Source organism: Mesoplodon densirostris, chromosome 19, assembly GCF_025265405.1.
Source record: "Mesoplodon densirostris isolate mMesDen1 chromosome 19, mMesDen1 primary haplotype, whole genome shotgun sequence".
Classification (NCBI taxonomy): Eukaryota; Metazoa; Chordata; class Mammalia; order Artiodactyla; family Ziphiidae; genus Mesoplodon; species Mesoplodon densirostris.
Genome location: NC_082679.1, coordinates 47,918,649 through 47,990,737, shown reverse-complemented (window position 1 = coordinate 47,990,737; position 72,089 = coordinate 47,918,649). Strand labels below are relative to the sequence as shown.

Genomic DNA, 72,089 nt, shown 5'->3' with positions numbered 1-72,089 from the left:
TCAATTCAATGTTCTCTAGTATATTCGCAGAGTTGTGCATCCATGACCACAATCAATTTTAGAACATTTTCATGACCACATTTTACTACCACAAAAGGAAACCCGCACCCATTGGCCATGGCCCCCACTTTCCCAGCATCCTCCCCAGCCCTAGGCAACCACTAATCTACTTTGTGTCTCTATAGATTTGCCTATTCTGGCTTGTTTTTATTTATTTTTATTGTGGTAAAATATGCATAACAAAATTTATCATTTTAACCATTTTTAAGCATCCAGTTCAGTGGCATTAAGTACATTCACATTGTAGTGCAACCATCACCACTATCCATCTCCGGAACTTTTTCATCTTTCCAAACTGAAACTACACCCATTAGACAATAACTCCCCATCCTCCTTCCTCCCAGCCCCACTGTAACCGCTATTCTACTTTCTGTCTCTATGAATTTCTACTCTAGGTACCTCGTATAAGTGGAACCATATACAACAATTGTCTTTTTGTGTCTTGCTTATTTCACTTAGTGTGATGTTTTCAAGTTTCATTCTGGCTTGTTTATTTATGAAATATTCAAGCTAAAAGTAGAGAAAACAATAAGCAACACAGCCCCTTTATTTAACTCATACATCTCTGATTTGTTAAATGTGTTTGTTAGCTAGCCTCTTGCCATATTTGCTTTTTTCGTCTTTTTTTTTATTCCCTTGATTTTTCTTTTATTCTTTTCGCCTCTTTTTGCTATTGTCTTCCCCAGAGCTAATCCAGTTGTGAAGTTAGTATGCATCTTTCTTGTTCATGTTTTTATGACATAAGTTTATAACCATAACAATGCATAGTACTATTTTATGTACTATTTTGTAAATGGTGTCAGATATTGTCCATCTTGTCATCTTATCCTCCACTCCACATTGTATCTTTGAGATAGAGCTGTGGTCTGGGCTGCTCTGGTTGGCTCATTTCTCTTGCTGTACAATGTTCTTGTGGATTATGTACCCCACACTGGCTTTATTCAAGGGGTTCCCACATCTGGATTCTCACAAGAGAAGCCAGGGACACTCCCACCTGAGCTAGGCAGACACAGACACGTTCCCAAGCAGAGGACAAGCCACCCAGCAAGAAAGTTGAACAAAGAAGTGGGTCCACAGCCTCCACAATCCAAACCAGCGCAGGCTCTGTGCTCAGAGCCATAAGGGGCATGGCCTGCCCTCCTGTGCAGGGTCAGCACCACAGAGAGGGAACAAGGGTATCATTCTTTGTTCTGTTACCTTAGTCTCTCTTTCTGGGTTGCAGACTTCCTTGAGAGGCTGACAAAGCTAGGATTTTCTCTCCCCATGAAAATGCACCCACAGAGAACCTTCAAGCTCACCTGCAGGCCCCCAGGGTTGGGTTCCAGCCACATCTTCCTGCTGGCTTCTCTACACAACTTGGGGAGCCACCTGGCTTGAAGGTATTAGGGAGGATTGACAGGACATTGTGCTGCACCTGGTGGAGGCACTCAATAAATGCTTGCTGAGTGAGCGATCAAGTGAGTGGACGGATGAGAAAACACGCACAGCCCCTGGCACAGGGCCTATTAGGTGCTCAGAAACAGTGGCTGTGATTAATGTGTGTGCGTGTGTGTGTGTACGTGTTTTAAGTTAGGTTTAATGAAGTATCATTTACATACAGTAAAATCCACCTTTTGTAGTATACAGTTCTATGAGTTCTGATAAATGCATAGTCATGTGATCACCACCACAACCAATGTGTAAAATATTTCTATCACCCCAAAAGGTTCCCTTGTGCCACTGTGTAGTCAACAGCCCCGTCCCACCCCACCCCCAGGCCCTGGCAACCACTAATCTGTTTTCTGTCCCTATAATTTCGCTTTTTCCAAAATGTAAATGGAATCAACAGTATGGAGCCTTTGAGAGTCTGGCTTCTTTCAATTAGCATAACACATTTGAGATTGATCTCTACTGTCACTCATATCAGTAGCTGATTTCTTTTTATTGCTGAGTAGCATCCCCCTGTATAGATGTATCAGTTTGTTTATCCATTTGCCAGCTGAAGGACATTTGGATTATCTGTCATTTGGGGCAACTATGAATAAGCCCACTATAAATGGTTGCATAAAGGTTTTTGTGTGAACCTAACTTAATTTCCCTTGGCTAAATATCTAGGAATTGGGATTTCTGGGTCATATGGTAAGTAGATGCTTAACTTTATAAGAAGACGCCAAAGTGTTTTCCAAACTGGCTGTGCCATTTTTCTACCCTCCAACTACGCCTGAGAGTTCCAATTGCTTCACATCCTGACCAGCACTTGGTATTGTCAGTTTTTTTCTTTTGACCATTCTAATAGGTGTGTGGTGGTATCTTCTTGTGACTTTAATCTGCTTTTCCCTCATGACTAATGATGTTGAACTGACATGTTTTATTGCCAGTCAATCCTGTGGCATGTGGTGTGTGGGGCTGACCAGGCCTCCAGGTGCAGACACTGCTCCCCTGGAGTGCAGGGAGCACCCAGGCCACCATGAGGCCTGTGTGGGGACAGGAGACAGGCCCGGGGCTATGCCAAGAACCCCATTTTGCTCAAAATGAGTGGATACCTGCTGCCGCACCATGTGATGGGCTCCTCACCTGTGATGGGCTGGCTAGCGGGAGTGGTAACTTGGGTCAGGCTGTGACAGTTGGTGCTGAGAATACCTCCAGCTACCCACAGTGGCCCCACAGATGCACTTGTGGTACCAGGAGTGAGAGTAAAGGATAGGGCAGAGCTGCCCATGGCAAAGGCTCATCCAAAGGCCCCACAGTTGCTTCCCGCGAGCTCCACTCCAAACCCATCAGGAAAGAGGTGCTGCCTTATTTCATGTGTAGAGCTCCACAAATGGGGGTATCTGCTTCTGCACCCAAAATGGGCTCTCCAGTGGCTCCCAATCAGATCCTGTCACCCTGCTCTGGCACCCAGCTTCTGCTGCCTAGAGGTCCAAGGGAGGCTGCAGGTGGTAGGGCCTTAGCCTTTGCCTCACCGTCCAGAGACACCCTGACCCAGGCCTCCAGCCCCTCCCCCATTTTCCTGTCTCTTCCATTGACCACAGCCCCAAATGGTACCCCTAGTGAAGCACCTGCCTGGCCCCACCAGCCCAGCTCTCTGACCAGGGCTCCCATTGTTCACCTATCCTACCCATGTTGGCACAGATTCCAGAGATGATCACCCCCTCAGGCTTCCTTTCCTGAGAGTCCTGGCGGCCTCCAGCCTCCACTCCAGGCCCTGCCCAACTGTCCATCTACTGGCCTGGGTCTTGCTCACCTCCTACCTTCCTCCTCTGGCTGCCTCCCGCACTGGCTGCCCACACTGCCTGAGACTGGCACTGGGACAGGAGCAGATAAAGGCAGGAGGTCTGCAAGGGCTGATGCAGCAGGGAAGGCTTCCTGCAAGAGGTGGAGGACTGAGCTGGGCCAGGGAGCGAGGGAGGTTTGGAAGAGGGAGGAAGGGATGGTCAAGGAGCAGGAGTAGAGGTACTGCTTGGGGTGATAAGGGCATGTGGGGAGAGGGTGGGAAAAGGGTCTGCCCACATCTGAAGGACCCAATGTCTGACTCTGGAGGAGCTTGGTGACCATCAGGAAGGCCAAGGTCTGTGGCTTACCCAGCCTGTTCATTTCTTCCCACCATCCCCCCAACCAGACCTACTGGAGTCCCAGGTCACCCTCCCTCCCATGCTAATTGGTGGAAGGCCTGTGGGCTGAGGACCAACCGGTCTGGCCGCTTGTTCCTCTCCTTCCATCACTCATTCAGCAGGCAGCCAGGGGCATCTCTTCTCCCCTGAGCAGGCAAGGCCTGAAGCACACAGAGAAAAGCCCAGAGGAAGATTTGTGGGGGTGACTTGTGCCTTGGGGCAGGGCCATGTCACTCTGGACTGTGTACCCTACATCTGCAGCTCCCAGGTGGCACCAGGAGGCCTGGGGGAGTGTTTGCTGCACAAATACAGTGCAAAGATCATAGCCTCCCTCCCCAGGGGCATGTCCTGCCCAGTTTTTCCACATTCCTCCTCACTCACCCAAGGCAGGATGGCAGCCACCCTACGTGGGCTTCCTGGCAGTGCTGTGGAGATTTACAGGATGCCCTCTCCTCCAAAGCTCCCGAATCATCAGTAGGAATTCATGCCCTGGGTCCAGGGACGCCTAGTCTGTACCATCTGGCCTAGGGCCAAACACCTTATCACCAGGCCTCCTTCCCGGGGTTTCTCAGGCTGGCACCACCATGCTCTGGCCTTTACCATCGAACCAGGGGAGTGCCACCTGGACTGATAATAACAACACCACTGGGCTCCTGCCCTGTGTGCCGGGCACCGCCAGGCTCAGCACAAGCTTTAGCTCCTGGCCCTGAGCCTCTCCTGCCCTGGGGCTCCTCACCTTTGTTCTCTGCACCTGGACCACTTTCCCCACTCTTGCTGCTGCTACCACTGCAATAGTCTAGTGGACAGCAAGGCCACATTCACCCAGTAGGCCTGACTGGGCAGGCTCTCTTCTCTCAGTGGTTTAATGGGCAAGGGCAGGAAGGCCCTACTGGTGGTGCCACAGGGCAGGAAACAGGCCAGTTCTGAGTCAGTGACCGCTGGGGTACTGCAGCCCACAATGCCAAACACAGAGGCCCCCCGGGAGCCCTCGGAGCTCAAGTGGACAAGCTTGGCCATATCTGGCCAGGGCCTCGACTCCTCTTCCACCCTCTCTGAGCCTCTGTTTCTGTTTTTTTCTTTCTTTTTTTTTTGGCCACGCCACAAGGCATGTGGGATCTTAGTCCCCCGACCAGGGATCGAACCCCACCCCCTACAGTGGAAGCACTGAGTCTTAACCACTGGACCTCCAGGGAAGTCCTAGGCCTCTGTTTCATCTAACATCAAACGAAGGGTTGAGTGGACACCTCTAAGCACCCTCCCAGCTCTGATGAACTAAGATTCACTCACTGTCAACCCTCAGCATCAACCAGTCCACAAGTTGCAGCCTGAGCAGGAGAAGGAGGATGACGGATCTTTGATCCGTCTTCTCAAACCCAGTTCAGAGGGTCTGTGCCCAGTGCCTCCACCTTCACAGGGTCCAGATTGAGGCCAAGGGAACACAGACACAAATACCAACTTGCAGCCCCTGTGATCAGGGTCCAGATCGGCTCAGAGAGGTGAAGTGCCTGTCTCCCATGGTCGCCCAGTGGAGGTGGTGCAGGGGATTGGAACTCAGGACTCCCCGTTTCTTCTGCACCACACGAATGCTCTTTCCTCTACACTAGACAAATGCAGCAGCCCCTGCCTACAGCCCCTCTCATCTCTCCTCCCTGCCCCCCCCACCCACGCACACTATTTTGCAGGCAAACTCTGGTTACGATGAATGCCATTCTGAGGTCACCTGTGGATAGAGCTTTCAGCAGGTCAGTCAAATGACAGAAACCTGCCTGGACAGTGCTGTACTCACTGTGAGTAACTAGAAAAAGGTCACCTGACGTCAAGGCTCAGTGATTGCAGCTGAGACCCAACTCCTTGGCAGGCATCAAGCTAAGACCTTTGACCTCCCCACCAGGCTCTGGCTTCTCCTTCCTTCCCCTCCCGCCCCGGAGGATGGGGTCTCCATGGGAAACTGAGGGTTTTCCTTCCCAGAAGTTCAAAGTTATGGTCCTTCACTGCCTTAGAAATTCCGGCAAGAAGGAATTGCAGGGCCCTTGTTTCACAGGTGACTGAGCCTCCAGGAGTCAGTCCATGCTGAGAGCCGTCAGACGTGAATCACTAACATCCCGCTGGACCGGGTGGACACCTGTGGTCCCCACCTTCACCTCAGTGAAGGATGGCTGCTCAGGCAGGAGGTGATGGATGGGTGGGTAGGGAGATGTGTGCCTTGGTTCACTCCTGACCAAACAGCCATCCCTTTATCCCTCCAACCATCCCTCCATTTATTTTTTCATGCATGCAGTGTTTGGTGGGAGCCGGGAGAGAGCAATGTCACTGAAGCCATGAGAAGAAAGAGCTGGTGGCCATGGGGTGATGCTGACTCCTCTCTCCCTCACCCCCACACGTGTCTCTCCCTTGACCTCTCACCACCACCACCCACTCAGATCCCCCCTGGCCTCTTCCTAGTGACCTTCCTGCCCTTGGTCTGTCCACACTCAAATCCATTTTCCGCATTGGCTGCCAGGGTTCCTTTTTAAGACACAATACCATCCACATCCCTTGGCAGGGACTGGAGGGTTTCACAACCTGACCCCAACCTGCTTGACTCATCTCTGGTTCCAAAGAGGCAGTAATTAATATTGATGAATGAATGAATGAACAGCCCATTACAAACTCTGGCAGGGCTGCCTCACACCATACAAACATTAGGATTCAGAAAGGCTAGGCCCCAGCAGTGACCAGAGGGACATGGACATCAGCCTTGCCCTCTAGTCCTGGATGCTGCTCCACAGCTCCCTTCTGCAGGGAATGGACCTAGATCAGCAGTCTTGACCTGGATGGTCCCCAGGGCTCTAGAGAGGGAAGTCTGGCCAAGGGGCCACTTCCCAAGAATAGGGCTCTGAGCCAGGGACCAGGCCTCTCCCACAACTGATAGGGGCCCCGACACCAGCTGAAATCATTTACTTATACAAAAATTAGTTTCTGTGAAAATTGGGCTGTAACTGTTGGACTGTGGCTCTTTGGGTCCAGAGGAATTTTCTCAAGTGCTGAGCTAGAGGTGCTTTAGTTCATTATCCTCAGGGCCTGCTCAATTCCTCCAGCCCCTGGGGCAGTATCATTGACCAACAAGCCTCCTAAGATGATGCCAAGTCTGACTCCATCTTCTGGAAGGATTTCCAGGAGACCCCTTCCTCCCTGTCCTGGGCCCAAGAAGTGCCTGTTTTAGGGCTTCAGCTGTAGTCACCAGCTAGGCAAATCCACTGGAGACTCAATTCTGAAGGTTCACTCTATACTTCATAGCCAGTCAAGAAAGGGTATGTGGAAACTTCATACATTATTGATGGGAATGTGAAATGGAACAACCACTTGGAAAATAGTTTGGTAATTTTTTAAAAAGTTAAACATATACCTATCATATGACCCAGCCATTCCATTCCCAGCTACTTACCCAAACACTGGCATGCAGATATTCAAGGCAGCTCTAAACTAGAAACAACCCAACTGTCCATCAGCAGGTGAAGAAATAAACAAATTGTGGTATAATCTGTACAGTGGACTACTACTTAGCAATGAAAAGGAATTAATTATTAATATACACAACATGGATGAATCGCAAAACAAATATGCTGAGTGATAAGGACAACAAACTAAAATAGTACATACTGGATGATTTCATTTATATAAAATTCAGAAAAATACAATCTAATCTGTAGTGACAGAGAGCAGCAGAAGGGTGGTTGCCTGGAAACAGCGGGGATGGGACAGAGGGATGACAAAGGGACACAAGGAAACTTGGAGGAGATGGATGTGTTCATTATCTTGATTGTGGTGATTGTTTCACAGGTGTATATATATACCTTACATACATGTATACGTTAAAGCTCACCGGATTGTACACTTTAAGTATGTTCAGTTTATATACATCAATTATACCTTAATAAAGCTATTTTTTGTTTGTTTATTTGTTTTTGCGGTACGCGGGCCTCTCACCGTTGTGGCCTCTCCTGTTGTGGAGCACAGGCTCCGGATGCACAGGCTCAGTGGCCATGGCTCACGGACCTAGCCGCTCCACGGCATGTGGGATCTTCCCGGACCGGGACACGAACCCGTGTCCCCTCCATCGGCAGGCGGACTCTCAACCACTGCGCCACCAGGGAAGTCCCAGTAAAGCTATTTTTTAAAAAAGAAGAAACAGGCGGAGTCTCCTTGGACCCTCACTGCAGCCTTCAGGACAGAGTCACCACTCGGCTTGGTCTGCAAGGCCGGTTACCCTCTCCAGCCTCTTCCCTTGTTTCTCTCTTGCACGGTAACCAATGGGTTGTGGCTCCCTGAATGTGCCATGCTCCCATGGCTTTGTGCACGCTGTCCCCTCCAGCAGCTGGGCCATATTCTGCCTCATCCACACAGAGAACTCCTACTCCTTTGTCAAGCCCTGCTCAGTTATGCCCTCTCTGGGGAAGCGGGTCACAATGAACAGCTCCTTCCTCTGCGTCCCACAGTCCATGTACACAATTTGTCATTAGCATTTGTCTGTACTGGCAGACTGTGGGCTCCTTGAGGCTAGGGAGAGTGTCGTGTCCATCCTTGTCTTGCCAGTGCAATGCACACAGACAACCATGAGGCTTTACTCAGCAGATTCCACCTGCCCAAGAAGGTGAGGTGGGTCAGCAAGGGGTGGAGTGTAAAAGGTTCAGAAATAAGGAGCTAAGAAGTAGGACAGCGGGGCACAGCCTCCAAGGAGAGGGAAGAGGGAAGACTGCACACTGCTCAGGGTTCAGCCAGTGCCTCAGGCAGGTGGGGTTGGGTGGGGTGTGCCCTTCCCCCCATTACAGGGGAGCACAAGGAGCCTTGGCAGAGGAGAAGGACTGGCTCTGCCTCCCCTCCAGACAGGTCTCGGCCTCAGGGTTCATCGGGAGGTTGCAAAATCTGTCTGTGACTCTGTACTCCCCAGGTCTGGTGGAAAACACAAGAAACTCCATCTGCAGTTAGTGGCTTGGAGGAGCAGAATGGGTGGCAGGCTCCACGGTGATTCCTGGACACAGTGAGAGAGAAACAACACAGAGGGAACCACAGGAGTTCCCAATGCTGTGGGTGACTTCCCAGACAGTCCTGACCACCTCCTCCATGGTGCAAGGGTCCTAAGCGAGACTCTGGCTGGACACTGTTCAGGGGCGACCCCTTTTCCACACAGCCCTGCAGCCCTGGCCTTCCCGTTTTGCACCAGCCTAAGATAAGCCAGCTAGTCTTTGTGTTGGGAGCCGGGCCATGCAGGCAGATGAGAGCTCCCACTCATCCTGATCCACCAGGGAACAGTGCAGAGGCTGAGTACAGAAAGCCTGGGGGAAATCAGTCTTCAGGGTTCAGATCTAGGAGACTAAATACCCAGAAATGATGCCCCACAAGCTTCTAGGCTGGTAACTAGAGACACGTGTGCCTGGGGCCAAAATTCCTGCACCTGAGCAGCATATTCAGGAATAAGGACAGTAAAGAGCCAGAGACACTGCCCAGGGTAACAAACCTGGGCTGGAGGCAGAAATGCTACTGTCCAGCTCTGGTCAATCTAACTCCTGATACCACAGGCAGACGAGCATAAATGCCACACTTCTCTCAGTGTCCCCTAGTGTCCCTGCTGGGAACTGCTCCCATTGTTTAGCCTTCAGCAGAACCAGCTGTGAGCTGGTTGTTCTTGGGTCCCATCCTAGCTGGTTTAGTAACTGGTTTCCCACCAAAGGGCTCATTAAAGGTCAGCCTGGGGCTTCCCTGGTGGCGCAGTGGTTGAGAGTCCGCCTGCCGATGCAGGGGACATGGGTTCGTGCCCCAGTCCGGGAAGATCCCACATGCCGCGGAGCGGCTGGGCCCGTGAGCCATGGCCGCTGAGCCTGCGCGTGCGGAGCCTGTGCTCCGCAATGGGAGAGGCCACAACAGTGAGAGGCCCGCCTACCGCAAAAAAAAATAAAAAGGTCAGCCTGTCCTCGAAGGTATCCTGTGGCACCTCCCTTGGAGATGGGCCTTCTAATGTTGCATTGCTTGAAAGTTTCTCAAGCTGGCATCACCAAGTGAGGTCCTAGAAACTCATTCTTCAGTCCACACACTTTGGCTTAGGAAAGTTGCTAAGACCCTCAGCACCTCAGCATCTTCCATTGCACAGGGTCTGTAATTCACTCCCTTTCTTTAATTTCACAAGTATTTTTAGGGTACCTGCCAAACGTGAGGCCCTATACTAGATGCCTCGGGGAAGACAGATGGATACCTTAACCCATGGAGGTTGCAGTCTGCCTTGAGACACTCAATGACCCCACAGAGCCTACAGAGCCTGGTCCAGCAAGCATCCCTGGGGACGTGGAGAGTAGAAGTGAGGGGTAGGGGGCCACTCAGCCCTTTCACAAGGGGCTTATGGTCCAGTGGGGGAACCAAGAGGCCAACACAATTCCAAGTGCTCTGTGAACTGATCAAAGAATGTTCCAGAACAAGTGTATCAGGAAGGAAAGTGGGAATGGCACTTGTTTTATGTCATTCTCATTCATAGCTCACTCTCCGGCAGAACTGGGTGAGCTGGGAGTGTTTCTTCTGGGAGTGTCAAGGGTCAGGGCCAGCTTTGTGGGGAGCTGCTGCTTGAACAGTCTCTGAGTAACAAACAGAGGTTTGCCAATAGGTGAAGGGTGAAAGAGCAGCCCAGGCTGAGGAAACAACATGAGCAAATCTCCGAAAAACATCTTATGATGTGAGATAAGAAGTGCCTTGAAAGAATTATAAACTTTGCTCTGGGAGTTCAAAGAATTCTAGAGAAATTCCCAGATTAAAAAAAAAAAAGATGCAGTGATGTTCACTTCTTGATACAAGAATGGATGACTGAGTCAGGCGTTGGCCTAATTCTCCTCTCTCTGCCTCTGTAGGGAATTTCTTGGAGACAGATCATGCTAAAAGCCCTAAGTAATGCTCTCCTCTGAAGACACACCAATTCCCCATTGTATAATTAGGATATAGCCCAACCTTCCGAGAATGTTGCCTTCTCTAAAGGGTATAAACTGCAGCAGCCCAGGGACTAGGGCTCCTTAATCGACACATTTTATCCACATTTGAATCTCATTTTCCATTTTGTAAGGGACTGTATCTTTTTTTTAGCTGGATGAGCTTGTTTAAAAAGCTATTTTATGCATGTATACAGATAAAAATGGCAAAAAGTGCTGCATTTGATAAGAAAGTGACTGCATTCTATAAAGTATTCTGTAATGAGTTAGGATCACGTGACTTTTCATTCTTCCAGACCTGGGCTGCTCTACAGCCAATGCAACGATCTCCAACCTGCTCCCCACCCCACCTAACTCAAATCTAGAAGGGTCTCTCTGGGCTGAGACTCTGCAAGGCATACTGTCAGAGTGAACGTCTCCAGCCTGCCCAACCTGCTCAGCCAGACCTCACCCTCCCGGGAAATGGCATAAGGGCCATGGGGACAGAAATGACTGAGGTTAAGCTCAGGAAAGGATGGGAGGTTCCCCAATAAACACCAAATGGGGCTGACGGAACAGGTTACTGCAGTGTCATCTGACCCTGAGTTTCGGGAATTCTCTTTGGGAAGAAAATATTATGCACAGAAAGCAGTATCTATGACTTTGGAAATGCATTAAAACCCTCTGGTGTCAGGGAGAGCTGTGGTGACTTGGGCTGACACTGGCGGTGTAGTGGGGCGGGCGGCGGGGTGGAGAACTGTAATGGAGGCGGGTGGAGGGGTCAAAATTGACTCTGGGGAGAGCCTATATGGGCCCCAAGGGACTCCCTTGTTCCAGCTCCCCAGGGTAGAGAGGGGCACTCCTGACCTGCTGGCTCCAGAAAACTGGTTCCTCTGGGAATGAGCACACATCAGTGGCTTTCCAGACCCAGGGGGATTTTTTTTTTCCAGAGGCGTGGTTCATAAGCCAAGTCACCCCAAACTGTGTACAGCCAAACACCCTTGCAGGCCTGAGGGGTAATCACTTCTGGGGAAGCTGCTGAGGCCATGGGTCCAGACTTCCCCAGGGGCCCTCTATGCTCCTCAGCACTGAAGCTGGTGGTCAGGGGTCTCCCCTGTCACTGGCACCCAGCCCAGCTTGGTTGTGCTACAGACCTCCATGTGTGGGGTCAAACTTCAGCTGGTACCTGTACCTCAGGGGTTGAAGGAGGACTTTGGGACTCAGACTCAATGACTGGGCTCCTGCTTGGTCCTAAAAATCCAGCCTCAGCAGGAAGTAAGAGGAAAGGGAACAGCTATTTCTTGTGCCAAGAACAAGCACTACGTGCAGAGCACTGTGCCTTTATCTTCATCTTCTCATTTAATCCTCCCAACCACCCTATGAAGTAGGTAAGATTGACGCCCAGAGAGGGGAAGTGACTTATTCAAAATCACGCAGCATGAATATATTGTACAGCACAGGGAAATATAACCATTATTTTGTAATAATTTACATGGAGTATAACCTATAAAAATACTGAATCACTATGTCATACACCTGTAACTAATACAATATGGTAAATCAACTATACTTCAATTTTTTTTTTTTTTTTTGCGGTATGTGGGCCTCTGACTGCTGTGGCCTCTCCCGTTGAGAAGCACAGGCTCCGGACACGCAGGCTCAGCGGCCATGGCTCACAGGTCCAGCCACTCCTTGGCATGCAGGATCCTCCCGGACTGGGGCACGAACCCACGTCCCCTGCATCGGCAGGCGGACCCCCAACCACTGCGCCACCAGGGAAGCCCCTATACTTCAATTTTTAAAAATCACACAGAATAAGAAGATCCTCCAACTTCTGTTTTAGGGAATACAGTTGCTGAAAACAACTCAAAATACTAGATGAAACATGAAAAATCCTTTTTGAAAGTATTGAAGAACTGGCAAGAGAGAAAGGAATAAGGTCAAAATCAAAGGAGAGGCAAGAACAGAGAAAAGTAAGGAGCACCAAAGCCATTTGGCTCTGTGGGTGTTTTCAGATACAGGTATATGTGAATCTCAGTTTAAATGGCCTTGAGGGGCAATGTGGACAAATGTCAAAACTCAGGGCTTGGGACTTCCCTGGTGGCGCAGTGGTTAAGATTCTGTGCTCCTAATGCAGGGGGTCGCATTCGATCCCTGGTCAGGGAACTAGATCCCACACACATGCCGCAACTAAGAGTTCACACGCCACAACTAAGGAGCCCACCTGCAGCAACTAAGACCCGGCACAACCAAATAAATAAATAAATATTTAAAAACAAAAACAAAAAACAAAACTTAGGGCCTGTCACAAGTGGGGAATCTACCAGGAGACCCTCTTAGATTAAGCTGGCACCCTAGAAGGCCTCACCTCCAGGGGAATGCAAAAGAAGTGGGGAGGGTATGTCCCTGTGAAGTCATAACTACAAGCTAGCCTTCATACAGACTACCTGGCCAAACTCATATCACTGAGTGGTTCAAAAAGCCTCAAGTCATGAATTTAGTTCAAAGCATTCCTGGATTGCTATTTCCCTGAGGCATCTGGCAGAAGGCAAATCCTCCCTGGGGGAAAGCATCTTCGTCCCAGGCTTCAGCAAATACCCCCAATAAAATTTCAAGTAAATTTTGAGCAGTACACAAGGCAAAAATAACCAAGCACACAAGGAAACAATGAACAAGAACCAGCAGAGACAACAGACAGCAGACACAGATGTAAAACAACTTCAGATAGTGGAATTATTGAGTATAATAAACCAATCATGCTTACCAATCATGCTTACTATGCTTAATGAAACCAATCATGCTTACTATGCTTAATGAAATAAAAGACAAGCTTGAAAATATATGCAGGAATTAGAAAACTATAAAGAGTGACCTAACCAATTTGAGAAAGAAGCAAAGGGAACTTCCAGAAATGAAAAATAATGTACCTGAAATTTTAAAATGCAGTGGAAAAATATAGATATATGTATGTATAACTGAATCACTTTGCTGTACACCTGAAACTAATACAACATTGTTAATCAACTATACTTCAATAAAAAAAATAATAAAATGCAGTGGAAGATTAGACTTAACTAAAGAGACAACTTGTGAACTGGCAGGTGGATTAGAAATAAGCAACAGAAAACAGTACAGAGAGACCAAAAGATAGAAAATACGGAATAAAGCTTAAGAGACATGAAAAAGAGTGGCCTTTCATTAGTAGGAGTTCTGGGAGGAGAGGAGAAAGAAAATGGAGAGAGGCAATGCTTGAAGAGATACGGCTGAGAATTTACCAGAACTGATAAGAGACACCATTCACAGATGTTAATTATCCCAAGGAATTCCAAGCAGGATTGAAAAAAGAAGAGGAAAAGAAAAAAACACACCCTTAAACACATACAGTAAATTGCAGAACATACACAAAAGAAAGAGAGAGAGAACCAAAGAAAAATTCAGTGTGCTTAGATTACAGCTGATTTATCAATGGCAACAATAGAAGCTGGGAGTGGAAGGGACCTGACAAGCCAGAATTCTTTATCCAGTGAAAATATCTTCCATGAATGAGCACAAAACAAACACATTTTCGGACAAGCAAAACCTGACAGAACGTATAACAAAGGAACTCTCATTAAACGATATTGTAAAGGATGTATGTTAGTCTGAAAAAGGCTACAAATGAACTTATCTACAAAACAGAAATAGTTACAGATGTAGAAAATAAATTTATGGGTACTAGGGGATAAGAGGGGGAGGGATAAATTGGAAGATTGGGATTGATATATACACACTACTATATATAAAACAGATAACTAACAAGGACCTACTGTATAGCACAGGGAACTCTACTCAGTACTCTGTAATGGCCTATATGGGAAAAGAATGTAAAAAAGAGAGGATATATGTATATGTATAATTGATTCACTTTGCTGTACACCTGAAACTAACACAACATTGTAAACCAACTATACCCCAATAAAAGTTTAAAAAAAAAAAAAAGGATGTATGTTAGGCAGAAAAAAAATGATCCCAGATGGAAAATTGGAGATGCTAGAAGGTATGAAGAGCCCAAAAAAGTGGTAAATATGTGGGTAAAGCTGAACAAACGTTGGCTGTATAATATAACAGGAATTATAAGGTCCTGTGAGGTCACAATAAAACCAGATAGAATTAAAGTACATCACAATAATGTAACAGTCAGGAGGCGGTAGACAGAGTTAAGATGTTTTTAAGATTTTACATTTTGCAAAGAGGAAGGTAAAATGAGGGACTAACTTTAGATATTGATAAGTATGCATGTGGTAATTCTAAGGAATCTAAAAGGAAAAAGAAGAAACACGGTGTATAACTTTCAATTAATAGAGGGAAAAAAAGACAATAATAAAAAATAATCAATCCAAAAGAGACATAAACACAGAAATGATGAGAAAAATAGAAAGCACAGAATAGGATAGTGGATTCAAGATCACAGAGTGTGTGTGTGTGTGTGTGTGTGTGTGTGTGTGTGTGTGTGTGTGAGAGAGAGAGAGAGAGAGAGAGAGAGAGAGAGAGATATGAAGCTGGGCCTCATTTCTGGCTCCACGCAGCTTTGGAAAGTCATCCTCCATACCCAGAGTACCCCCACTGTCTCCTGACACAGCCCCCAGCATTACTTGTCTACTACATGTGTCTGAGCACTACCAGGCTTCACATCCTGCCCCTTCCAATGACCGCCCCTGCCATCAATGTTGGGCTCCCTAAGGCAAGAGACTCAGCACATGGCATTAACAATGATCACCTGCTGAGTGCTTACTGTATGGCTGTATGTAGGCACATACTGTGCACACCACAGCCATATCCTCATTTCCTCCTCACAGCTGCTCTACAAACTGCTTTTGACATCATCCCAGTTTTACTGATGAGAAAACTGAGGCTTTCAGAAATGAGCTAACTTGCCCAAGGTTACCCAACTATGACGCCAAGGTTACCCAACTTAGGTCTGTTTATCTAATCCAGAGGTCATGCGCTTAAAACACTAAGCTGGCTTTCAAGGATTTTTTTTTTTTTTGGGTGTGGTAAAATACATATAACATAAAATGTACCATCTGACCATTATTTTTAGGGTGGTTTTATTTCTTTCTTATTTATTTATTTTTAACACCTTTATTGGAATATAATTGCTTTACAATGGTGTGTTAGTTTCTGCTGTACAACAAAGTGAATCAGCTATATGTATACATATATCCCCATATCCCCTCCCTCTTGCATCTCCCTCCCACCTTCCCTATCCCAACCCTCTAGGTGGTCACAAAGCACCAAGCTGATCTCCCTGTGCTATGCAGCTGCTTCCCACTAGCTATCTATTTTCCATTTGGTCGTGTATATATGTCATGCTACTCTCTCACTTCGTCCCAGCTTACCTTTCCCCCTCACTGTGTCCTCAAGTCCATTCTCTACGTCTGTGCCTTTATTCCTGTCCTGCCCCTAGGTTCATCAGAACGATTTTTTTTTTTTTAGATTCCATATATATGTGTTAGCACACAGTATTTGTTTTTCTCTTTCTGACTTACTTCACTCTGTAGAACAGACTCTAGGTCCATCCACCTCACTACAAATAACTCAATTTCATTTCTTTTTATGGCTGAGTAATATTCCATTGTATATATGTGCCACATCTTCTTTATCCATTCATCTGTCGATGGACACTTAGGTTGCTTCCACATCGTGGCTATTGTAAATAGTGCTGCAATGAACATTGGGGTACATGTCTCTTTTTGAACTATGGTTTTTTCAGGGTATATGCCCAGTAGTGGGATTGCTGAGTCATATGGTAATTCTATTTTTAGTTTTTTAAGGAACTTCCATACTGTTCTCCATAGTGGCTGTATCAACTTACATTCCCACCAACAGAGCAAGAGGGTTCCCTTTTCTCCACACCCTCTCCAGCATTTATGGTTTGTAGATTTTTTGATGATGGCCATTCTGACTGGTGTGAGGTGATACCTCACTGTGGTTTTGATTTGCACTTCTCTAATGATTAGTGATGTTGAGCACCCTTTCACGTGTTTGTTGGCAACCTGTATATCTTCTCTGGGGAAACGTATCTGACTATTTTTATGTGTTCAATACCGTGGTATTAAGTACAGTCACATTGTTGTGCAACCATCACCACCATCCATCTCTAAAACACTTCATCTTACAAAGCTGAAACTCTGTACTGTTAAAAAACAACTCCCCTTCCCCCTCCCCCCAAGTCCCTGGCAACCACCATTCTATCTTCTGTCTCTTGGCTTTCAAGGATATGTACCGACTGGTCCTAAGCTCCCGTCTCAGCCTACACTCAGGCAACTCAGTCCTATCCTCTGTGCATGCCCTGCACGATCCTAACTCCTTGCCTTCACTCACGCAGATCCCTCCTCCTGCAATTTCCTTCTTCAAGCCCTAATCTTCTGGAATTCTCATCCTAAATGTCTCCTCTCCAGCAAACAGCTCCTGCCTTTAGTGACTGTCAGGGACTTGCATCATACTCAAGTGTGTAAACTTAGTACTGCTGGGCGGCAGGTTTACTAAGAGCCAGGACCATGTCTTGTTCGTCCTTTAGCCCCCAAAGTGCCCTCTGCAGTGCCTGGTGTGCATGTTTTCTGAATTCTTTAAAACCAGTTCAAGCAGACAGGTAGAAGCTGCACACGAGCAAAATCATTCCCAAGCAGCAGTGCTTGAGTTCTCCTGGAGCTTGGCACGCAGAGCATTCCTGCCCTCCCTGTGTGTAAAAACAATGGAGACGTTTCTGTTGGCAGGGATTCTCCTGGTGGTGTAAGGGCTGCTTCTGAGCTCAGGACCTCTCTTCCATGGCCCCTCATTTCTCTCACCTTCAGAGATGAACTCCAGCTCTTATTAACCCCAAGCCTCCAGCCCTGAGAGCAGTCTGCATCTCTGTGTCACCATAGCCTGTTTCCTTTCCAGAGTTCATAGGAAAACTATAAACTACAGCTGGCAAACCTCCCACCTTCCTTCTAAGACTCAGACCCAGGCAAATCAAATCAAAGCAATCCACATCAATTTGGTGCTACATGGATGAGGCCAGGTGATGAGGAGATACAATGGAATGAGGAAGGATCAGACCTGTCCGTGCTCAGGAGGAGCTTACAATTTATGTGGGGAGGTAAGACACATGGCAAAGCTAAGCAGAGGAAAATGAGATGAGGCCTAATTACCAGTTTCAGGCTGTAGGGGAAGAGGTTCTACAAGACTGAGCCTCAGAGACAGGCGTAGCACACGTGAGGGTAGCCAGGCCTGAGGGTGCCAGGGCAGCAACAGGCCTGTCCAGCTGAGAGAATCTGGGACCCAAGCTGATTCTCAGGGGACCAAGTGCAGGCGTACTCCTGCGTGCAAAGCTGAGGGACAGGAAGGAGGGTGTAGACCAGGTAAAGGGTGTGGGTGTCCCTGAGGTGACCAGACTAGCGAGGTAGACAAAGTGCTGATGAAAAGGTTGGGGAAAAGAGGCTGAGGTTGGAAATGGGCCAGGCTGAGAAACTTGGGTCTTGATGGGGACTGTGAAGCATCGTGGAGGGCCTGATGTGTGCGGCACTGAAGGAGGTACACCAGCCAGCCCTCACCTTCTTTCTCCCACAGACTCAGTGCTGTGAGCTGACCCCTGAACCCTGCAGGAGAGCTCCCTTTCCAGACCCCAAAAAAGTAGAAGAAAAAAATAAAGTCTAGATCCACTTGGAAAAGGGTAAACCAGCCTCTCCCAAACCTTTGATTTGCACCCAAGACCTTAAATACACCCTTTTAAACCCTTCACTCATTGCAGTTGCTTTTCTTTGAAACCATAAAAGAATGTGTGGCTGCAGTTTGTCTTGTTGGCAGGAAATTCCACATGCAACTTGAAGCATTTACAGGGTGGGAACTGCTGGCCTGGGAGTAGGAAGTCTGATTTTCTGGGCCCAGGAGTTAAGGCACATTGTGATGAGCCAGTTGGGTAACCTTGGTCAGGTCACTGAATCTTATGAAACTTCAGTTTGCTCACTTCTGATATGAAGATAACAATACCTGCTCCCACTCAGGAAGGCTGCCTACCTTCCAAGCACATGGATTTCTGCAAGTGCCAACAAGGATGTCAGGCCAGATGAGATTCCAGTTGATTTTTAGAACTCTAAGAGTCCAGTTATCTCTCCCAGTGGGGAGTTCCAGACCCTCTGGCTGTCACTATAAGAGATAGATATCTGGGAAGGCAAATTGTCACAAGCATTTACTGTCCATCAAGAGTGGAATGGTTTCAAAGGGAAGCTGTTCTGGTCTTCACCTCCATGATCACTGCCAGATGGGGGTGCTCCAGGGCACCCAGAGCAGGGGGAAGCGGGATGGTGTCTCTGTCCCCACCAAGTGCTTGAATGTGAGCAGGAGATCAGAGGCTGAATAGCTTAGGAAACATCAGAGGCAGGATGGTAGCTTCATGAAGAGGTGGAAATGGAGGTGTGGTGGAGAGAGGACAGAATACTAACCCAGGGCACCAGGAATCTAGGAAGAAAATGGCTGAATCTAGACCCTTACCTCACACCATATACAAAAATTTAAATGGATCATTGACTTAAATGTAAGAACTAACACTATAAAATGACTAGAAAAAAATACAGGAGAAATCGTTTGTGGACTTGGATTTGGCAAAGATTTCCTAAATAGTACACAAAAAGCACAAGCTCTAAAGGATAAAAATCAATATATTGATCTAAAAATCTTCATCAAGATTTAAAACTTTTGTGCTTCAAAATACACTGCTACAAACATGAAAAGATAAGCTGCAGACTATGAGAAAGTATTTGCAAACTATATATCTATCAAAAGGCATATTTTTTGGTGGAGATATATATACATATATAATTTTTTTTAAATAAGCAAGTATAAACTTTAGTCTCCTTCTTGATATTTCAACATAGTTGTTACCTGGTTCCATTTTACCACAGAAACTGTCAATAAATTCCCAGGAGGAATATAATATATTTGAATATATATTTGAAATATAAACCTTTTGGTGGATATATAGTTTGTAAATATTTATATATAATATATAATCTAAAATATTTTATAATAATTATATATTATTTTAATGTATAATATATAACATATAAGTTATACTATAGTATAATTATTTTATACATTATATTACTATAAACAACCCAGCTTTTAAAATGGGCAAAGAATTTGAAGAGACACTTCACCAAAGAAAATATATGGATGGCAAGTAAACACATGAAAACATGGTCAACATCATTAGTTATTAGGGAAAATCAAATTAAGACCACAGTAAGATACCATGACACATCCACTAGAATGGCTAAAACTTAAAAGGATGACCATACTAAGTGTTGATAAGGATATGGAGAAACTATAACTCTCATAAACTGCTGATGGGAATGATTTAACCATTTTGGAAAAAATTTTGGCAGGTTTTTTTTTTAAGTTAAACATATGAGCCAGCCATTCCATGCCCAAGAATCATAAAAGCATATGTTTACACAAATACTTGTATGTGAACATTCTTAGAAGCTATATTTCTAGTAGCCCCAAGCTAGAAACAACTCAAATGTCCATCAACAGATTAATGGATAAACAAACTGTGGCATATTCATGTGATGGAGTGCTACTCAGCAACAAAAAGGAACAAACTATTCATATACGCAGCAACATAGATAAACCCTAAAATAATAATATTGAGTAAAAGGAGGCAGACAAAAAAGTGAACACACGTTTTGATTCCACATATATCCAATTCTAGAAAAAGTAAACTGATCTAATAGTGACTGACAGCAGATCAGTGGTTGGCTAAGCAAGGCAGGAAGGCCAGGAAGGAGGGGTTTCAAAGGGGCACAAGGAAATGAGTGATGAATATGTTCATTCTTGACTGTGGTGATGGCTTCACAGGCGTAGACATATGTCAAACTCATCAAACTGTGTACTTTAAACATGTGCAGCTTATTGTACATCAATTATACTTCAATAAAGCTGTTCAAAAGAAGGAGGAGGGGGGAATGTGGCAGCCCTTGGCCCCGAGGTGGAGACCAGTCACTCCTCTGCTCTCCTGGTGGGGTGCAGATGTGAGTGTGGGGTTTATCTACAGAATCATGTCTCCTCTGCCATCCAGGTATTCTTTACCTACACAGCTGTGTCTCCCCGAGTTGTTCCAGGTTTCTCAAAGGCGGGGCAGTGCCTTCTGTGTCCAGCCTCTCCTGTTGAGGAAGAGGAAGATGACAGTGATGGCGCAGGCTCCGTGGGGAGCGGCAGAAGGGCTGGTCTGTCACTGGGACCAGTGGCGATCACGTGAGGATCCTGGAGGAGTCCACCCAACCGAGCAGAGAATGCGGACTGCTGTCATTCCTGCCTTGTTTGTGGGATGTGTAGCAACTCACTCGGGGAATACTCCTAACACTGCTGCAGAACTGGATAAGGCAGAGGTGAGACGCTGAGCCACGCCTGGCTCCTGAAGGAACTGAACCACTGGGGCTTACCTTCAGGTCAGGGCTGTCAAACAAAATGGCTATTGCATAACCTACAATGAGCTGTGAAATAATTGTGGAGCCAGGAAGCCAATGCTATATGCAAAGTGCTCCTCCAGCAATTGGCTGAACCCAGATTCTAATCTTTACCGCACTGACCTGATTGAAATCTCTATGGTCTGCTGGACAGATTGTTGTTCTGGCTGAGGCACCTCTGGCTGAGGCATCAGCTGAGGGTGATGACCTTGCTAAGCCAAATTCTTAGCTCTCTCCCTTCTAGAAGCCAGGCCAGCCGTTTTTCATGTCAGCAGGCCTTGACTTTCTAGGGCCAAACACTCAACTCTACACGAAGGAGTTAATTTCTATTGCATTCAAGCACCAAAAGGGCCTGCAGTGGCAATGGTTCCCATACATTTGTGTAAACCAAAGTATGAACTAGGCTGAGAACGTAATTTTCCACCTTGTGGTCAGTCCTGCCAACAGCTATGATCCTCCCTCACGTCTTGTGGATTTTCCTTGATAGCATTAGCCTCACTAAAGGAAAGCTTGATTCAAAAAGCCAACCACAAAATGGACACGTGTTGGGGTTATTTCTTACATGACCAAAGGAAAAACTGTGTCGTCTACTCACAATACTTCTGACACCAAAGGTGTGGGGTTTACCCTCACATTAAGCAATTCTGACACTAACTACCTGGAATTAGTACAGATCCCAAAGGTAAAGGGCTCAGTCCCACAAGATTGCCCCCCTTCAGACACCAGTCACAAGTAGTGGGTCCCCAGGTTACCCACACTTCTGATTTGGTTACAAATTAGGGATTCCCATGATCCCCTCTTCAGGTTCCATAATTTGCTACATGGCTCATGAACTCAGGGAAACACTACACTTACTACTACTGGTTTATTATAAAGGCTACAACTCAGGAACGGCCAAATAGAAGAGATCCAAAAAAACAAAGTATGTGGAAGGTGCATGGAGCTTCCATGCCCTCTCTGGGTACCTCACCCTCCCAGCTCCTCAATGTGTTCACCAACCTGGAAGCTCTCTGAATCCTTTCATTTAGGGTTTTTATGGAGGCTCCTTACACAGGCATGACTGATTAAATCACTGGTCATTGGTGGTTCACTCAATGCCCAACCCCTCTTTCCTCCCCAGAGGTTGGAGGGAGGGGTGGATCTAAAAGTTCCAATCCTCAAAAAAAAATCAAAAAAATAAAAGTTCTAATCCTCTAATCCCATGGTTAGTTCCTCTGGCAACAAGGGCCCACCCTCCAAGAGTCATCTCATTAGCATTAACTCAGGTTTGGTTGCAGAGGCTTATAAGAATAACCAAAAATGTTCCTCTCACCCTTATCACTCAGGAAGCTACAAGGGTTTTAGAAGCTCTGTGCCTGGAACCAGGGACAAAGACCAAATATATAGTTCTTGTATTTGATGACAAAGGAACTCATCACTTGGTGGGACAGTGTCCTGCATGTTCCTTTAAATCACACACACTTTCACAGGCATCCACAGAAACTGCCAGCAGGTGGATTTTCAGGCGAGCCTGAAAAGTAGGCTGTCCTCTCCTCTAGGTTCTTCCGTGGTTCCATTTCCTCAGGAAGTTCACCTTGACTTTGAGAAGAGCCAGGCTGCAACGGGGGGTACTGGGGGGAGGGTGTATGCATTGAAAATAGTCTCAGCTTCCTCTCTAGGCCCCATAGACCTCGCTCTGCTCTCCAGCTCAGGCCAGCATCTATGTTCTTCCCTTGACCCAGTGTCTCTGTAGACTCAGAACATGGGAGCAACCCCCATCCTCCGGACACTACTGACTGAGCTCAGTTCCCCAAATGGTGGGAAAGGTCTGCTTTCTAGATCTCTCAGGTGTCCAGGAGACACCAGGACAACAACTCACCACCTTGTCAGGTAGCCCAGCAAATCCTCCTGGTGAATTTTAATTGAAAGCACGTGTCCAGAATGGCCACCCCAGTGAGCAAGGCAAAAATGAGTGACCTCTCTCCTGACCAAGCACCTGCACAAGGCTCATACTGGCACAGCACCTGTTTCCCCAAAGCACTTGTATTTCAACAGAACATGCTCTTCCCAGGAGAGTTCTTGTCCCCACTGGCATATGTTCATGAGGGCGTGAACAAGCAGGGCACTCAAGTCAACTACAGAGTCAGATGGAGAAAAGGATGCAGGGTTCTAAGACACAGGTGCCCCAGGCGCATCTGGTGTTTAACATGCACCACACACAGATGTGCATCTTAGCAGCAGAGGGTGGAGGGACATCAGGGCCCTGACCCTGAGACCACCCACCTCCTTATTTGGAACTCAGGCCCCTGTACAAATATTTATTGGGCACCTACTATGTGTTGGCACTGAGGAGTCACAGGCTAACAAGATGGATGAGGCTCCTGCCCACATGATTTCCACAGCCTCAGCACTGCAATGTTAGCTCTGAGACGTCATGAAGCAAGAAAAGGACTGGCCGGATTAGGCACCCAACGCAGCCCAGGTGGAACCCCAGAACTCCATCCCTGAGTGAAGGGAGAGAGAACTCAGGACAGGACAGTGCAGGGCCAGACACAGGGCAGAAGCAGCCAACACCTCAGTCAAAAGTAAACAGGTGTGTGTGTGTGTGTGTGTGTGTGTGTGTGTGTGTGTGTGTGTGTGTGTGTGTGTGTGTGTGTGTGTGTGTGTGTGTGTGTGTGTGTGTGTGTGTGTGTACCCTGGTCAAGTTCAGTGAGCAGCCAAGGTTTGGCTGAGCGCCAAGAGTATCTGAAGACAGTCACAGGTCACACCAGGGCCTCTCCTGAAGGCTTCAGGCACTGCTCTTGGTCTTAGCAGGGCACCTCCTACACCAGCCTGGGGTCAGAGGTCCAGCAGGTGGGCCGGGAGCCAAAGCTGGGCTTGTGGGGAAACAGCAAGGAGTGTGCAAGTGAGCAGAGAGGTTCAGGAGGTAGACCTACGGGGTGGAAGGAGAGGAACAGCCGAAGTCAGCATAGAGGTGACAGTAAAGGCTGGGAGGGTGCTGTGTGTCACAGCCTAAGGGACAGACTCAAGTCAGGGCCGTAGACCGAAGGCTGCATCTCCCACACGTTCCCAGCTGAGATGCACCAGAGCCAGAGACCCTCAGTTGCTGCAGCTGGTCTCCAGTCTCTGCTTTTCACTGCCACTTCCCTCCAAGCCACCTTTCTCAGGCTTTGGACTTCTCAGCTGTGTCACCTGTGTCCAGTCTATACTCGCTCTGTGGACTCACATCAGAGTTGAACTTCCTTGGCCTGACTCCTGAGTAGCCCCATGTCCAGCTGGCCTCTCCATCCTCTGGCTATTTTGTCTCCTACCTGATCCAACCCTGGCCTCATCCCACACCCACCTGCCAAAGTATCAAGTTGACGGGTCATAGCAGGGCTTTCCCTGACCCCACTTGATGGAGGATAGTCTGGAGGGAACACGGAGGTTTGGCAAAGTGCAGGGATTTGGGGTAAGAAACCAGGGGCTTCTCAGGAGCTGGATGGGGACAGGCATGGGTTGGAGGCAGGTTCAGTTCAAGATTCAAGAGACAGGGTTGAGGGGGCTGTCATGACTGAGGTTGGAAGCCTCCAAGGAGCTGAGCTGAGGGGCTAAGAGCTGCACAGCTGGGCTTGAGGCCGGGAATCTGAGAGACTGAGGGGACTCAGCAAGTGGCCAGGGACGACTATCAAACTGGGCATCTTTCTCAGCTGGGCTCACTGTGTTCTTGTCCCACAGCATCTCGGAGACACTGCTGGGCAAAGCATGCCAGACAGATGGGACAGGACAGAGAAGGAAGAACCACAGCGACCAAGACAGCTCCGCACTGCAGTACTTTGCTTGGTGCTCTGAAGAAAGTACTAGCTTGCTCACCTTGCAGCTCAAGCTAGATTCTCCCCAGGACATGGCACTCCATGGGTATGGCACTTCAGAAAATTTTCTTAGCTCCTGCAGGCCACACAGATACAGTTAGTAAATCTTGCCCTGAGGAATTTCAGATTAACTGCTCCCACCTGTTCATCATGCAGAATCTGCAGTGGAGTTGGGATGAGGCAGGAAACACATATTACAATTCAAGATCCCAGGATCTCAAACAAGGATCAAAGAGTTAACTCGGTTTTGGAAACATATAATCAACTCCCAAGAAGAATGTGGCTCCAAGCCTCCTAATAAATGAGACATATAATCAACTCCCAAGAAGAATGTGGCTCCAAGCCTCCTAATAAATGAGAATGACGCTGAGATGCCAACTTCCACCTACGAGTGCCATCTCCAACCATCTGCAGCTGCGTGGCACATACTGACCAGGGTGAAGACAGTGAGAAGCCCAGCGCTGAGCCGGGTTCTGCCACAATTTGCCGTGGGATCCTGGTCATATCACTTCTCTCCTGGCTTCAGATTCCTGCTCTGGAAAACACTCCCTGCTCTGTGTTGGGCTGCATGGGGGAACCTTGCCCACCGAGTACCGCTCACTCTAACTAGCCTGATTTCCCGGTAAAGGCTGTCTGGGCCGTTCGTCTCCCCCCATCAGAGAAACTGAACTTCTCTAAACCTCTATGGCTCGTGGACGGCCCCACCAGCACAGAGCACTTGAGGGGCCTGCCTCTGAAAGCAGCCGCTTCTCTCCATGTGACCCTGAGGGACCAAGGACAGCTGAAAGGAGAACAGAGAAAGAAGCAGCACACCAGAGGCGTGTGTGCCCTCAGAGAGCACTCGACTTCCTTCTGCAGACCACAGGGCTCAGTACCAGTAGGCTCACTGATCTTGAGAGGGACAGAGTGTTTGAGCTGGACGGCTTCTGTGGCTTCTCCACTTGGTGGCCTTGGCCAAGTGACTGTCCTGCTCTATGCCTCAGTCTCCCCACCTGCCAAGGGGCTCAGTTGTGAGGATTAAGTAAGGATACGTGTTAGACAAGTGTCATAAAACAAACACCCCACAAATGTAACTTTTCTCCTCACTCTCCTTCTAACCACCTATCACCTCATCTCCAGGCAGGGAAGCAGCTGCTCTGTTGCTCTCAGTTTACCAGATGACAAATTCAGAGGCTGACCCCCCAGGCTCTGGGTCAAACAGTTAATGAATGGCTGGGTAGTTACATTACAAATAAACATTACAAATAAACAGAAATTTGGGTGTTTCCTGTTGCATCATTATAATCTATTATTTTTTCCTAGCAAACTCTATCACCGGCTGAATTTTGGAAATTTAGTATTCTGGAAAATTTTAGTGGATAGGAATAGTAAAAAACTATGTTAGTCCAAACAACTTTTTTAAGAAAAGGAGAAGAATAAACAAAACTGAAACTAAATTTATTTTTAGAAATGCCTTTTTGAAGGCAAATACTTATTTTTAAACAGCAAGAATATTAACACACACGAAAAATATTTCTCCTACGATGTCTTTAGCTGCCCAACCTCGAGAAATCCCAGAACTCTCTTCAAATTTTACATTCTGATCCAAATCCAATTTCAGTACTTTCTACTCATATTGAATGGAATATGAAATTAACTTTTCTATTCTAAATAACATTTGTTGAGAAAATAAAATCTTACAATTTTAAAAACAAATTTGTTCAGAAATATTTTTAAACTAGCTTTTATGCTATTTCTGACCATGCCTTATTATTGTTTGGGTTGGAGTGTAGTTCTGTTAGTCAAAATTGCCTTACTTCCACTGATGATTATCACATTGACTTTATATTTCACTAGATTAGATGAGGAGCCACACATTGGATGAGCCAAACAGAGCTGTAGCTGACTTCGTCTCTAGAAAGAGTTTCCATACTTTTTCATCATATAGGGTTTTTTTTAAATTTACTTATTTATTTATTTTTGGCTGCGTTGGGTCTTTGTTGCTACTCATGGGCTTTCTCTAGTTGTGGCGAGCGGGGGCTACTCTTCATTGCGGTGCGCGGGCTTCTCATTGCAGTGGCTTCTCTTGTTGCGGATCACGGGCTCTAGGTGTGCAGGCTTCAGTAGTTGTGGCACGTGGGCTCAGTAGTTGTGGGGCATGGGCTCTAGAGCGCAGGCTCAGTAGTTGTGGTGCACAGGCTTAGTTGCTCCATGGCATGTGGGATCTTCCTGGACCAGGGATCGAACCTGTGTCCCCTGCCTTGGCAGGCGGATTCTTAACAACTGTCCCACCAAGGAAGTCCCCCGTCATATAGTTTTAGACATTATTTTGGTACCTGGGCCTAAGCGACATGTCTGCAAATGTAGTGAAAAAACATACTGCCACACCGAGAAACAGAGAACCAAAAAAAGAATCAGGTCAAGTGGCTGAAGCCACTGAGGAACAAAAAGAGGAATGCAAACTCCAAAGAGACACAAACTTGACAACTAGGGGACCTTTTCATAGAAACCATGATGCCTATGCTAATAAAATTCAACATACTCACACTGGGTCCTCCGCTAATCCAGAACAGGGCAGGCGACAGGATCTTGGGCACCTGGGTTTGAGGGGTGTGGCAGGCAGGCTGGCTTCATGGGCGAGTGACCAGTGCAATTGAAACGGGGCCCTGCACTCCAGATTTAATGCTCTGAGGTCATCATCTCGAAATCCTTAATAATTTTGTCTTTGAGTTTGTGTTTTGTAATTGAAGTCTGATGGGACAACAGAGCATGTGCCAAGAGCTGAGCGCCTTGATTCACTCGAGGTCACGCCTCCCTGGGACAGGTCCCCACCACCTGCCCACCGCTCCCACCCAGTGGCCATGCCTACACTGGTAGGGGTCTGAGCACAGGCGCGGGAGGGGTCACGGTTGGGTGTGTGCGCCATGTCATGGGGCAGGGCCCCAGGCACTATGAGGGGCTGCACTTGAGCTGTGAGTAACCCCTGTGCCTGACGAAGCACAACATTAAATAACAAATTAAAAACAGTGCTACAGGTTGAGAGAGAAACTGTGGAAAAAAGAAAAAAGCGTTTTCCTGCTTTTTGGACACTTCCCACATATTATGTAGCTGGCCCTGGCAGCAGGCACTCATAGAGGAGAAACTTCCAATCCTGCAAAAGTTGGAAACAGCCTCACTGTGGAGCAGGGTTTAAGAGAGAGGACTGCCAAGACTGAGACAGGTGGCACTTTCATCTTTACCTTTGGTTTAAAATGTTGGGGGGGCTTCCCTGGTGGTGCAGTGGTTAAGAGTCCGCCTGCCGATGCAGGGGACACGGGTTCATGCCCCAGTCCGGGAAGATACCACATGCCGCGGAGCGGCTGGGCCTGTGAGCCATGGCTGCTGAGCCTGCGCGTCCAGAGCCTGTGCTCCGCAACGCGAGAGACCGCAATAGTGAGAGGCCCGTGAAGGGAAAAAAAGAAAAAAAAAATGTTGGGGACTCTGACTGCATGCTGGCGGGAGTGTACATCGTACAATCTTTGGGAAGCCACTTGGCATTCACTAGTAAAGTCCAAGATGCACACACACCCTAGAAAAACTCGGCATGTGCGCAAAGGAGACAAGTATGAGAGCGTTACCACAACATTGTGGGAAATATCAGAAAACTAGGAACAATCTTAATGTTCATCAGCAGAACAGGTGCGGTAGTATATCCGTGCAGTGGAATGCCTTAGGGTAATGAAGGCAAATGAATTAAGAGCTACATGTGTCAACATGGAAGACTCTGAAACGTAACAAGGAGCAGCCCTGTGGGCACACAACCTTCATGAGCCATGCTCTGAGTCCCCCAGGTTGGTTGAGTCCTGGGCAGGAAGGGGATGGTCCCCTATGGTGAATGTAAGAATCACATACAAGACTTGGCTGCATCAAATCCACCAAGGGTCCATTGCCCGAATTTCCACTACTAGAAATTTAATCTTCTGGGTCAAGGTTGATGTGCTGTGTTGGAGATCAAAGAGATCTAATAGTTTCTGGTTCTACAGTAAGTACTCTGCTGGGCAGCCACTGGCCACAGCCAAAACCCTTCTCACTAAAAATCTCATGGGAAGACGCTGAGGCAGGAAGGCTGAGCAGCAGGGCCAAGGACAAAACTGGGGGCACACCAGTAGTTAAGAATTGGTAGAGGACGGGAGGTCAGAGGAAACAGCTGGGAAGCATCAGGAGACAAGAAAAGCCAATGAAATCATGAGTTTAAGGAGGCGTTACAGAAACTGACCACATATCACAGAGGTAGGTCAGTTCAGGTGGAAAGATGTCATTAATAATTTGACAATTTAAAAGCCACCGGTGGCCTTAGCAAGGGCAGTATTGGTAGAATGATGGGGGTAGAATCCAGACTTGGTGGGGAATAAAAGAAGCCAAGGAAATGGAGGCACAAAATGTGGGCTTCTTTTTTTTTTTTTTTTTTTTTTGCGGTATGCAGGCCTCTCACTGCTGTGGCCTCTCCCATTGCGGAGTACAGGCTCCGGACGTGCAGGCTCAGCGGCCATGGCTCACGGGCCCAGCCAGTCGGCGGCACGTGGGGTCTTCCTGGACCAGGCCACGAACCCGCGTCCCCTGCATCGGCAGGTGGACTCTCAACCACTGCACCACCAGGGAAGCCCATGGGTTACTTTCAAGATGCCTGTTCAAAGGACAGGGTAGGAGGTGCCAGGGAAGAGAAAGTGAAGTTAAGGTTTTCTAGAATGGGAAAGAATTATGCTTGTAGGGCAAAGGAAAGAACAGGGAAGGATTAGAGAATCAGAGAAAGAGGGTAATTTATGGAACTGGGTCCTGGAAGAGGCAAGAGAGGGCGGGAGGGAAAGCCTAGGAGGAAGGTTGGTCTTGGAAATGTCATGTGGATCCTGTTAGAAGCAAGGAAGCAAGGAGCTGAGAACCTGATATACTCCACTCTCCCAGGGCAGCAGACTTTGCGGTCTCTGGAGACAGAGACAGCAGTGGGGTGGACAATTTGAGGAGAGTTGGACAAGCAGGAAACAGCCACCATGGGGAATGAAATTAATGTCTGGCCAGGTATGAATAAAAGGACTGGCAAAGAGCCAGCTGAGTTGGAAACGGGCTAATCTCTGTGGTGGTGCTAATTTTCTTTTGTCCCAGTAGAGCTTGACAGCTCTGAAGCCCCACAGAGAAGATGGAAGGCTGGATGATTCCAGGCAGGGGTAAGGCAGAGAGGGTGCAGCTGGACATGGGGCTTAAGGCCACCGAGAGTGCTGGTTAGGTCACAGCGGCTCTGGGAACAGCTGGGGTTGGTAGACAAAAGAGACTTCTCCAGTTTTCTTTTTCATAAGAAACAACAGTCTGTTGTTGTAACTTAAAAGACATTAAATAGAAAAGCCACTTGAATGACTGGAGTTGATGTTTTCAACACTGAAGTAGCAATCTGCACCCCACCTTGCTTCTGGGTCACTCACCAGGGTCAAGTGACTTCTATGGGCACACGACCTTGCCAGCCTATGACTGGGCCTCAGGTCCACTCCACGAACTCAGAGGTAACAACCAGATGAGATTCTTGCCTTCACTTCCCACCCGCGTGCCAGTGAATGGTACCGAAGGTGCTTCAAAAGAGAAGTTTACAAGTTTCTAAAATGTGGTATTTTGGTCAACCTGATGAACCATTATTGAAAGAATGACTGGGTTGAAAACTACTATGTCTCGTCATTGCTTTTTGCACAGGGACCTGCTGCTGACACTGCAGCAGTTTTAAAACCCCCTTAAACATCTTTAAGCAATTTTATCAGCTTTTCAGAATTTAGAGAAGCGGTCTTTTTGTGCTTTACAATTTAAAAAAAAATTATTTATTTTTGGCTGCGTTGGGTCTTCGTTGCTGCGCGCGGGCTTTTCTCCAGGTGTGGCAAACGGGGGCAACTTTTTGTCGTGGTGCGCGGGCTTCTCATTACGGTGGCTTCTCTTGTTGCGGAGCATGGGCTCTGGGCATGAGGGCTTCAGTAGTTATGGCACACGGGCTCAGTAGTTGTGGCTCTCAAGCTTTAGAGTGCAGGCTCAGTAGTTGTGGAGCATGGGTTTTGTTGCTCCGCAGCATATGGGATTTCCCCGGATCAGGGCTCAAACCTGTGTCCCCTGCACTGGCAGGCGGATTCTTAACCACTGCACCACCAGGGAAGCCCCCGCATTACAATTTTTAACTCATTTTCAGGTAATTATTCCTGCTCTGCACTGCTTATACTCATAAAAAATCAGAATTACCTAAATATCCAACAATAGGACTTGTTTATAGTTCTCTTTTTTCTTATTAGAAAAGCAATGCATGTTCATGTCAGAAAAGGTAAAAATGTAGGCAGGTAAAAGAACTGAAGGATGTGTGGACTCCCTCCCAAAGACACCACTGCTAGTTAACACCCAGGAACAAGTCTTCCAGCTCCTTCTCTAAGCCTGTATATTGTGGGTTTATACCATATTTACCTTTTGCAACCACTTATAATTGCCTTAAGGAATCCAGCTCTCTAGGCTCAAGTCCCCAATCTACCCACCCTCCAACACACACACACACACCTGCCTGCCTGCCTTGTGTCCTAGGGAAGGAGTTTTGGAAGTAAGAGTTGAAGGTGCCATGACACTAACTTAAAGAGGAGGAGAAAGACATCGTGGGCTCTTCTTGGAAGGTGAAATGGCCACGTCTGCTTCAGGGACTGCAATGCCCTCACTGAATAATCATGTTAACAACCACCCCCGGACATCTGTGAATAATCTGGAATTACAATAACCTTATAATTTGTGCTTTTGGAGAGTTCCACAAAGCCATGGTGGGTCCCTCAGCCAGGGACACTCAACTCATAGCTGAGTGGAGACAGTGAAACTTGAACTTGAGCTATAACAGACTAGGAACAAAGTTCAAAAGATTAAATGAACTACAAATGCCAACAACCATCCAGAATGATTGTTATCCTGAAATAACATAGCAAGTGTGCCCTTTTCCTCATGGAGCATCCCAGGGTCCCCAACTTGGCCAGCTTAGGAATGAAAGTATGTACTCCAGACCCCCAGAGGGGCTGCCTTCCCCTGCCACAGTCAAGTTCTGTGATCCCCGTTCTTTCAGCCTTCAGTACAGGAAGATAGACTTGTGGAGTTTCTTTCATGCCCCCAGGACACAGCAGTGGGCCGCATTCCCCATGCAGTCTCCAAGAAATTGATGGGTGAACTGGCCTCAGTGGGCCATGTGGTATATGGAAGGATCAGAGGCCCAGACAGACCAAGATTTTCATCTTGGTCCTGCCCCATTCCAGGCCTTGAGAAAGTTACCTAATTTCTCTGATTCTCCAACTACTTGCCTATAAAATAGGGACCCTGGTAGGATTATGAGGACTAAACTGAGGCTGTGTAGGAAAAAAACCTGGCAATTCACCTGGCATATAGCTGGTGCCCAGTGAGTATTAAATCCTTTACCTCCCAGCCCAGTGGTCCCATCATGCTTTTCCAGACTTGCCACAGCCTGAGCAAGAGCATCCCAGAGATGGGAGTGAGCAACATTCATTCATTCAAGAAACATTTACACAAAGTGCCTGTGTGCCTAGCCCCCTAGAATATCAACTTCACTTAAAGATTTTTTAAAATATTATTTTAATATTAAGACAAATATCAGGGAGAAGAACGCAAATTTGCATTAACTTTAAAGAAAATATGAGTTACTTGGCCCATGCCCCAGGCTTCCTAGGAATCCCATATAGGGCAGCTTGAAGGTGCTAAGTTGCCCAAGAACTTGACCTCAGGTTCAAGTCACACAGATCTTCACATTTTCCTGCAGTGAGTCATGAACCAGAAGTGATGTGGTCCCTCCCTAGAAAATCAGGGTGGAAAAGAACTGGTCCAGAGAAAACCAGCCAATTACACAGTAAGCCCTCACTGTGTTCACAGTTCCCAGAGCCTTGCTTACACAGCCTGTCTTTCTGAGAGTCATCCTTGGGCCAACTCTTCCAAGATTATCTCAACTTCAGTTCTTCAGTATCTTCAGAAAAGATACTCCCATTTCTAGGAAAATATCATGAAATTTGCTGTATGTCAAATCCGGGATGTTCAGCCAGGTCAAAGCTGTTTTCCTCACTTACTTCCCAGTCTAGCCTCCTGCACTTCTAGGGGTCGCACTCCAAGGTCAGATTCTGGGATGTAAACTGGAGGTGACTCCATCCATTTACCTTTGCTCCCTGTGCCTTGCTGGACTCAGATCTGTGGGCTCCTCTTAGCACAGGTCGACCTGGGCTGGAAACCAGATCTATATCTCCCACGTTCACCTTCTCATCATAAAAAGGTAGCTCCTTCACTGAATCAATCACCATGTCAGATGTCAGCTAATTTCATATTTAATATAAACAGAAAAATAATAGCCATAACCATCTCTGAATGGTGAGAATATAAGTGGTTTCTAATTTCATCACTTTGCTTACCTGTATTTTCTCATTTTCAACAATGAGATGTATTTTTTTGTATACAGAGAATGAGAAGAAAATGTAGAGACTAACATTCCTCTCACTTCGTTGTTTCCTGGTAGACTTACATTCTGAATTCAAGCTCAAAATTCAAAGCAGAAAGTCACAGAATGTTTTTCCATAGGACAGGAGACTAGAAATCCAGTAACTCCTCCTTGCTCTCCACCAAGCTGAACCAAATTCCAGTTTATACTTGGGTTTACCAGATCAAAGAAAATTGTTTTTGAGGCAGGATTATTTATCAAATGTACTTTACATATGGTTATGAATCAAAATTACAACAAAATCAGAAAAACTACTGGTGAGGTAATGCAAAGCCATAGGCTGGGGAGATCACATTATTCTCCAAAACAACTTAGTAACCTAAGGAGGTGACACTGGATGTGGAACTGTACTAGTCATTCGTTCAATAAATATTTGTATATTCACTCTGTTCCAGGCACCATTCTAGGCACTGGGGATACAGCAGTAAACAAAACTAGCAAAAATCCCTGCCCTCAGGAAGCCTGTATTCCAGTCAGGGAGACAGAAGCAACAAAAACCTTAGCATAGTATTAATACTGTTTCTGCTGTTTTGACTGTTTTTCTGCCATTTTTCTCAGTGAAGGAGAACTTTCTCCCAAGTCCCTTCTACAGCCAGTGGCTAGGTTGACTATTTCTTGACACAACCCATTCAGGAGTGGGACAGACTGGATCCTAGTACTTTTAGAGTCAAGGTAACTAGAGAATTAGAGAGCTACCCAGCCATGATCTTCCTGCAGTGATTGTCCTAAGGACTTAGCTGATACAAAATGGTTCAAATATTACCAGAGGAAGAAGATGAAGTACCCCAACCATGAATGGAGTAGAGAACTGAGCCGGAACACTGGGAGACCAGGAGCTGCCACAGTGGGCCACTGGAATAAGCAGAAACAAGAATAAGACTGACTTAGGGAGAAAATTTTAGCTCCATGTAAGAGAAAACACTTCAACAGACAGAGCTGCCCCACAGTGGAATGGGCTGAAGGAAAGGCAGTTCTCAGGCTCTGCTGGTGAATGACAAGCTCAGCTCTGCCACTTACTGACTGTGTGACCTTGAGCTAGTCCTGTAACCTCTATGGGTCTCAGTTTCCTTGTCTGTAAAATAGGAATTATAATGGTACTTAGTTCATGGAATTGTGGTGAAGATTTAATAAGAGGAAGCATGTAAAGTGCCAGGGTACTACCTGACACAAAGTAACTTAGACATTGAAAGGCAGGACCATATGGTCCAGGCCCAATACATGACCTCTGGCTGATTTGGACACATCAAGATCTCGGTCCTCCCTGGAGGTGCACCAGGGTACTGGGCAAAGGCAGGGATCAGGCCCAGTAATGGTGTTCAGCGTTCAGGGAATGCCCTAAGGCAGAAGCACCACAACCCCATACACACATCGAGCCAGGCTGATTTGGGAGTGATCTGAGGTTCAAAATAGGAAGTCCCCAGAGAGGCTGTACTCAACATCACAAAGCTCCCAAGGGCCCATTAATGACCACAGCAGCAGTGCCAGCCTCAGTCCCACTCTGGGTCATCCAGGGCTGATGGACTCAGATGGCAGCCCGTGACGCAGGACGCTAGAGGCACAGCCAGGCAGGGCTGGAGAGCTCCAAGCCACAGCTCAGTGGGACAAAGGGCAGCCTGAAGGCAGCCCAAGATGGAATCCCAACTTACTCATAAACCCTCCTGTGGTTCCAGGTGGGGGGCATATTCAGACAGGTTTCCTCTTGCACCCCAGTGAGGATACCCCAGAGGCAACTGCACAGCCACAGGTGACCTGCTTTATAGCCTAGCCCCACCTCCTGGCCCTGGCTTTTGGTAATGGCCCAAGGGTAGGAGAGGGCAAGTAGCCAGTCCACTTGTGTGTGCCCAGCAGGCCCTCTGGCAACTGACATCTCCATTCCAACGGCCTTGGGGTCAGCGGTCAGTCTTTAATTGTTGAGCCAGTGTCTAGCCCACAAGTTCCTGCCATCACACCCTCCCACCAGCCAGCTTTCCAGGCATGTCTAAACCTGTCTGAATTCTCAGCAGGTAAAGAGCTCAGGCGAACCTCCCCCCGTTCCCCTCATGCCCACTACTTAAGTATCAAAATCCCAAACAATAATATCTTGTATATGTGTGGTGCTTAGCATTTTTCAATGCACTTTTCATATCCTGTATATAGCTCACAAAATCTCCAGGAGAGTTGAGACTCAGACTTGGAAGCACAGAGTCAGGAACAATGCCCCAAACCCTAACTCAGCAATGGTCTAAGGAGACATCATCATGACTAGAGTCTAGCATACTGTCCCTGCTACCTACACCACAGACACCCTTATGCTCGATGGTACCCATAAAACTGCAGTCACTGGAAACAGATTGCACCCATCAAGTCACTAAAAGGGTTGTAAAGCAGACTCTGCTCCTTTGCTGTCACTGGCTTCCAATTCAAAACTGGTAAGGGGTGGCATGGGGATGGGGGGCTTGTTTGACTGGAGAAGGCTGAGCCTGAGGCCGATGCCCAGGCCTTAGCTGCAAAGGAAAATGGCTCCACTTCATGACGCGTGGAATTCCTCAAGCACAGGAAGGAGGCTCAGCTGCCAGGCAACCAAAATGAGTGAAAAATGTCCAACTCTGCAACTCATTCAATCATCACACCAACACATGAAGTTGTCAGAATGACTCTTATTATCCCCATTTTAGACAGCAGGAGTCGACCAGGGCAGCTTCTCTACCAACACATTGAAAAAAAACAGGGAGAAAAGCAAAGTCCTGTTTTCAGGTTTAAAAAGATCAACTGCAGGGGCTTCCCTGGTGGCGCAGTGGTTGAGAATCTGCCTGCTAATGCAGGGGACGCGGGTTCGAGCTCTGGTCTGGGAGGATCCCACATGCCGCGGAGCAACTGGGCCCGTGAGCCACAACTACTGAGCCTGCACTTCTGGAGCCTGTGCTCCGCAACAAGAGAGGCCGCGACGGTGAGAGGCCCGCGCACCACGATGAAGAGTGGCCCCCACTTGCCACAACTAGAGAAAGCCCTCGCACAGAAACGAAGACGCAACACAGCAAAAATTAATTAATTAATTAATTAACTCCTACCCCCAACATCTAAAAAAAGATCAACTGCAGAAGCGTGGGATAAGAGGCTTCAGGTCATGTAAAGAAGGTCTTAGAATCTCAGCTGACCTTGAGATTCATATGAACCCAGCTAAAGAGGTTGCTGACACAGCCGCTGCAGACTTGTGAGTGGGACAGTGTCTTGGCCTCTGGGCCTGCCAGACTTACCTGGGGTTGACCACTCTAGTCTGGTCACATATTTGCAGAGATGGGCAGCCAAGGTAGGGAGGTTCTGTAACATCTGGTGCGTGGACTCTGCTGCTTCAGAGGGCAGAAATGGGGCCACACAGGAGCCACAGGGACTGCATGCCAGGTCAACACCTGTAGAACAGGGCAAAAACAAGACAGACTTCCTTGTGAGGTGGTGAGGTCCCCATTGCCAGGAGTATACAAACAGAGGCTGGAAAGCCATCTATCAGGAATTTTAGTTGAACTGGATGATGAATACAGTCCCTTCCAACTCTAAGATACTATAAGCCAACAATGTGTGCTAAACATTGGGCACAATCTACAATCACCCTCCAAGAGCCTCCTAGGGACCCACTGAACTAAACAATGACAAAAGAAGAAAACCAAAAATATGCACTCTTACTAGACATCAATTATATGCAAAAATAAAAGGAAAGGTCATTTTATATGTTATATGAGCCAAAACTGAAAAGTAATGTCCAGTACTGGAGAGGTTGTGATAAAGCTGGAACATTCGTACTGGCAATTGGGTAAAATGGGTACCACCACTTTTTGAAATCAATGTGGCAGACGGTATCAAAAAACCAACAGCAGGACTTCCCTGGCGGTCCAGTGGTTAAGACTTCGCCTTCCAATGCAGGGGGTGCAGGTTCGATCCCTGGTCAGGGAGCTAAGACCCCACATGCCCCAGGGCCAAGAAACCAAAACATAAAGCAGAAACAATATTGTAACAAATTCAATAAAGACTTTAAAAATGGTCCACATCCCCCCCAAAAAAAATCTTAAAGAAACCAAAAGCATATTTTTTTTTTCTTTTTTTTTTGCGGTATGCGGGCCTCTCACTGTTGTGGCCTCTCCCGTTGCGGAGCACAGGCTCCGGATGCGCAGGCCCAGCGGCCATGGCTCACGGGCCCAGCCGCTCCGCGGCATATGGGATCCTCCCAGACCGGGGCACGAACCCGTATCCCCTGCATCGGCAGGCGGACTCTTTAACCACTGCGCCACCAGGGAGGCCCCCAAAAGCATATTTAATCCTTTACCCCAGTAACTGTTCACTCGGGAATCTACCTTAAAGAATAATTTGTAAAGGGTAATTGGTATATATTTGGAGATATTCATTACATCATTATTAATAATAAACAAAAAGTCTCAAATAGGAGAGCAGTTAAGTATAGTATGATGTTTGATGGAATATCAGGCAATCATTAAAGATGGTGTTTATAAAGAATCTCTGTTCGTCGAGGGCAAGTCCTGCATCTTATTTACTACTGTAGTCCTAGCACTGTCTGGAACATAGAAAAGCCTCATTAGCTATTTGTTGAATGAATGAGAGAATGAACAATTGAGAAAAGAATTCAATCTTAGCAAGGGAAAATGCTTATTACATGTTGAAAAAAACAAGCAGAACTCAAAATTATACCTAATCTATGATTTCCAGAATATGAAATATTAAATACATGTGTCCTACATGTGGACTGCATGGAAAAATAAAAATAGATGTTAGGATCATGTACTAGAGATGATAATGTTATTCTTATTCATTCACCATGTTTTTCTGAGTACCTGTTATGTACCAGGTGCTGTGCCATGTGCTGTGAGTAGAGCAGTAAACAAAATAGACACAGTCTCTACCTTAAAGGAGAGGTCATTCTAGTGGGTTAATGGAGGAGTGAGAGTGGGGAAGAGACAGACAATAAACGGATAAGTAAAAGAATGTATAATATGTCAGGTGGTAATAAGTGCTATCGGAGAAAAAAAGCAGGAAGGGGGGATAGAGAGTGCCAGGAGAGGAAAGGCTGCCATTTTATATGGGATGTCCGTGAGGATATCTAGGGAAGATCTTTCAAGCAGAGGGAACAGCAAGTGCAAAGGCCCTGAGGCCAAAGTGTACCTGATGCAATCAAGGAATAACATGGAGGTCAAATGAGCTGAAGCAGAAGGAGCCTAGGAGATGAGGCAGAGAAGCTACAGGAGTAAGAGTGTATATGGCCCTGTAAGCCATCATAAAGGCTGAAAGGCTTGCGCTCAAAGAGACAAAGAAGCCACTGGAGGCATTTTTACAGAGGTGTGACATGATCTGACTTATGTTTAAGAGGAATCACTCCTTTTATAAAAATATTTTATGAAAGTTTAAGATGAAAGGAAGAATTTTAAACAATGGACAGATTATCATAACATTCATGAGTTGATTCACGAAATATTTTCTGAGCACCCCCTGCTTTAAGGGGCTGGAATAGCAGGTCTGTTTCAAGATTACAAAGACATATCAACATATCAACAATACAAAAGTTTTGGGGTTTTTTTTTGACCACGCTGCGCGGGATCTTAGTTCCCAGAACAGGGATTGAACCCAGTGAAAGCACCGAGTCCTAACCACTGGACCCCCAGGGAATTACCCCCATACAAAAGTATTTTTAAATAATACTGCTTTAAAAAAAAAAAAAGAGAGAGAGATTGTCCAGAGCAATTAACTGATTTTGTCCTTTTTTCTTTAGAAATTACGGAGGTAATTTTGCTCAACTAACATTTAGATGCACATTTCATATTCTATACCAAGTCTCTTAATTATAAACTGAGCTGCTGTTTAGGAAACCCTAAAGTTGGCTGCTTATTTGACTCATCTTAAATATCTCATACACAACACTTCTGCAGCATCACTCACAATCCAACATTACTGATAGGAGAACCTTGTGGCAAGTCTGTATGTGCCGGCAAGATTATCTGAAAGACTAATAATATTCTTGTAATCCTTTTCAAGGATGCAGAAAGGAAAATGGCTACATTTCAAATGCATGGCATTTCAAAGGCATGAATTAAGCTCTAAACTCTACATTTGAAAAAAAAAGTCAACACAAGTTCTCTAATTTATGTTCTAAACTGAGAAAACAAATAGTTGCTAAGAAACGAAATTTGCAAAATTGTTAAACAGGTTTTCTAGTTGATATGCACGTACTGAAAACTACAAACTATACCAAAATATAAATGCAGGAATCACTACCATTGAACTTGGTTGCTAAAACTTCATCATGAAATCTGGAATTGTTTTTTTGGTTTGGTTAATTTTATTCCTAGACATTCTGCCTTTTAGGTGTCTATAAAACTGATCATGTGTAGATGATGTTGAGACGATACTTCTGTGAAAATATATGAGAAAGCTTCTTGCTTCTCTTCCTCCTTACCCATCATGCCCTGGATAAGAGGGCTCCTTCTTAGCTCCCAACATCTTGATTCCTGTGACACTCATGTCAGAATGCTCTGCACCCTATCCCTCCTCCTGGCCGTCACCTGTTAACTTCTCACTCAGTGTACAGTTTGGCAAAGGGCTACCAGACTTCCTCTCTCCTTCAAAGCAGTCATCCTCCTGGAAGACTTGCCAATGACCCATCCAACAAATTTGCCTTTCAAACCCATGATCTCCTCTGTCCAATCCAGCCACTCTGCCCCTGCCCATAGCTCCTCTACCTCTGACCAACATGCCTGCCCTCCCTGCTCTTCTCTCCCACCCATCACATCTATTCTCTCACTCCACTGAGAACCCCACCCCTCCAATCTTTCCACTCCATTCTGGCTTCCCCTCCTTCCTCTTGGTGGACTACCTCTTCCACCTCTCTTGTCAGCATCTTCAACTTCCTTAAAGAATTGTCTCCCTTGTCCAGCAAAGCCCAGCCTTGGATCAGCCTCTCCAGTAGCCTTCTCCAGGCCTATCTCAGGGCTGATGGGATGCTGAAGAGAGCCCATACCTCATAGATTAGTGCCCCCACAAACCCATGGCCTCCAGCCTCAGCAGTCCCTCACCACTGCCCTGCAGTCTCTGTGGGTTGCTATTAGCTTTCCCTCCTCTTTTCCATAGCAGCCATCTTGAACATTTTCCTCTTTCTCCAAGCTTCCCACCCCATCCCATTTCCTCACACTGAGTAGATATCCTTGCCTCCCATCACAAGTAATGGCTATCAGGTGTGAATTCCCTCCATTTCCTGAGCCCACCTCCCAACTACCTACCTACCAAACTGCTGACCTACCTGCATCTCCAACTCCTTCCTTTCCTTTCTCCCGCCTGAGGCTCACTCTGAACCCCACCACCTCCCATCCTCTTGGTGACCTCACTTCGTCCTTCAACCCTTCTCTTCCCTGTATCCTCAACCATCCATATACTGGCTTTTCCCCATGAGCATTTTTAAATGTCCTAATCTCTCCCAACTTAAAATTGTCTCCTAACTCTACATCCTTTCTGGTTTTCTCTCCTCCCCTTCAAAACCCCTAACAAGAGTTATCTACATCCACTTCCCACACACTCAGACTTCTGCCCCTGCTGCTCCATTGAAACTACTCTCTCCAAGATTGCCAGTGACCTCTGTGTTGCTAAATCTGGGGTTCAATTGTTCAGACTTTGGCTTACTAGACTACAGCACGTTACTTCACTTCCTCCATTTGGCTTCTGTGGCACACCATTCTTTGGTTTTCTTCCTGTCTCTCTGTTCTCACATTTACTTCTGGGCTCCTCTTCCCCTACTTGTCCCTTAAATGTTGGCATTTCCCAAGGAATTTTGGTCTTCTCTTTCACCCTCTCTACTGAAGGATTTCATTCACTTCCATGGCTTCAGTTATGATGTATATGTTAAGAACTTGATAACTTAAGGTTCTTTCTCCAGATCAGATCTCTCAAGGATGACAGGCTCTCAGGCTCTGTCTTTTTGATTTGAATTAGGTTCAGGGTAATAGTCTCCCTGATTGCTTCTTCTTTGGCCATGAATTAATTACTCCCATATATTAAGGCATTCTCCCAAGATAAGCTCCAAATCACTTAATGGACATCTCACCTGATGTCCCACTCACCTCAAACTCACCTCCTCCTCTTCCTGCCTAAACCTACTCCTTTACTATTCCATACCTCAGAGGAAAGCACCACCATGCATTCACCTAGTTACCCAAGGCAGACACCTGGGCATCACCCTTGACTCCCCACTTTCTGCCACACCCTCAGCTCATCACTCACAAAGTCCTCTTGATATTTCTTTTTTTTTTTTTTGGCCACACTGCGTGTCTTGTGGGTACTTAGTTCTCCGACCAGGGATTGAACCCAGGCCCATGGCAGTGAAAGCATCGAATCCTAACCACTGCACTGCCAGGGAATTCCCTGAATATTTACCTCCTTAATACATCTCAGATCTACCCCTTTTTTCCATCTTCATTGATGCCGTGCCTGATCACTGCAGCAGCTTGCAACCTACATCTAAGCCTCATCTTCTCCTGGTCATTTTCCACACAGGCCCTAGACCTTTTCAAAATGCACATCTTCTTAAAAAACTTCATTATCATTAGAATAAAGTTATATTTCTCAGCCTGATATACTGAGAGGAGCAAGCCCTGATTAATCACTCCAGCCCCATGTCTGAGATTCAGCATTCTGGTTAATCCCCTTGTTAATGAATTAGAAGACCTATGGAACTTCACTGAGACCTTTTGCCTCTCTGACAAGGTAGCAGGCTAGCTCAGTGTTCCCCTGGAATCCTTTGCAACTCTAGTTTATAAGCATCTAGAATTCCTTTCTCTCACAATTCTCTGCTCTAAAACCACTCCTTAAAAAAGACAAAACAAATATATTGAGCATATGCCTGACCAAAATCATACAACTAATAAGAGAGAGAATGGGGATTTGAACCCAGATTGCCCAGGACATTACCCCCTGCCTATTTGTTCACAATCAAACCAACTACTGATAATCCAAGATGAAGAATGTGGAAACAGACAAACGTTCATTAAGTTCTTAATATTTATGAAGTGCTTTACATAAGGCGTCTCATTTCTCCATTACAACACTGTCAAATAAGCAAACTGTAGATCTGAGAAGGTAGTGTGTACAAGGTCCCACAGCTAGTAAATGGGCTTGAATTCCCCCACCTCCACCTTATTATCTGCTCCCTACCACCAATAAATAGCATTTTACAACTGAAGAAACAGGTCCAGCCCAGGGTCATACATCTAATCAGAGGCAAAGTCAGAATTAGAATCCAGGTTTCCTGAATCTGCTTGGCTGGGCCGATGCAATTTTAGTCCCTGCTTTCTGGGAGAATCGTGGAACCCTGACTTTTACCCTACTTATAACAATTTCCTGAAAACTAGCACTACTCCTGAAGGGCTAAACTGACCTCTAGAGTTTCAACTGTTGCTCCAGGCGGTCTTCTTTGGTAGTCCTCTGCTGATACTCTGCCGATGCTGTGCTGGTGTCCACCCTGTGGTGTAGTCCTCCCCTTCCCACTTTTCCAACAACCTCTGCTCTCACTGCATCCACAAAATTAGGCACTCTGTGTCAGCACAAACCCCATTTCCTCCTCCCTCCTACAGTTTCCTCATCTTCAGTAATGAGCTCCCCCACTATCTGTCCGCCCAGCTCCAAAGGCCTTTCCTCATGGCTTAGCCAGGATCAAAGCCCCTCTGCCTGTTAGTTAGAAGTCCTGTTAGTTCTTTCCTAAGTGCAATCCACTTGACTCCTTCCCCCATTCTAGCCTTCCCTCCCTGGATGTCATCAGCGCAAGGATGGCAGGGTTGCTTTCTCAGGCTCTGTCTTTTTGGTTTGAATCAGGTTCAGGGTAACAGCCTCCCTGGTTACTTCTTTGGCCACGAATTAACTATTCCCATTTATTAAGGCATTCTCCCAAGAATGCTTTAGCTAAGATATATCCAAAATGTCTGGATGTGGTGACATATGAAGCATGTGTGGGATTAATTGGACCATCTGGCCAACATCAGGGCCCTGAGTGGAAAAAGAATCAGAAAAGATGCTACCTAGCAAGGTGGGATATCACCACCAGGGCCCTATGATGCTGAGCAGAGGGCTGAAAGAAGGGCAGGGATCTCAGACTGCCTTTATTCCATAACTGACAGGAGCAAAAGATCTTTCCCAGAAAGGGAGTGGGAGGTAGGGTGTTTAGGCACAGAAAGAAGAAGGGCCAACAGCTAGAAATAGAGGAACATGAAGAACTGATGACATTTAGGGGAGAACTGACAGGACTTCCAAGGAATGACAGACATGAATCTATCACTCCCTTGCGTCACAGGACTGGAAAGGCCCTCAAAGCACTCAGGCAAAATTTCAATCCATTGTTTGAATAACATAAACATTTCTTCAAGGCGGTGGTATCCCTCTAGTTGAACACTTTCAGCAATGGGAAATGCCTAACCATAGGAGATCAAGATCATGCGAAATTCAATGACAATACATTCATTTTCAATTCAACAAATATCTATTGAGTACCTACCATGCACCAGACACTACAGGCACTGGACTGTAAGTGTGAATAATATAGACACGGTCCCTTTTCTGTGGATCTTATAATCTAATATGGAAGACAGATACTCAAATACACAAGTAGAATGGGGGAAGTAGAGGGTGCTGCTCAAACACAAGGTGAGGTACCTCATATGGAGCCGGGCATCTGGGAAGGCTTCACTGAGGAGGCAGCGTCTAGGCTGGGGCTTGAAGAGTGTGAGGCATTAGCTGAGTGCAGGGTGGAGGCACCCACGGGAGAGAACAAGTGCTTAAGGCTTCCCAGCTTCCAAAGAAGTTCAGAGTGTTGCAAGAAGGTGGAGTCCAGATCTTGAAGGGCCTTTAGATTGACACTGAGGAATGTGGGTTTAATTCCGGAGGCAATGGGAAGACTGGTGAAGGGTTTTAAGCAGAAGCGCCCTCTGGCTACGCTGTGGGAGACGCTGCGGTACGGGGGATGGCGTGAAGGAGGCCAGAATCCGGGATGAGAAGGCCTTGATGGCCCAAGGAAAATGACCAAAAACAAAGCGCTCCTCTATGACAAGATAGAGGCAAAAACAAAGAGATAAAGTTCAGAATGCGCCCCTTCCACTCTCAAGCCGAAGGTCTCCATCCTCTCTCACCTTTGCTGGGCAGCTCGCCCTCGGTTTGCCCTAACACCGCGGAGTGTGGGCGGGGAGACGACTCCACGCCCTTCTTTCCAGATAAGAAAACTGAGGCCCAGAGTCCCCGGGTGGGGACCGAGGTGAAAAGAGAATGGAAACGGCCTCCCAAAGGAGGCTGCCCGAAGTCACGCACAATCCTTCGAGGGTCCGGCGGCCTGCCCCATTACTCCGTCAGCCGTCCCCAACCAGCCGCCTTTGCTATAGAAACAGTCCTCCCGCCCTCCTCAGCGCCTCGGTTTTGTCAATGCACCCTGGGAAATGCAGTCTATCTCTCATTATCTGCCGGAGATATGAGCCCACTCCGCGTCCTTAAAGGACTACAAGTTCCAGAAGGCTGTACGAAAACACCGGCGGGCTCTCGGGGATTTGGTCTAGCAAGAGAGACAGAAGAACCCGCGGGCGGGGCCGAAGGGAGGGGAGATGGCGCCCCCCAATGGGCGACCCCCTGGGCGGGGCTCGGATCTCTATTGGCTACGGCGGCGCGGAGGAGGCGGGGTCAGCGGAATGAGGCGCGGAGCTGTTCGCCGCTCCAGGTGCTGAGTCTGAGGGAGGCTCCGGAGCGAAGAGGAGCGGTCTCAGCCTTCTCTGCCGCCGCCGCCGCCGCCGCCCCGCGTCGAGAGCCCTCCACCTGGAAGCCGAAGCCGTGAGGAGCCCGGAGGAGCTGGATGCGCTGCCGGGCGCCGACCGCCCTTCCGCATCTCTGAGGTCGGTGCTGCTGGATTCGCTTTTGTTTTATTGAGGAAGGAATGAATTGAGGTGTGAGAGGGCCTGGGGAGTTGATGGGACCTCACCGCCCTCAAGACCATCTGTCCCGGAGAGCTGCTGACTGACCCCTCGTGGGCCTCCCTGTGACCCCGCGCCTGAGGTCGGAGTAGCTTTGGTTAGTTTTTGTCTTACGGTGGAGGAGGCTCTTAAGCGTGAGGGGCGAGGGCTGGGGACCTACCCCACCATCTCTCTTGAGAGGGCGTTGAGAGCTTGGAGCCTCCCTCCGCCTGTGCCTGAAGTCGAGGCTGCCTGGATTATTGAGGATGGCAGGGAGTGTTCCGGGATGAAAGAATCGGAGGCAGGAGGACCCTTCCCCACACCTCGGCTGCTTGAGCTTACAAAGAGGGTCTGGATGTGATGGATGAAACCGCGGTATTCCTCCTCCTCCGCTCAGACCCTCCTGAGGAAGGGCTGTTTGGGGATGTCAGGAAGACCCTTCCTCGTACCCACCCCTCTCCCGAAGCCTAGGGTTTTGTGAAAAGGGGGGACGGGATGAAGATGGAGCCAGACGACTCTTCCCCCTCCCAGCTGGACCCGCCTAGGTTATGGGGGGTAGGGGGGAATGGGATGTGAGGGGCAAAGGCCGGGAGACCCCTCCCCACCCTGTTAGGAGTCGCCGGTACAGGAGAGCCCTGACGGGTTCTCCGGGTCCTCTGCGATCTGGGCCCCATGCCTAAGGTCGGAGTGGCCGGGGTGTGGGGTGTGCGATGGGGAAAAGTAAAAGGGATTGAAGAACCCCTCCCGACCTCTCCGCTCCCGGGCCTTATCGACTTGGCCCTCTAACTGGATCCAGGCCAGGGACCCTAAGTCGAGACGACCCTCCCCGCCCCGCCCCACCCCGGAGACCCTGGCTGCTGAACCGCAGAGGGGAGCCAGACCTGGATGGGCACATGCTGGGCGGGACAGGCCTAGTCCCCCTCTCAAGCGCCCTGGAGCTCCAAGCAGACGCCCCCCGCGCCCATAGACCCTCGGGCTGTTCTGCTCGGCGCGGGGTGCGCCTCAGACCCCGCTGCCGAGACCTGTGTCCTGGCTATGCGGCGGCCGCTCCGGGTGCAGGGCTTTCGCGCTTGGCCCCGGCATCCGCGAGAGGACAAAGCCGCGGTCGCCGCACTGGCGGGCCTGCGCCACTGGCTGGGCGGGGGGCGCGGCCGGGGGAGTGGGGGGTGGGGGAGGCTTCGGGCGCGGCGCGGGGAGCTTCTGCGGAAACGTGCCAGAAACCAGGCGGCAGACAAAGCGCGCTCGCTCCTCGCGGGCCCGCGCGAGCCGGGATGGAAAATCCCAAGGGAGGAGGCGGCTGCACCGGGCAGGGCACTATGCCCCACACCCTTCTTCCCTGCACACCACCACCCTCGTCGGTCCAGCACCCTGGATGCCATGTGTGCGATGGTAGCCAGGGTCCCTTCTGTGCGGCGTTCCAAGACCTGTGACCACGAGAACGTGGACAAGAAAGGGGCTCCACCTCTCGAGGAGGGGCCCAGTGTTCAGGAGGCATGAGTGGGCCAGGGGCCGTAGGGGCATCCTGACTGGACCCCCCAACCCTGCTCCATCAGCCGTGTTAGGTCAAATTTGGTTCCAGGATTCGAGTGTGTTTGTATGTGTCACAATGTGTTTACATGGGTGAGGGTGCGGGTCAGAGTGTGAGTGTGAATGTGTATGCCCGGGTGAGGTGCCAATGGGTGCTCCAGTGTTCATGTGTGTGTCCCTTGTGCATCTGGCCGGATGTGTGTGAAAAGGATCAATTACTGCTGGCCTTGGATGGGGGCAGGGGTGGGGGCAGGGTAGTCACCCCTTCAACCCTCAAGCTGCAGTAATGACCCAGGGTCCCAGTGGATGCCCTCAGGGCGGAGGTAGCTTCAGATCATGTGCATGTGGTGTGGCACAGAAAGTGGAACCTCACAAGTATGTGGAGCTCTCTTCAGCCCTTCTGGTGATTTGGGTCTGACCCTAATATCCTCACCAGGGTTCTGCCCTTCCCATCCCTCAGAAACCTTATCCTGCTGTAACGGGCTGCCCTAAGGACCAAAATTCTGCCCCCCACCATCATGGGCTGACATGTGGGTCTTGGGGAGCTCAACAGCAGAGTCCTTTATGAGGTGGGTGCAAGATTGTGTGGCAAGACAACTTTTGTCACTTTGGCCTCTATCTGGGAGGACCATGGGGCTGGAGTTGCTGGTCAGTGACGGTGGCCTCTCAGTAATACCAGGTACACTCACGGAGAGGGCATGAACGTGACACAGATATATCACTATGGGTAGATATCCCAGGAGGATGAGGACAGCCCTCCCAGACCTGCCCACTCCCACCAAGTGACCTCAGTTTCATAGCACTTTGACAGCAAAGGTGCTGTCACCAGAGACTCCTTTCCTGTATGATGAGGGGCTAGACAGTGGGCAATGGAACCACAGGAAGAACAGTTACCAGAGCCACCATCCAGCCCAGCCCTGCCCAGTCCGTCTCCACAAGTATCCACAGTGACCTCTGCTGGGCAGAAGTGAAACCAATTTGAAATTTGGCAACTAACACTCCCCCACGGTGTGAAAGTTCAAGGTGGGTGTGGGCATTGTTAGGTAAAAACCATTTGGGGGCTACTTGTCAGCTTTTGGAGTCCTGAGTCGATGTTCTTGTCTGCAGTTCCTTCAAGCAATGGAACTGCCACTGTCCTCGCCTATATGGAAATATTTAAAGAGGGCCTAAAGACGTTTGTTCAAGTTTTCATTCAGTTGGGGGTGGGCATCAAATTTGTTTAAGAGAAAAAAGCATGAAAAACATTCATCAAGCTCAGGGAGATTTAAGCATATTTCCTGTCTTTTCCTCTGCTTCTTCAATTCCTTTCTCCTTTTTCTTCCTATTCTACTTTTATCCTCCCCTCTTCCTCATTATTAGTCAAAAACATACTTTTCAAACATATGCTTTCTTTTTCTCATCAACAATATGGCCCATGGGCTTCCCTGGTGGCGCAGTGATTGAAAGTCTGCCTGCTGATGCAAGGGACACGGGTTCGTGCCCCGGTCCGGGAAGATCCCACATGCTGCGGAGCGGCTGGGCCCGTGAGCCATGGCTGTTGAGCCTGTGCGTCTGGAGCCTGTGCTCCGCAACGGGAGAGGCCACAACAGTGAGAGGCCCGCGTACCGCAAAAAAAAAAAAAAAAAAAAACGGCCCAGAAAATGCAGATATCAGGAGTCTATTTCTAAATGCAAAGAACTGGGAAACACTGGCTCCTCCAGGCCTAATGATGGGAGCAGGGGAGATGGATGAGATGTGCTCAGTCTTAAATGCCCACCTGATGACATGTGTCTCCTCTCCTGGTGTTGCTCTGAAGTGATTTCATGCAGCCACAAACCCTTTAGAGCTCCTTAAAGGAAAAGAGATATTTAAATACCTGGTATTGTTCTTACTTTGGCATCCATGTGATTTTCATTGAACTACGTGACTCAGTATCATAAAGTAAAAATAGGACTTAATCTCCTCCTTGCCTGTTTGGAAGGTGACTGCATATGCATGTTGTGTTCTGCACCGGAGAGCGAAAAGCTAAATTATCTCATAAATTGAACTACCTGCTTATCCTAATTAGAGAATGTCACTTAACATCACATACAGGCAATAACATTGTTTTTTTAAATTCATACATGAATCTCTATCTTCTAAAGCCTTTCTTCATACTCATACATTATTACTTTCACTTGAGGTTAATCAAGAATGTTTAATCCTTGTACTGAAGCCAAACAAATTAAATATCAGCAGATACAGGAAGCTGTGGGTAGTATTTCTGTTCTTCTTGGGCTCAAAAAAGAAAAAAATCCTTGGAGTTCATAGGACAGAAGGAAAGGCCCTGAAGATTTGGTAACTCCTATGGATGGAGTTTCTGAGGAGAGGCTCCTCAGAATTTTCCAGGAGGGCTGGTTGTGTTGAAGAATCTCCGCATGCATTCAACTGGTACACACGCTGGGAATGAGACTGTGGCTTTTGGGATTCCTAAATCCCCACACTAAGGCAGCCCTTCTGGGAAAATCCCCCAAGTGCTTCCTGCTCCCTCAGGCCGCCCAGCAGTCCCTAGGGTGTGGAGCTGTCCAAGGTTCTGGAGCACTGGCCCCAGCCCCGCCTAGTGGAAAGGGAGAATTTTAGGGCATGGAGTAGAAGCAAGTTCTGAGGACCACGGCCTCTGTGAGGATTTCCCCAAAGCTCGTCACAGAATGGAACAGGAGAAAACATAGCTGTAGACGATCTACTGCATCACTTTGAATGAACCCATCAGCGATCCCTATTTAAAGAATTACAAGCTAATAACAAGAGGAAACATTTCTGAGTCAGGCTCTTCACATGTAAGGATGTATTTAATCCTCACAGTCCTATGATGTGGGTGGTGGTGTTACTCCCACTTTCAAGATGAGGAAATGAAGCTTTGAGAGGAAAGGGGTTTGTCCATGTTTATACAGGTAAGAAGGAGCAGCGTTTATGCTCCAGCCTGGATATCTTAGACTCCAGAGACTCCTCCTGACCACTGTTTTTTTCCCTACTGCTATTGTAGAAGAAAAATTGAAGTATTGTACTGTCTTCTGTGAGATTCTAACCAAATTTTAGAGTAATGGGATTGGGGACCAACTAAGATTCAGACATAAATCACAAGGGGTCCTTTCAAATTGAGCAAGGGTATTGCCACATACTTTACATCTTATCCTGACAAAGGGCTTCTTACCTGAACTTGATTACCAAAGAAGGGGAAAGGAAAGTGTATGACCCTCATGGCCAGTGTTCCAGGGTTTTTCCAGAGTGTAACAGTTTCACAGGAAGCCAAGCTTGCAAGAATAGAGAGGAAAAAAAATGAGGATGTTGTTATTATTCAACAGAGTATATATAGAGCTAAAGAAACGGGCTTATCTTTATCTGCTAGCATCCTGTCCCAATGCTGAGGACACTTGGATATTGTTAAGAGGCTCCTTCCACCTATTCCCTCTTTCAGATTTTTCACAGCAAAGCTTCTAACACCAAAATAAAAGTTTTCACTGTTGTGAGCCTCAACTAATCTCAGGGAAACATCACATTTCCACCCTCATGCCGTCACAACCAATGTTCCACCTTCATATGTGGCTACGGGAGTCCTGAAGGTGGGCAGGTTTGGGGCTTGATGGGCATTAAGCCACATATTCTCCAGTCCTCCCAGGGTGGCAGTGTCAACTGCCCCAATCTTGCCACACACACACAGGGGGCCTGTGCCTGAGAACTCCCCATGCAGTTGCTGTCGGTTTGGGTGTCTAAAGAGAGTAGAGAGAAATAGAATTGTGCTTTTTCTCCTCTCCCTAGACCTCAGTGTGCTTAACAACCAGGCAGGGGGCCTGGCCTTTTAAGAAACTGCTTCACATCATGCTGGGTCTCCAATCCATTTTGAGCAATTCCTTTCCCTTCTAGGTTAGGATTTTGCAAGGCTCTTGATGTATGGAGCAAAGACTGCTATTGCTTTTCCCGAGGGCATTTGGAGGCCAAGGACCAGCTCCCCATCTGGGTCCGCTCTGACTCATATGACTGCAGACAGATTTGATTGTTTTCTCATTTAGAGTCATTAATTAACTCTCCTCAGCATAAGAACAGCATGTAACAAGAGGGAGGCCCTTTGCGGGGGTCTCTAGGCAGTCATGCCTATAGCTGAGCACCATCTCCTTTGCTAACAGGATCAGGAAATGGTTTCTAATCCTGGCTATTACCCTTCAGAAAGCTTAGATTGTCAGCACTTTAGGCTAATATGAGAAAGGAAATGAAAAAGTAATTAATTGCTAAGGCTGCTATAGTTATTCTGCAAAAACTGAGAGGCCCGAGGATCCCTCAAAGAACTGGATTTTCGTTCATTCAACAAACATTTCTTGTTCCTGCAGTGTGCCAGGCACAGAACTGGGCACAGGGAACACTACTCCAACTTGGGATAAGCACTGTCATACAAAAATTTTGACTGGAAAGAGGAAACAGCTGCAGAAACCCTGAAAACGGTTTTCACAATAAAACACATTAGGTTAAATAAACAAATAAGAGAAACTTAATAATCATAAGGCATCATCTCTTTTTTAACATGAGGAAAGAGGCTGAGGGAAGTTGAGGGCTGCCTGGTTAGCTGAGGAGTAGAACCCAGGTTTTATAACTCCTAAGGTATGTTCTTTCCACTGTCCTAAACCGCTGCTATGTTTATTAAATTATCCAAAGGGCACATTTCCATTAACATAGCCTTTTATGATCCAATCCTAATGCAAAACCTAAAGTTGAAATAGAAACAGATAAAATAGGAAAAGAAGAATGCCTATTTATATCTGTGTTTCCAATATAATACCCATATGTGGCTATTGAGCACCTGAGATATGACTAGTCTGAATTGAGATGTGCTGTAAGTATAAAATATAAACCAGATTTTGAAAAATTAGTATAAAAATATAAAATAGCTCATTAATAATGTTTTGGATAAAATAAAATAACATTTTGGATACATTAGGTTAAATAAACAATATTATTAAAATTAATTTCACTTGTTTATCTTTACTTAGCTGCTGTTGTTATCAGAGGGGGCTCATAGAATCTTACAAGACAGGGGCAAGAGGAAGGAGAACAATTTTCAGATAAATCAAACAAAAGATTTACTACTAGTTAAAACATGATTGAAAACACTTGTAAGTATAAGCTCATGAATTACCTTGATGTGAGCCAAATTTTCTTTCAAATAAGGATACTGAGGAAAGATTTCAAGCCATTTATAAAAGCATATGATGAATAAACAAATTAGCTAACCGAATTATGCACAGGTCTTGACCTCTGCTATTGAGTTGAGGATGAGGATGAGGATGATTAGAGGGTACTTACAACAGATGACCCAAGAGCTCTAAGTCTCTTGGACTCCATGATTCCTCAGGGAAGTGAGAGCCTTGTGCTATAGGGGAAAGATGCTGGATAGGAGTTGGACATACACAAGGTCAAAGCCACTCTGCCACCCATTGGCCTTGATCAAGTTATGGAGTCTTGATCACTCAAAAAATGGTAGCTATGACTAAATGGGATTTCAGGTATTCTTTAATAGAAAAGTTTCTGTTCAGAATCTCCATGGTCTTCTCTACAATTCTACTGCCTCACCCCCCATCTTTGCTTGTTCCCTGAGGAGGCTTAAAGGACAGTTTCATTTGATTGTGTCTACACCAAAACGTAGGGTCTCAGTAACTTTGGGCACACCTCAGCATCTTTCATGTTCTCCTCTGTCCCATCAACACACGTGAGGTTCTTTCTCTGGGACGATGAGGCAAGCAGCAAAACAGGCATCATTCTGTCATGTTTATCCTGAAGTTCTGCATTCTGATCTTGGTGTTTAGAGCACTTTACATGCAGTTTTACTTTAAAAATAAAGGGATATAAATAAAGAAACCATAGCCCCAGGAGAACGTGGCCATGGTCCCTTTACTGCACAGCTCTGAGGGAGCACATCATTGCTATTCTTGACCATCTTTTTTTCCAAAAGTTTGCCTTCTAGATCAAAGAAATACATGTTAAGCTCAGTGAAGACTTATGTTAACAGAGCATGTTGGAACCAAACTCCTTTCTAGAGACTAGTCCCACAGGAAGTGCAGAAATCCCTGGAAGTGCTTTAGAAGGAGAGAAACATGGTCAGATATCCTGGGTCAGTGTGGTGGGTGGGTTGAAGTGGGAAGAGCCTGGAGGTGGGATGGCCCCTGGTTCTGCTGAGAGGCCCCTGACTTCCAGGGACTTAAGTACCAGGGCTAGGTTATTTGGGGATAGATTCTGGTCTTGAAATGCATTTTCCCCATCCATTCGCTCTTTTTTTAAAAATAAATTTATTTATTTATGGCTGCATTGGGTCTTCGTTGCTACACACGGGCTTTCTCTAATTGCATTGAGTGGGGGCTACTCTTTGTTGCGGTGCACGGGCTTCTTACTGCCATGGCTTCTCTCGTTGCGGAGAGCAGGCTCTAGAGCGCAGGCTTAGTAGTTGTGGCGCATGGGCTTAGTTGCTCCACGGCATGTGGGATCTTCCTGGACCAGGGCTCAAACCTGTGTCCCCTGCATTGGCAGGCAGATTCTTAACCACTGAGCCACTAGGGAAGTCCCCCATCCATTCACTCTTTTGTTCACTCAACAGACACTGAATGGTACATAGCTAGGGTGGCAGTGTTTTGAGAAACCTTGCTCCAGAGGACCCCAGGGTCTGGCTGGGTAGAGGAGCAATGCCCACGTGAAGGGTAAACCAAGGAAGACGGGCTGATGTAACAACAGGAGGCCTGTTAAGGTGGGTTGGCTATGATGGTGGGAAAGCTGTGGATCCCAACCAGATAGATTTGACTCAATCTCAGCTTCATCACCAAATGTGTGGCCTTGGGCAGTGCTTTAACCTTTCTGAGTTTCATTTTCCTCATCTGGGACAATAAAATCTACTTTTCCTGGGTTGTTATGGCCTTACATGGCAACATATAAAGAAAATTCTTAGGATAATACTAGCTCTTCTTTACTGAGTGCTTACAGAGCATCAGGCATTGTGCTCAGACCTTTATATGCATAAAAGAGCTACTGTTATTATCCCTATTTTATAGCTGAGGAAAGCAATGCCCAGGAACTTCAAGTAACTTGCCCAAGGTCACATAAGCAGTAAGAGGCGGGCAAGCTGACTGCAGAGCCTGCTCTTAACCACTGTGATTACTGCCTCATTGTTCAAGATCAGCAGGAACCCAATAACTTCTTTTGAAGGAGGACGAGGTGATTTGTGTACAGAGGTCTTCTGCTTGGTCTTCAAGGGTGGGTACAGGGCTTCCCTAGTGGTGCAGTGGTTAAGAATCCGCCTGCCAACGCAGGGGACATGGGTTCGATCCCTGGTCCAGGAAGATCCCACATGCCGCGGAGCAACTAAGCCCATGCGCCACAACTACTGAGCCTGCGCTCTAGAGCCTGTGCTCTGCAACGAGAAGCCACCGCAAGGAGAAACCTGTGCACCGCAATGAAGAGTAACCCCCACTCGCTGCAACTAGAGAAAGCCCACGCACAGCAACGAAGACCCAACACAGCCAAAAATAAAAACAAACAAATTTATAAAGAAAAAAAAAGGTGGATACAATATGAAGAGGCTCTGAAGGGTCAGTAGGGTGGGCAGGGAAGGCAGGGAAAAGTTGTGACCAAATGAACAAGGCTGGGTATGCCAGTGGTGTATTCTGGGGACCCTGAAATGGAGAAGAGAGTTTCAGTAGGAAATAGATGTTTGGTAATAAGGGTTTAGAAAACCTGTGGCTAACAATTGTTGGCCAAAAAAAAGTTCATAGGCAAAGAAAGGAATGTAAAATCTGAAACTACCAATTTGAGGTATCTCACTGAATAGGGGCATTTTGTTGCCGTGTGGAACGCACTCATCCAGCATACCCAAAGCCAGAGCTTGTGGAGGACGTGGCCAGACAGCACAGCCATCCAGCATTCCTACCAGTGCTCTTTGCTCTTTAGAGAACATGTGTGGACTTTTCTCTCATTTGGTCTTCACAAAAGCTTTAGGCAGGAGAAGGCTGGGAGGTCTGCTATGAGGATGCCTGCCTGTGTCAAGCGGCAGGCAGCACGAGCTGCCAAGAGGCACAGATGCCAAGCACAGCCGCAGTGCCCAAATCCAGGCAAAAAGCTTAGGAGGGCTTTTTCTGTGAGGGAGGAGGCAGAGGCTTGCCCCTGGACTGAGACCTTTTCTCTGTGCTCCAGGAGGCAGGCAGTGTTATCCTTTGGTCTGTGATTCTCCAGCAATGCCCCTGAGTGGCTGCCTCCCGAGTGGCTGCTGTGAGGGCCTGAGTCAGGGTCACTGCAAATCCCACAGCCCATTCCGGATGCAGCACCTCTCCATTAGTGACCCCCGCCCCTCGTGCAGAGAGCTTGTTTCACAAAAGGGGATTTTTCTGGACTTGCCATCTTGAGTTTGTTCTGCTTATTTCTCTGCAGACTGCAGGGACTAGAAACAAAACCCCAGTCTCCTTAGTCTGATTAGAAGGAAAATCTATCTTTTCTCAGGGCTGCAGTCACCACTGACCACCAGATTTCTCTCCGTGGCTACACTTCTAATAACAAAGGAAAGTAAAGGCAAGAAGGGAGAGGGACACAGATGCGGCACTTCTTCCAAGAGGCACCTGCAGTTCTGTGAAGGATGTGAGGCAGTGGGAAGGTAATATTCACAGCTCTGCAAGAGTCCCTTGATGAGTGAAGGGGGAGTTTTGATGTGCAAGATGATAGAAGATAAAAGAGACCATGGTGCTGCACTGCGTTTTCTTTGGAAAGTCATGCGAGGGTTCCAGATGCCCTCCACATTTCTGGAAGGATAAACTTGCCACGTGTTGGCAAGGCCACACAGATTTTGACAAGTTGTCCGGGGATAAGTCCCTAGTGATTATAAACATAACACTAATGAGAAATGACAAACACTTGTCTTGGTAATGGAATGTTAAGGGCTCATCTGGTCATTGACCCCAGTAATGATTAATGTGTGTCCACACACACTGAACGTGACAGAGTGGAGTGGTGACTTCTGAAGAATAAAATCAAATTGAGAAATCACAATAATAATAAAGGCATGGATGTTTGGAATGGTTGGGCAAGTAGAGCTGTGGTTACTTCAGAGCAGCTTTCCAGCCAGGTCTCTTTTACCAGATCATTCTGACCCCAAGGCTCTGACAAGCCAATTCTTAGAAGTCCCAGCACAGCACGTGGCACCTACTCTGTGTTAAGCTCTACAGCAACCATTGGAGAGACAGAAGTGAATGAGACACAGTCCCTGTCCTTAGGGGGTTAGCCAAGTCTAAAACAGAACATGGAGCACAGAGTAGGAAATGTGAAAATGAACATGGCCACTTCGTGTTGTTTCCTTATAGGTGCTGCCTCACCTGTAGCCCCAGCAGGTGAGCCAAACTGGGATCTTAGAAATATTGCCAACCTTATCTCATGTCAAATCTGAGCAGCTGTGATTCCAGCTACTGATGCTGGGGTAGCAGAGTAAGGGCAATGGAAGCAGAGGCTGGTGTATTTCAGAAACTTGTTGCATACATTCGCCGAAAATGTTTTTCCTTTACATGTTTCGTTTGAAAGACCCACTCCTGAGACCCTTTGCCTGCAATTAGAGCACACTGCCACAAGGGGCACCATGAAGCAGTGTGGCCCAAGCAGCTATGCTCCTCACAGGCATAGTATGCTAAGCAAAGTATAGTTTTTCAGTTATTAACCTTCAGAAGAACATAATTTTTCATTAATCAATCATAGAAGGATTGCACATTTAATAGGGCCAAGCCATGGTAACCTATGTATAGTGAGTGGACAGTTGTGAATTCATCAACATTCATCTAACAAAATTCATGTGTGCCTACTGTATACAAAGAACAGTACAAAGTCCCTGCCCTTAGGTACTCACTCCTGTCAGGAGGACACACACAGACAGATAATTCCAGTGCAGCAAGATAAACTGTATGATGGAGGAATGAACAGAGAGCACTGGAAACACAGAAGAGGAACGACTAACTCTAACAGGGAATTACACACACACACACACACACACTTGCATGTGTTAGGTCTGGACATTAACATCTGAGTCAGAGGGTTTACACCAACTCATATAGAAGAAGAAAAGCATATGAGTCAAAATGTTTTGAAACACTCTAAGGAACTGAAATCAGCCTGTTGAGTGACCTTGGATATATCATCTACATCTCTGGACCTCAGTTTCCTCATCTGGTGCTCCAAGGGCTTGACAGTAGCCATCATGACTATGTGGGTCTGGAACAGGAGGGAGATTAGAGTGATGACCTTGACTCCAGTGGCTAGGCGTGGCTTTGTCCCAGCCCCAAGGCCTCCTTGACACCTGCTTGTATGGACCCTGATGATGCTACCTCTTGATTCTGGCTTAAATGTTCCAAGGCTTCCCAGAGGATCAGCTGAGGTGCCGGTCCCAAAGGAACTTGGTGTTTGTGAGGTGTCAGCCTTTGGTGTCTGGTGGATATGGTCTGGCTCTCCTGAATAGCTATTTGGCCCACCACCCTCCCCAGAAGCCAGGCTGGCCCTGTCAAAGCTCTGACCACTGCATGCACTGCCCCCTTCTCACCAGCTTCTCACTGCTCCTTCTGACCTGCGGCCACTCTTAGGAAAGCCTTGGCCCTGTCAGGCAGAGGATCACTGGCGGCAGCATAGCCCCACCTCTGCCTCTCAGGCCCTACAAAAATGAAGGCTTGTGATAATCATTTCCCAATATAAACATGTAACAAATCATCACAATGTTCACCTTAAACCTAAACATGTTCTATGTGATTATTACCTCTATAAAGCTGGAAAAAGCAAAAAAAGACAACAATGAAGCTCCACCTGGCCTGTCTCCCTCTGGAGACCTTCCTAGGCCTTGGCAGGCTGTCCTCCCCAAGCAGCCCCACCCTGCCTTTCCCAGGCCCCAGCCCTCCCCCCTCTGTGGCTGTGGCATTGCCCTCCCCAGAACTGGCACCTCTGTGTTAGGGGATACAAAGGAGCAACTATCTTGCATAACTGAAAAAAATGCCAGAGGTGCTTAAATTTAAATAAGTCATTTAAAGCTGTTAATTGCCCCACAGAGAGAGTTTTAATATAAAATACATGGGAGCAATACCTGGTTAAGACAGCAGACAAACGGAGGCCCTGAGAAAACCCTCACTGAAATTCCATTTACAGGTCTTAAAAAGCATATACAGGGACTTCCCTGGTGGCGCAGTGGTTAAGAATCCTCCTGCCAAGGCAGCAGATATGGGTTCGAGCCCTGGCCCGGGAAGATCCCACATGCTTCAGAGCAACTAAGTCTGTGCGCCACAACTACTGAGCCTGCGCTCTAGAGCCCACGAGCCACAACTACTGAGCCCATGTGCCACAACTACTGAGCCTGTATGCCTAGAGCCCATGCTCTGCAACGAGAAGCCACTGCAATGAGAAGCCCATGCACTGCAACAAAGAGTAGCCCCCGCTCGCCGCAACTAGAGAAAGCCCGCGTGCAGCAATGAAGACCCAACACAGCCATAAATAAATAAATAAATAAATAAATAAATAAGCAAGCAAGCATATACACACACACGCACGCGCGCACACACATATTTTTTTGGCCATGCTGCTCAGCGTGTGGGATCTTAGTTCCCCAACCAGGGATTGAACCTGTGCCCCCTGCAGTGGAAGTGCAGAGTCCTAACCACTGGGCAGCCAGGGAGTTCCAAAAAAGGCATATTTAAAAATAATTTATGTGCCCACCATATTGCAAATCAACTATACTTCAATTAAAAAAAAAGAATATAAAAAAAAATTTATGTGCCCAGGAATTTTTACGCCTGAGACTGACAGGCCCTGAACCACCTGTCTAGGCCAGAACCAGGACCCTGCCAGCTCAGGCCCACCATCCCCCACCCACCCTCACTCTGGTCCCTCAGCCCTGGGACGCTCTCTCTGCAGAGAGCTTATCCCTGCCAGCTGGGCCGGGTCTGCTCAGGCCAGTTTCCTCAATCAAAGGCCAACAGGCACTTCCTGGGGCTTCCATGGGCAGTGGTAATAACAATTCCTGCCTTCCCCCATCACCATCGCCACACACACACCCCCTCTGGCTAGAGCCTACATGGTCCCTCCATCTCACAGGAAGCATGGGGCACCTCCTTTCCCTGAGTGAGCAAACAAAGAAATCAACAGAGGGCCTTTAAAGCCATTCTGCAGAGGATGTCACCTCCTGGAGATGAGAAGGGCCAGGCTGAGATAAGCAGAGCTGCTTACAAACCGAACACAGAGACAAATTAAGACCTTTACTGGAGGCAATAAAATGCAGACCAGTGGAGTGAGAAACAAGATGTCTCCCTTCCTAATCACTGCAGAAGGTAAAAGAAATCACCAGCTATGGCTCAAAAGTCAGAAAAGAAAGGAAATGCAGAAAACACAAAACAAGATGACAAGAGGCCACCCGAAATGATTAGGACAATAAATGTAAGCATTTACCATCCCCTTGTTAGAAGACAAAGGTTCCCAGATTAAATTAATACAAGAGACTCACCTAAAATAAAATGATTCCAGGGTAGGCAAAGCTATACTAGGTAAATGCAAACAAAAGAAAAAGCGTGAGTGGCTCTGTCAGACAAAGCACAATTTAAGGCAATAAGCAGCGTCAAGCAGGATAAAAGGGTAATTTTATATTCATAGGAGCAATTGTGAAAGCATAAGTGTTCTGAACATTTGTACACTCAGTATTTTAGCATCAAAATACTTGAGGCAAAACCCGTTACCATTAAAAATACAAGATGAAGACAGCTATGGGCATAAATTTACGTACTACTCTCAGTACCTGATGTTAAGTAGCCAAAATATATATAACAGAAAGCAGTAATATAATGAAGACGATTGAATTAAAAGGTGGGTGCTGAACTTTGTACCAGTCTGAATGATGTTTGCCATGTTTTAAAAGACCAATCCTAGATTGATGCTTGTAGTATAAATGTTAAATTGTGTGCAAATTTATAAATACAGTATAATTGCAATTTTAAAAACTCTAAACCACTGAAAACCCACTGAAAGAAAATATACCAAAATGTCAACATTTGGTGTGTTTAGAAAGGGTGGAAATTAAGTATTTAAAATTTTGCTTTCCACTTTTTCTTCCAAATGTTCTTTAATGATCATATAATAATCTACGAACATGTAAAGACAACTGGGAAAAAAAAAAGGGTAAGACTCATCCCACAGCATAGGATTTATAATTTCCAAGATTTGGGTAAAATTTAACAAACAAAAGCAGCAAAGAGGAATCCCAGCAGGCTCCACACAGCCTGCCTGGGCCTCTTGGCTTCAACAGGCCCTCCTGGTCACTCCCTCCTTGAAACCCTCTGCTTCTTTGCCCTGGGGCACTGTGTTTCCCCAACTCAGCTCCCATCTCTTCTACTGTGCCTTTCAACCCTTCCACCGTCTACTGGCAGCTCAAGCGTGGTTGCCCCAAGACAGATCCCAGTCTTTCCCCAGGTGCCCGCACCCCTGCTGACCTCACCTGCTCTTGTAGAGGGATGTAGCTCCCCTCTATATGCCAAGGACTCCCAAATTCATCTCTAGCTCCAAACTCATCGCAAAGTTTCAAGGGTGTACACCAGCCTGCAGACTGGATGTCACCCCATACATGGGGGGCAGGCATGGTGGACATGCCTTCAGAGGAAACTGTCACTGAAGCCCCACTGAACACATGATGATGGGGCGCAGGGATTGAATGTGAAGCAGTGATGCCCCAAGGGGTGGTCATGAGAGCATTTCGTCATCCACAGTCAGATGTAGAAGAAGGTTCCCGTGAAAGAATCAGAATAAATCATCACCTTGAGCAAGGCCCTCTCTAGGCCATTTGAAAACAAAACCTATGGCTCTGACTCATGGGACTATGAATTATGGTTGTAGCAGTAATCAAGAAAAAGAATAAAGTCAAATTTAAAAAACCAGGCCCAGGCTTCCCTGGCCCTTGGAGTGCTCACCCTGGGTCCCTCAAATTCTCTTCTGCCCACCACACACATCTAGCCACCAGTTCAATGCACAGACCCTGGTCTAGCACTGAGATTTGCTGGTCAGTGGTTTCTGGCCTGGACTCCTGACTTTTCCAGGCAGAGTAGAAAATCTGTAAATACCCTAGTCTTTAATCTACCAGCAAAAAGAGTGAGGATGAGATCAGGTTGTTAGCCCACTGATGTGGTATGTTAATTTAACAGTACAGTTTCTTTTGAAAATGACCAAAATAACTTAAGTACTAATTCTAAACATACATGCTTATCAATTTCAGCTCTAAGTATATACTCTCACTGGAAAGTAAATTACCTTAAGAGAGACTTTCTAAAATTATTCCATATAATTTCTCTTGCATTCCTAGGTCTGGATTGCTATCCAGTTACCATTTTATTTTGAAAGGCAAAGATGCATGAGATCCCTTTTTAGAAAAAGGGTTACATGAAATACTATGCAGCTACCTGGTTTTGGAGAAGAGATACTGAGAAGTCACCTCTAGTGAATCATTTAACTTTTCTAATTCACAAACTCTTCTTAATCATGAAAAGAATCATCTCTACTGTAAAACACTGTTATAAAGGGACTCACGTTTCCTTACGTAAAGTGCCTAGTACAGTGTCTGTCTTGAAGCAGGAGCTCAGTAAATAGCAGTTATTCTTCTCATATCAGTGGTTTTTAGCCTGCCCGCCCCAGCCCATGAACATGATGGATGGGAGTCCCATCCCACAGTTCCCATAAGTGCAGCTCTACCTCCACATCCTTTCTCTTCCTACTCTAGAAACATCAGAAGGCACATGACTGAAATGGAAGTGATGATAGGAAAAGCCCCCAGAATCTCTGCTTGTTTTTTTTTCGATAAATTAGTTCCAAACTTTATTAGTTTATCATCAATAACAAATAATTGGGGATGCATCAATGTCTCAAAGATAAGTCCCTATTACTTGAGAACCTAGTTTCTCAGAACCAGGCATATCATAACTTTCCTGGGGATCAGAAGCCCTAACATCCCCCCTCATGTGAGACCTGGGGGTCTGTCTCCTTGCCCCAGCCAGACTCTCAAGCCACTGGATATCTAGGGCCACATTTTCTTACTCCCCTAGACCTTGTCCTCTCCCCTATGCCATGGTTCCTTGCCTTTAACTGACAGTTAATACATGTTTCATGAATAAATGCATCTGAAATCTGGCCCCACTTTTGCACATCCCAGCACTGGGACTGCCAAATGTGTGTTATGAGCCAAAATCAGGTCAGGTGACCTGGCTTTCAGCAATAGTGTGCACAGAAGACAAGTGATTAAATAATGCATGTCTATCCACTTGACACGACATGCTGCAGCCATTGGAAATGATGCTCTCGACGACTCAGAGGCCACAGAGACGCATCTAACATTAATTGAATAAACAGACCATAAAGAGAATGTCCAGGTCCAGCCATCACACACATGGGCCCAGATTGAAGGAGAAAACCTAACAGAATTTGTTGCTATGAGAGGGGCATGATTTCACATGAAGTATTTCCAAATTCTCTTCTATGGTGTTTGGTTTTCACAATGATCAGTGGCGGGGGTGAGGGGAAAAGGCCTCCAAGATTGGAAATTAGCCCAGGGCTTCCATAGGCATGTGGCCAAACTCAGTGTGTGAACTCAAAATGAAAGCTGAGGAGCTGGACCGGGGAAAGGATGGGTAAGCCACAGTCCATTCAGGAATGAAATGTAGACTTGACCCAAAATAGCCGTCACGCTCAGCCTCAAGAGTCTGAATTAACCCTCCTCTTAGCTTATTGACATCTATGAAATTGATTCTTGCCACAAAATCACAGCCCGTGGCCCTGGCACTGCAGTCAGTAAATGACGGGACTGGGGAGCAGCAGACAGCATCTGCCCCAAATATTCACCGAGGGGCACCGTAATGGGCTTTGCTGAGGCTTACGTGTTCTCTCTGGAAAATGTTCCTGTGCGTTCCCGGGAAGAAAAAGAAAGGGAGAGAGGAGAAAGGGACAGGCGAGAGGCGGGTGTTATGTTGGTGGGGGAGCTGGCAGGGAGGGTGGGAGGCCAACTTCTGCTGCTGTTGAGTCAAAGCTGACCTTGCGTGTTGCCTCCTCTTACACTCACACTGGAAGCCTGGCCCCACTTTAAGTGCCTTTCCTCGCTTCAGACCCAGAATTTACTCCCTTAAGATGGGACCCACTGCTTGCTCCAGGAAGAGTTTCCTCCCTTGGTCCTCAAGTTCTTTTTTTTTTTTTGCGGTACGCGGGCCTCTCACTGTTGTGGCCTCTCCCGTTGTGGAGCACAGGCTCCGGACGCGCAGGCCCAGCGGCCATGGCTCACGGGCCCAGCCGCTCCGCGGCACGTGGGATCTTCCCGGACCAGGGCACGAACCCAGGTCTCCTGCATCAGCAGGCGGACTCCCAACCACTGTGCCACCAGGGAAGCCCTCAAGTTCTTTATTTGGAAAAGAACAGAGAAGGGCATAGCCCAAGGGGCTGGTAGAGACTCATTGCTCACAAGGATAACTAGGACAGGCCTGTGTCAGCCTTGGGCTACACAGCCCCACTCATCCCCAACTGAGCTGCAATTAATCACGCTGCACTGCAGGCCAGGAAGGAAGGGCCCGTCACATGTGCCCCAAGCTCCTTTCTCCTAACCCAAGCTCTTGCTGAGAGCAGAAGCAACCATTCTCCTGGAATCTATGTTGTAGCCTTGAGGCCCAGTATCCCCCAACCCACTCAGAGCCTTCCCAGGAAATCCAGCCCAGCACCAAGGTTGCCAGGGCAGAGTTCCCTGGCCCCTGAAAACAGAGGCTTGCTGAGTTTTTCAGAACCACCGTGCTCCAGCACAGAGCACTAACCTGCCCACATGCAGCTCTGATTGGTACCTGGCTCTGGCAGCCCCTATTACACTGACCCTCACAGCAAAAGCACAGGGTCTGGCAGGCAGATTGATTGGACTGAGCCTCAATATCCAGCAGGAAAGCAGACAGGCCTTTGCTTTATCACATTGGAACCCAGATCACCAGTAACGCAGCCCTCGGCTTCCTTACAACCTACCCTCAGGGTACCTGGTGCACCAGGACCAACTCCAGATCCATAACCCTGCAGTACCTAGACCCTCACCCATGTCTTCCTTGTCTGTGGCATCTAATGTGCAGCCATCAGAGAGGGATCACCTCCCATGGGGCAGCCAGTTTGGTCACATCACTGAGATTCCCCAGGCTGGGGAAGGCTGACCTGCTCTGGCCACAGTCATCACTGACCACTGGGATTTTTGACATAACTGTAGTTCCCAGGATCAAGAACCTGACTGATCATGGCCTCCTCTGGGCTATCTGTACACAGCACTGTGGCCACCTGTATCCTTGCCTGACCCTCTCCAGCCCCTACTCCAGGCTCAGGTGCAAACGGAGGGCTCTAGGTTGTGGGTACCTCAGAGAGGTCTTGCAAACTACGCAAGTGCATCCTTTCTTCTCCTTCCACAATCAGAACACAAAAGGAGTTCAAGGTCCCAAGTCTCAGCATCACTTCCTGGGAAGGCCCTTTTCTCCCTGTGACTAGTTCTGCTATCAACCTCCTGCCCTTTTTAGTCCAGACTCAAGGCAGTATGAGGACGAAGGGTAAATCCATCCCAGCCCTTGAAAGCCCAAGGCAAGGATGCCTCTCTGGAGCAAGTTGCCCAGGCCCACCTGTTGTTGCACCTGCTCCCCCCAAATCTGCAGGGTGCAGTGACAGTGGGCTAAGGGGCACATTCAGTTTGCAAACCAGAGGCAAAGTGGCTGAGGCAGCCCAGGTGGCTGTCCTGCTCAGAGTGTTGCCTCTGATGCCCCTGTCAGGGATCTGTCCTGAGCCTTTCTGATCACAGGCAGTTTATTGCCCTCGGCTTCCTAATATCTTTTTCCATGGCCAAATCTTCTTGGGCAATGCTCACAGAAGCAAAGGGCCTTTGAGCTAGAAAATCACAGGCCGTTAGCCACTGTAAGTGGAGCCAAGTGAGTTTGTCTCCACAGTGATGTTTATTTTCCAGCTCCCAGGATGAGACACAGGCTGCTTGGATGCTCCAAAGCAAACAAAGTAAAAGGATGTGGACACAAGTTCACAGGAAGTCTAGGGCACCCGGCAGAGGGACTTCAAGAAGGTGCTTCCCTTTGGGGCAGAGCCATTAGCTGATATTGAGAAGTCTTCTTTCCTTCACATTTATGGGGCTTTAGCTCAGAGAACAAGGGACTGGGTCCTCGGATGAACCCATCTTGTAACTGCCTCTGCTTTCTAAGCCTCTCCTCTCCCTTCTGCCTGCCCACTCCCTCCCTCCCTCCTTTCTCTGATTTAATGTCTCAGCTCCCACATCTAGAGGTGCCTGCAGAGGCCTCACCCACTGAAGCCTGAGCTCACAGTGCATCAGCTTGGACCCCATCATTTTCAATTCCCTGTCCTGTTCCTATGACCCAAATGCAACAGCTGCACAGATTCTGACCCAGCATCATCCTGTTGGCTTCTGCCCACAGCCCTAGGTACACCTTTAGTCCAGCACAGTAGCCACTAGCTATTTAAATTAACTTAAATTAAACATTCAGTTTCTCAGCCACACTAGCTACTTTTCGAGTTCCCTGTAGCCACGTGTGGCTAGTGGCTACCGTAGTGGATAGCCCAGATACAGAACATTTCCATCATCACAGCATGTTCTACCAGACAGTGCTGCCCAGGGCCTCAAGATATTTTAGGGGCCTGAATCTTTCACTGAATGCTTTCACAACTTTTCCCAGCTCTTCCCTGCCATCTGCAAGTTTGATGACCACAGAGAAGTAGGAAGACCATCTGTATTGGAATCAGACAGACCCGAGTTTAAACCTCTGAAACTTGGGAGCTGAATTACCCTCAGTATCTATGAAATGGGAATAATCATATCAACCTAAGCGGATTGATGAGAGGATTAAATGAACACACTTAAAGCACCTGGCAGAGAAAAGCAGTCCATATATGTAGTTACTGTTGTTATTAATAAAGTGTCCAACAGCACAGGGCTGAGGCCTGAGTCTGTCTGGTGGATTTAAATGCACGCACACAGCCAGGACTGGGAAGTGAGCGGGGTGACAGGAACAGTCACGAGGAGTGGAGATCTGTCTCTCGGGGATATTTCTATGTTAGGTGCTATTTGTTCACCGTATTGATTTTAAATCAATTGTTAAGAGCTTTTCATTGTTTCACAGTTTTCTGAAACCTGTCTCTCCCTCGGATATTCAGTAGCTATCACTGGAAACTCCCATCAGTCTTACTTCTGTAAGAGCCAAACAGTCATAGTGAGTTGCTGGGGGTCAGCTCAAGGTGGCCGTGGGGGACCTGGAGGAACTTCCTGGTCGCATCATGAACTGCTTATCAGTGTGACCTTGGCCAGCCAGCCCACCACTCTTTCCTCTTCTTCCAGTGCCCCGTCCCCATGGTAAATGGGCTTGTCTTGGTCTCTACCAAATGAGGTTATTGAATCAACATTCATTTCCTTGTGGGTGTACCTGTAATCCAGGTACCCCTGGAAGCTGGTTCTGCATGAAACCTTAGTAGATGCTCAGCAAACATGTTGACTGGATGGCTGATCATAGAAAGATCCTGTTTAGAACCACGCTATGCACTTTGCAAAAATGGGGCAGATTAATAGTGTAATAGATAAGATAGTCTCAAATAGAGTCTCTATTTTATTTTTACCTTTGTTCTACTCTCTGAAGTTTATTTTCCTTGAGAAAAATCCGGTCCATGATCAGATGGACCGGTCCCCACTCCTTTTTTGGTCAAACCACTCCCTCAGTGCTCCCCCGGGCACCCCCGGATGCCAGGCTCTGTGTCGAGGGTATGTCATCAACCTCAAGGAAACACGTGTGATTGGCTTCTTTGCAGCGTAAGACAAGAGAGCAGGGCTGCAGACCCAGGTGCTGTTCCTTCTGGGTTGTATACATTGCCCTCTCTCAGCAGGGCTGCTTGTTCTCCAAATCCCCACCATTCAGCACTAGCTGTGGTTGGGCCTAGCCTAGAGGTTCACCCAACCTCATCTTCTCACAACTCCAACAATACAAAGAGCTAACGATTTGCTGCTTCCCAGGGGCCTTCCATCTTCCTGCCTCTGTCCTCCTAGCCTCCTGGTTTTTGTTATTCTTTCTTCCCAGCCTAGATCTGCTCCAGTGGCCAGCAGAGCCCTAAGGCCTCTGGCTCCCTAAGGGCCACTCCTTGTCCTCATGGCATCCAGCTGAGTTTGCCTCCTGCTTCTGCCACCTGCCCCAGGATCCAAAGACTCTCTTGGAGAGATGAGGAAGCTGGGTCCCTTCCCTCCCCACTGGGGGAAGCCCAGCCACTGACACTTCTCATGGAGCCTTATGAACCTTCTGGCTGGAGGAGACCCTCTTGCCATGCAGGGCTCCTGCCCACGCTACCTGCCCAAGCAACCTACTTCTTTCCAATAGGGGACATTCTCCCTCATCAGTTCCAGCCTTGACTGCATGGGGCACCTCTAGGGACATCCATGAGGTTAACTTTATATTTCATGTGCTAAGAATTGACCACCAAGGGTCTGAAGCCAGAGGTTCTGATTCTGGCCCTTCTAAGCACATTGTCGGATGATTGAGGGGGGCGTGCCATAATGGACATCATTCCATTGGTTGAGGCCCAGACTTCCACACCATCTTGTGAGATTTCTGTACCTTTTATTGGGGACTATTTCTTTAAGGATTTCTTCTGGTTTACAGTAGCGTCACCAGGGCCACAGCTTTGCAGGAGAACCACACAGCACGTATTGAGCATTCTGGTGACCGGCACCGTGCTAAAACATTCTGTAAGGATTTTCTCATTTCTTCCTCTCAACCATGTTATAGATGAGAGAACTGGGGTTCAGAAGTGAAGTTACTTTACCCGTCATGGTGGACTCAGGTCCAACCTAACTTCCATGAAGTCACATACCACCAATGCTCTACACAAAGTGCCCAGGAGTCACAAGGGTCTCCAGAGATGCTTACTCCCCTGCAGCCCCCATGACACCATGTGGAGGGGTGAGTGAAGGGGGCAGAACAGGGTTGATGCCCTGGGGGAAGGCTCAGCATTCAAAGGCCCGAGATAGCATCGTAGGACAATTGTATTCTGTCATGTACACACAGGGTCTCTCTAGTGGTGTAAGGACATGGCAGTACTCCTGGCCAAAGAGAAGAATCAGAAGAGACAGTCATCCCAATGGCCAGGACAGGGATGGCTGTGATCACTCCCTGGCTCTGGGCAGCAACCTGCCATACTTCTGTACGTGCTGGCCCAGCATCCCCCCACTCCCGCAAACCCACACCCGAAACCCTGAAGGGCGCAGCTGGGGCTCTGCAGGTGTTTCCTATGATGAAGCAAAGGGAAGGGCTAGTGAGGAAGGCAACACCTGAAGAAGATGGAACCAGATCCTCTGGCTTTGTGCAGGGAGGGCCTGCCTGAGCAGGAGACCTCCCCAGCCCGAGTCCCTGGTCACCTTGACCTCTTACCCTCACGCTTTTGGCCACGTCCACCCCAGTGTGGGCTGCCCAGCCCCTACCGAGGCCTCCAGACGGTCCCTCCTCCCAGTGCCGCTCTGCTGAATGGCAGCCCCCACTCAGGCACTGCTGGGCTCCACAGCCACCCACATCAGCCTCCATGACTTGCTTCACCTGTGTCAGCCTGTTCCTCCATGCTCAGAGCTCCCCACAATGCCTGGAATAGCACCAAGCTTAGGAAATACTTGTTAGTAGGTAAACAATGGGGTGGGCCAAGGCCCCTAGTCCAGGCTTGAAGCAGAGGTCAGCATGCAGGGATAAGACCCCTAGGTACAAAGGCCCAACCCAGTTTGCTGTTAGCTCCCTGTGGTATGTCAGGAAAAGTCTTGAGCCTCGCTGAGCACGGTCACAGAACAGGGGTGAACACGATGATATTTGAGCTCCCTTCTGTGTCATAAAGGAGGCCAGAAAAGCTCAGTCAAAATCCTGCCTCTGACAACAAACTTAAACTAACCATGTCACCTCTCTGAGCCTCAGTTTGCTCAACTGCAAAATGGGACGATACCAGTTCCGGCCTCAGAGGTTGGGAGGATCAATGAGCTCATAACCTTGAAAATGACCACAAAGCCCCCCAGGACTGTATGAATGTGAACGATCGTAAGGAAAGTCGTGTAAGCCAGGGCGGGTCTGTGTATATGTACAATGGTTAAAGAAACTATTCCTTGTCAAGGAAAATCTGACACTTTAAGCTAAAAAGGGGGTACTTCCCTGGCAGACCAATGGTTAAGACTCTGCGCTTCAAATGCAGAGGACACGGGCTTGATCCCTGGTCAGGGAACTAAGATCCCACATGCCAAGCAGCACGGCCAAAAAAAAAAAAAAGAAAGAATAAGCTGAAAAGGAGCCTCGGTGCGGCTCAGCCCAGGTGCTCCCAGCTCCGCCTCCCTCTCTATGGCAGATTCGCCCACAGGATGCAGAGATTCACCCTCTGTTCCCTGGAGGTTAAACTGAGGAGAAGCAATCTGCATTCATCTCAGATCTGTGCCTCAGGAGGACATTCCCTCCCCTTTCTCCCCAGCTCATCATCATTGTCCAACTACAACAGAAACCCTCAGCAGGAGGCAGAATTCCTTCCCACCCCTTCTCCCCTCACCGGGTCCCTCAGGCCACTTTTGTGACAACAGCGAAATTCTTGTTTTCCTCCTCGAGTACTTTCCTTTCCTCTGCCTCCCACACTCTTCCAGCCCCTTTCCAGGGGGCTCATCCCTCTGTCTTGCTCAGGTCACAGCTTAAACGAGGGCTGCACCCGGCATCTGTGGCTTCCCCAGTTCCGGACGAGGAAAGAGGTTGGTTCTGATTTTGTGTGGGCCTGGGCAGAATCAAGACAAATCTCTTCTCTCGCCCAGAATAAATTATACCTCCTACTGAGAATTTCTGATGTAGTCGGACGATGCTGAGGAATTTATTATCTTACAGTTTTGGAAGTCAGAAGCCTGAAATCAGTTTCACTGAGCTCAAATCAGTGTCAGCAGTCTGGCGTTCCTTCTGGAAGCTCTAGGGGAGAATCCATTTCCTTGTTTTTTCTAACTTCTAGAGGCTGCCTGTATTCCTTGGCTTTTGGCGCCTGCCTCCCTCTTTAAAGCACGTTGCTTCTGCTTCCATGGGCAAATCCCCTTCTACCTTTGGCATTCTTGCTTCCTCTTATAAGGACCATTGTAATTATTACACTGGGCCCACCTGGATAGTGCAGGATACTCTCCCCAGCTGAAAATCCTTAACTTAATCAATCTGCAGAGTTCCTTTTACCACATAAGGTAACATATTCACAGGTTTCAGGGATTAGGGCATGGACACCTTTCAGAGGCCACCATTCAGCCCATGCAGGCAGGTCACTTAACCCCTGAGCCTTGGTTTCATCAGCCAAGTGGGGAACAAATGCCCACCCCCAGACTCCCGTGGGTCAACTCAGTGGTGGCCTGGCATGTCTGTGGCCCAGGAATGGAGGCTGAGCTCTCAGTGTCAGGCCTTATTCCCTGGCCAAGCCAGAAAGGATGGTTCCTGGGAGACGGAAGGGGAGAGTGAGGGGTTTGTGTTTGGTCGTTCCCTCTGACAGAGCTTCGCCGGGGAAGCTGGGAGAGCCCGTCTGCACTAACATTGCCAAGTCAGTCACAAGTTTACTGGCTCAGTGCTGGACCCAGAAGGCATAACTGCCCAGCAGAGGGGATCCGATAGCCGGGAGGGTCGTCTAGGGCTCCTCCTTCTCTCTCACACCGCCTCCAGGTAGGCAGCAAGTCCTGTCAATCTCCTCTAAACATCGCTCAGGCTCCTTCTCTTCACCCCACTGCCACAGCCAGCAGGAGCCCCGTCCGCGCTCCCCTGGCTCCTTGCCTCCTCCTGGCCCCACTGCCTCAGGCCTCCCCATCCCACACCACACACGCGCATCTCCCTGAAGCATCATCCCAGAGCACAAATCTGACCACGCCCCTCCCTTTTGTGGTCCCCCCACATCCTTGGGTGGAAGCCCAAGCTCTTTACCCTGAGTTACGTGGTCTCTTCCCACCTCCCCACAAACTCTGGAATGTCAGAGCCACAGCAAGCAAGTGGCAGATGTGTGAGGGCAGACTTGGGAATGGAGGCGAAGCAGATGAGGGATGGAAGATGGGGGATTCTGTGTAGATGGTGTTGTGGGGCCAGCCTGACCCCAAAGGCCCCACATACAGGTACAGTAGGCTTTGCTACACTGGCAGGTGCAGGCTGTGAGCTACATCAGCTGCTATTTAACCTAGGTGAGCCAGTGGGTGGGCACCAGGTAAGGCCCAGCCACGGAGCTGCTGGCCTGGACCTAACTCAAGTGCGAAATGGCTTCTGAGTGCTGCTTATTATTCTGAAGTCTGGAAGAACAAGTAGGAAGTCTTTTCTTTGCAAATGAATTTGGCCAAACTCCAGGGATGAGGAATGCCCATTGGGGCCTGGCCGGGCTGAAGGCCATGGCTTACTGGGGGAGTGATTTGGTCTCTTTCTGCATCAGCTAAAGACATGTAAACTGAATCCAGGGCCCCCACGTACCTGAGCCACAACCATGAAGCTTAATTAATGCTTGCCAAGTACTCCGAGGCCCCGGCTGAGAGGCCTCCCGTGGACGCAGAATACCCTTATTAATCACTGCTGCGGCGCCAAGTGGGCTGGCCTGTGGGGCAGTTGCCTCCATGCAGAGAACAATGGACTCAGCGGAGCAGTTAAATTGTGATTTTGAAGAGCTGTCCTGATCAGCTGGCCCAAAAGCAGCTCAGCTGGGGCAGGCAGGCCTGTGTGGGAGCCACTTAACTCACCTAGCCGTTATCTCTGTGCATTAAGTAGAGGTGGTAGAACCTCCCAGCTGGCTGGGCAGGGATAAGGGATAAGGGTGAAGCACCACTTATCATCCTGGGTAACCAGGCTGTACAGCTTTGCAAGGGTTAGACAGGCTCCATATCAGGCTGGGTATCTTTGGGCAAGTCCGTCAACCTCTCTGAGCCTCAGTTTCCTCATCCGTAAAGAGTGATAATAATAAAATCTTCTTCCTTATAGGACTGTGAGATTCAAATGACACAGTACATGAAAAGGCCTTGGCCTACAGCAATGATATCAATAAAATAAGAATAATAATAGCAATAGCTGGTAAGGACGCTACCATGTGCCAGGCACCCATCTAAACACATCCCATAATTAGCTTCTCTGAGTCCCAATTTACAGATGAGGGAGCCTGGCACAAAGAAGTCAAGTGACCTCCAGTTTCCCA

At 47.7% G+C, this 72,089-nt stretch overlaps 1 long non-coding RNA gene across 1 annotated transcript; it reads right to left on the bottom strand.

Moving 5' to 3' along the window:
• Nucleotides 1-34,203: 34,203 nt before the first annotated feature.
• Nucleotides 34,204-44,737, bottom strand: LOC132480897 (uncharacterized). The gene is made up of 3 exons (XR_009530696.1): nt 44,059-44,737; nt 36,624-36,776; nt 34,204-34,242 (listed from the first exon to the last, which is right to left on the bottom strand). It is a non-coding gene; the product is annotated as an uncharacterized LOC132480897 (long non-coding RNA).
• Nucleotides 44,738-72,089: the final 27,352 nt, after the last annotated feature.